The 54,392-nt window shown below is 44.8% G+C and overlaps 3 protein-coding genes and 1 pseudogene across 9 annotated transcripts; 2 read left to right on the top strand and 2 right to left on the bottom strand.

The window, feature by feature from the left end:
- Positions 1 to 7,478: 7,478 nt before the first annotated feature.
- On the bottom strand, positions 7,479 to 19,727 carry ZNF514 (zinc finger protein 514). Of its 3 annotated transcripts, none has more exons than XM_088841679.1 (5): positions 19,121 to 19,727; positions 18,259 to 18,347; positions 15,622 to 15,748; positions 15,220 to 15,315; positions 7,479 to 12,252 (listed from the first exon to the last, which is right to left on the bottom strand). In XM_088841679.1, the coding sequence occupies exons 1-5, from the start codon at positions 19,245 to 19,247 to the stop codon at positions 11,267 to 11,269; spliced, it is 1,425 nt and encodes a 474-aa protein (XP_088697805.1). In that variant the 5' UTR covers positions 19,248 to 19,727; the 3' UTR covers positions 7,479 to 11,266. The 3 variants fall into 3 exon arrangements, with proteins under 3 accessions (XP_088697805.1, XP_088697807.1, XP_088697806.1); XM_088841681.1 differs by having other exon boundaries at positions 18,259 to 18,333; positions 19,121 to 19,243; XM_088841680.1 differs by lacking the exon at positions 15,220 to 15,315.
- Positions 19,728 to 23,531: 3,804 nt separating this feature from the next.
- Positions 23,532 to 34,873, top strand: ZNF2 (zinc finger protein 2). Of its 5 annotated transcripts, none has more exons than XM_088841678.1 (6): positions 23,554 to 23,603; positions 24,896 to 25,147; positions 28,391 to 28,459; positions 29,899 to 30,025; positions 31,334 to 31,447; positions 31,970 to 34,873. In XM_088841678.1, the coding sequence occupies exons 2-6, from the start codon at positions 25,115 to 25,117 to the stop codon at positions 32,974 to 32,976; spliced, it is 1,350 nt and encodes a 449-aa protein (XP_088697804.1). In that variant the 5' UTR covers positions 23,554 to 23,603; positions 24,896 to 25,114; the 3' UTR covers positions 32,977 to 34,873. The 5 variants fall into 5 exon arrangements, with proteins under 5 accessions (XP_088697803.1, XP_055256061.1, XP_088697804.1 ...); XM_055400088.2 differs by lacking the exon at positions 24,896 to 25,147 and adding an exon at positions 26,740 to 26,834 and having other exon boundaries at positions 23,584 to 23,603; XM_055400086.2 differs by lacking the exon at positions 24,896 to 25,147 and having other exon boundaries at positions 23,536 to 23,603.
- Positions 34,874 to 35,099: 226 nt separating this feature from the next.
- Positions 35,100 to 38,391, bottom strand: LOC129539464 (ras-related protein Rap-1b pseudogene; annotated as a pseudogene).
- A 364-nt stretch (positions 38,392 to 38,755) lies between these two features.
- ZNF892 (zinc finger protein 892) lies at positions 38,756 to 51,249 on the top strand. The gene is made up of 5 exons (XM_055400082.2): positions 38,756 to 39,213; positions 40,484 to 40,572; positions 44,798 to 44,900; positions 45,678 to 45,764; positions 48,588 to 51,249. Exons 1-5 carry the CDS (start codon positions 39,195 to 39,197, stop codon positions 49,856 to 49,858), a joined length of 1,569 nt encoding a protein of 522 aa, XP_055256057.1. The 5' UTR covers positions 38,756 to 39,194; the 3' UTR covers positions 49,859 to 51,249.
- The last annotated feature ends 3,143 nt before the right edge of the window (positions 51,250 to 54,392 follow it).

Raw genomic sequence — 54,392 nt, 5'->3', positions numbered from 1 at the left:
TATACAGCCTTGACGTACTCCTTTTCCTATTTGGAACCAGTCTGTTGTTCCATGTCCAGTTCTGACTGTTGCTTCCTGACCTGCATACAGGTTTCTCAAGAGGCATGTCAGGTGGTCTGGTATTCCCATCTCCTTCAGAATTTTCCACAGTTTATTGTGATCCACACAGTCAAAGGCTTTGGTATAGTCAATAAAGCAGAAATAGATGTTTTTCTGGAACTCTCTTGCTTTTTTCATGATCCAGCGGATGTTGGCAATTTGATCTCTGGTTCCTCTGCCTTTTCTAAAACCAGCTTGAATGTCTGGAAGTTCACAGTTCACATATTGCTGAAGCCTGGCTTGGAGAATTTTGAGCATGACTTTACTAGTGCGTGAGATGAGTGCAATTGTGCAGTAGTTTGAGCTTTCTTTGGCATTGCCTTTCTTTGCGACTGGAATGAAAACTGACCTTTTCGAGTCCTGTGGCCACTGCTGAGTTTTCCAAATTTGCTGACATATTGAGTGCAGCACTTTCACAGCATCATCTTTCAGGATTTGAAATAGCTCAACTTGGAATTCCATCACCTCCATTAACTTTGTTCATAGTGATGCTTCCTAAGGCCCACTTGACTTCATATTACAAGATGTCTGGGTCTAGGTGAGTGATCACACCATCGTGATTATCTTGGTCATGAAGATCTTTTTTGTACAGTTCTTCTGTGCATTCTTGCCACCTCTTCTTAATATCTTCTGCTTCTGTTAACTCCATACCATTTCTGTCCTTTATCGAGCCCATCTTTGCATGAAATGTTCCCTTGGTATCTCTAATTTTCTTGACGAGATCTCTAGTCTTTCCTGTTCAATTGTTTTCCTCTATTTCTTTGCATTGATCACTGAGGAAGGCTTTCTTATCTCTCCTTGCTATTCTTTGGAACTCTGCATTCAGATGCTTATACCTTTCCTTTTCTCCTTTGCTTTTCACTACTCTTCTTTTCACAGCTATTTGTAAGGCCTCCCCAGACAGCCATTTTGCTTTTTTGCATTTCTTTTTTTGGGGATAGTCTTGGTCCCTGTCTCCTGTACAATGTCATGAACCTCCGTCCAGAGTTCATCAGGCACTCTATCTAACAGATCTAGTCCCTTAAATCTATTTCTCACTTCCAGTGTATAATCATAAGGGATTTGATTTAGGTCATATCTGAATGGTCTAGTGGTTTTCCTTACTTTCTTCAATTTAAGTCGAATTTGACAATAAGGAGTTCATGATCTGAGCCACAGTCAGCTCCTGGTCTTGTTTTTGCTAACTGTATAGAGCTTCTCCATCTTTGGCTGCAAAGAATATCATCAATCTGATTTCGGTGTTGACCATCTGGTGATGTCCATGTGTAGAGTTTTCTCTTGTGTTGTTGGAAGAGGGTGTTTGCTATGACCAGTGCATTCTCTTGGCAAAACTCTATTAGCCTTTGCCCTGCTTCATTCTGTACTCCAAGGCCAAATTTGCCTGCTACTCCAGGTGTCTCTTGACTTCCTACTTTTGCATTCCAGTCCCCTGTAATGAAAAGGACATCTTTTTTGACTGTTAGTATTAAAAGGTCTTGTAGGTCTTCCTATAATCATTCAACTTCAGCTTCTTCAGCATTACTGGTTGGGGCATAGGCTTGGATTACTATAGTATTGAATGGTTTCTCTTGGAAACGAACAGAGATCATTCTATCGTTTTTGAGACTGCATCCAAGTACTGCATTTCAGACTCTGTTGTTGACCGTGATGGCTACTCCATTTCTTCTAAGGGATTCCTGCCCACAGTAGTAGATATAGTGGTCATCTGAGTTAAATTCACCCATTTCAGTCCATTTTAGTTCACTGATTCCTAGAATGTCGACGTTCACTCTTGCCATCTCCTGTCTGACCACTTCCAATTTGCCTTGATTCATGAACCTAACATTCCAGGTTCCTATGCAATATTACTCTTTACAGCATCGGACCTTGCTTCTATCTCCAGTCACATCCACAACTGGGTATTGGTTTTGCTTTGGCTCCATCCCTTCATTCTTTCTGGATTTATTTCTCCACTGATCTTCAGTAGCATACTGGGCACCTACCGACCTGGGGAGTTCCCCATTCAGTATCCTCTCATTTTGCCTTTTCATACTGTTCATGGGGTTCTCAAGGCAAGAATATTGAAGTGGTTTGCCATTCCCTTCTCCAGTGGACCACATTCTGTCAGACCTCTCCACCATGACCTGCCCATCTTGGGTGGCCCCACATGGCATGGCTTAGTTTCACTGAGTTAGACAAGGCTGTGGTCCGTATGATCAGATTGACTAGTTTTCTGTGATTATGATTTCAGTGTGTCTGCCCTCTGATGCCCTCTCACAACACCTACTGTCTCACTGGGATTTCTCTTACCTTAGACTTCGTATCTCTTCACGGCTGCTCCAGCAAAGCACAGCCGCTGCTCCTTATCTTGGATGAGGGGTATCTCCTCACAGCCAAACAAATAATTTTAAAATGAACCAAAGCTAAAGAACTTGAGTCGCTCCTGTTGCCTAGAGAAGTAGCTCTTATAAGGGCCTCAGTTCATGTGAAAAAGATAATACGTAAGTGAAAGGAAATGCTCTAGCAGATCATGATGCCAAACAAACTGCCTTAACCTAGGTGAGATTCCTAACTGAACCCTCAAAGGATAAATCTCTGGAGGAATTCAGAGAGACCATTATGAAATATCAGCATTTATCCTCTGATTCTGAAAAAGAAGAATGTTTTAAAAATGTAACCTTCACTCATGGGCTTCCCGGATGGCACAATGGGAAAGAACCCATCTGCCAATGCAGGGACACAGGAGATGCAGGTTCGATCCCTGGATCGGGAAGATGCCCTGGAGGAGGAAATGGAAACCTACTCCAGTATTCTTGCCTGGAGAATTTCATTGACAGAGGAGCCTGGTGGGCTACACTCCATGGAATTGAGAGAGTCAAACAGGACTGAGCACGCATGCAAGCGCTCCCAAGATGGCCACTTGGTGGTGCCAGATGATTTCAGGTGGATACCAGCTAAAATTTTTTTCCCCCCATAAAACTATACATCATGATACAGACAAATTGGTTACTATCTTAAATTAACGTTGATAAATAAACTTTAAAAAACAAACTTTTAACAAGTTATTTTTAGGTTATGTGTCACCTGTAAATATAATCTTTGAAAAACTAAAGGTGGAACATGGCCAGCAACCAAGGCCTCAGAGATCCCTGAACACCTTCAGTTGGCTTTTATCCAGCTTCTACCTTTCATGAAATTCAAATGTGTTGTACTTTTTTTTTTGGTTACAGCTCAGTTTTATTTGACAAGCAAAGGAATATATCCTCAAGACGTGAGGGCAGGCCAACCCAAAAGAAGTGCGGCTCAATTTTGGCTCCTCTTTTTCTATGTTTTTCTCCTTCCCCTGAGCCTGCCCTTTGTAAATTGGGCCAGCCTGGAGGGCTGCTTGCTTCACCTGAAGTTCTCACTCCAGGCCTTGGACCTTCCTTTGTTCTGCTTTCGCAGGCTTTTTCCTCTTTGTCTTCTAGCCACTGCTATTTGGGACTCCTTTTTCCTATTCTACCTACCTAACATTCCCCACTCAAGAGAGGGGAGGCCCAGTTCTTTGGGAGCAGGGGTGTTGAGGTCTCTCTGGCTACTTCCTGCTGAACTGGGACAGCGAGGGCCTTTGGGCCTCTCCCTCTTGCTAGTCTCAAGCCTCAGAGTACCTATAGCGGTGTCCATCTGGAGGTGAGTGCATTTGCCATGGTCGGCTGTAGTTTTATACCCTTGTTGAGCTGGCTCTGCATGTTGCAGCTTGTTGACCTGGGCAGAGACAAAAGGCTCGACAACTGACAATACATGGAGCAGTCACAAGCGGCATCAGTATCGTGATGACAGTGGTTAGTCGGGGCATTCAGTTCAGTCAGTTCAGTTCAGTCGCGCAGTCATGTCGACTCTCTGCGACCCCAAGAACCGCAGCACGCCAGGCCTCCCTGTCCATCACCAACTCCCGGAGCTCACTCAAACGCATGTCCATCGAGTCGGTGATGCCATCTAGCCATCTCATTCTCTGTCGTCCCCTTCTCCTCCCGCCCGCAGTCTTTCCCAGCATCAGGGTCTTTTCCATCTTAGCCAACGCCAAATTCCCCATCGCCATGAGAAGGATCCCCCAAAGAGACTGTAGCCACCCTGAGGACTCTCCAGCTCATTCTTTGAGATCCTGTAGATCTGCATGTTTTTCTTGAGATTGTGAGACTTAATTTAACTTAGCTGGAAGTATTTACCTGGAAAGAACACGTCTCATTCAAGATGGATCAAGTCCCTCCTTGTTCAGGGGTCAGATATATCTCCTGTCTATTTGGAGGTACAACCCCTGCCAAGCTGTGTTGGCTCTTTAGAGCTATCCTGAGAAATCCTATCCCCAGAAACTTTATTTTGGAGATGTTCATTAGAATGGCACTCATTTGTAGTCCTAAATAGGTACCTGAGATCTCCCAGGGGCTCACAGGTGTATTGAGTGTCCTCTTCAGTTTTCTTCCATGGCTTGACTCATGAGTAGTGAATCCAGGAGTCATGTCCTGGTACTTTGACTGCTGTGGGGGTAGAAAGTATTACAGGGTAGGGGCCCTTCCATGTGGGCTGAAGTTGGGCCTTTGGGGACCCATCTTTCCAGACTTTAATTAGTACTTGAGTCCCTGGAGCATATAGTGGTGGCTCTTTAGAATCTTTTGGGTCCTGATTGACACCCCACAAGTGTATATCCTGTTGGAATTGCCCAATGACCATGGCATAAGACTGGAGGATCTGAGCCTCTGGATCTAGGAAGAGGTCATTGACATAAACAAAAGGTCTGCCATATAGCATCTCATAAGGACTAAGACCAACCTGTTCCTTAGGGGCAATACGGGTGCTGCTGCTGCTGCTAAGTCACTTCAGTCGTGTCCGACTCTGTGTGACCCCATAGATGGAAGCCCACCAGGCTCCCCCATCCCTGGGATTCTCCAGGCAAGAACACTGGAGTGGGTTGCCATTTCCTTCTCCAATGTGTGAAAGTGAAAAGTGAAAGTGAAGTCGCTCAGTCGTGTCCGACCCTTAGCGACCCCACGGACTGCAGCCTACCAGGCTCCTCCATCCATGGGATTTTCTAGGCAAGAGTACTGGAGTGGCTTGCCATTGCCTTCTCCGAATACGGGTGTGGAGGGGAGCTATTGGTAAAGCCTCCTTCCATCCCAGGGAGGTCTCCTGGGTTTTCTTTTTTATTGCTGATTTTAAGAATTGGTTGGCTCTTTCTACTTTTCCTGAAGACTGAGGCCTCCAGGCACAATGGAGATAAGAAGTAATGCCCAATGATTTAAAGACCACTTGGGTGACCTTAGAAGTAAGTGATGTCCCATTGTCACTTTGTAATGACCTGGGAAGACCAAATCTTGGAATGATTTCATGGAGCAGTTTTTTTTACCACCTCCTCAGCCTTCTCCCAGTGGGAAAGCCTTCAATCCATCCTGTGAATGTATCTATCATGACTGATAGGTATTTATACCCTTGAGAAACTGGCATCTGGGTGAAGTCCATCTGCCAGTCCTCTCCTGGGTAGGTCCCACGAGTGTTTTACTTTTTAATATGTGTTTTAATGATGGACTGAAGCATCTAATTGCCATGAAAAGCTATAGTCCTTCCTAAAAACTGCTTGATTTTGTGTTTCCAACCTAGGACATCCCATTTTTTATATCAAATGGTCAAGGCACACACTTTACAGAAATCAGTGACATTATCAACATTACCAAAAATCTCAGAACTCTTTTGCTCCCTGGCCAAGGGTACTCTCACAAGCACCTTATGGCCATATGGTTCACTCCCTTGGGAATACATCAGTTGTCTAAGAAATGAACAGTTATTTGGAAATTCCACTTCCAATACTAAACTACCCTGCTGCATGCAGACATGGTGAAATATTACAGGAGATTCATATATACCCAGTCCTGTCATCAACAGGTTAAGGACAGCTTCCCACAGCCTCTTCCTAAATAGCCTCTTTGTGATCCTCAACCATGAGATTTTTGTGTAAGACATCAGAGAAAAACTGCTCTTGGGCGTTACTGTGTGGAACCTTATCAGATACTGTTAACTAAGGCAGCAGTGAAACCAGGTGTCAGTTCTTCCACACATATTTTACAACTAAAGAAGAGTCTCAGAACTGACACAACTGGAAGCCTATTCCAGCAGAGGACTTCAAGCTGAGGACTTTCCAAGATGCTCTAAGGCAGCTGGTCTCCAGACCAGCAGACCGAAGACCTTCGGAATAAATCGATGACTTCAGATAAGGGATAACTTCTGCCTAAGATGTCAGACCAACACCTGTGGCAAAGCCCTACCATGATACTGTAAATCAATTGTACTTAAAAAAAAAAACAAAAACAAAAAAGTCCTATTTTTTTTTTCATCTGCTTGCCCATAGTTATTCTTCTCATTTCTGTTGATCCCTAGTTGTTATCCATCCATAATGACCTGTTTTCTCTTTTCTCTTTGTTAGGTCAGAGCATACTCATTCTAACACCATTTTTCATGCTTATATCGTGCTCACACGCTCAGTCATATCTGACTCTTTGCAACTCCATGGATGGCTCCTCTGTCCATAGGGTTCTCCAGGCAAGAATACTGGAATGGGGTGCCATTTCCTCCTCCAGGGTATCTTCCCCATTCTTCAGTTCAGTTCAGTTCCGTTCAGTCGCTCAGTTGTGTCCGACTCTCTGCGACCCCATGAATCACAGCACGCCAGGCCTCCCTGTCCATCACCAACTCCTGGAGTTCACCCAAACTCATGTCCATTGAGTCGGTGATGCCATCCAGCCATCTCATTCTCTGTCATCCCCTTCTCCTCCCGCCCCCAATCCCTCCCAGCATCAGAGTCTTTTCCAGTGAGTCAACTCTTCGCATGAGATGGCCAAAGTATTGCAGTTTCCGCTTTAGCATCAGTCCTTCCAATGAACACCCAGGATTGATCTCCTTTAGAATGGACTGGTTGGATCTCCTTGCAGTCCAAGGGACTCTCAAGAGTCTTCTCCAGCACCACAGCCACTGCTCTAAATCTTACCAACTTCTGGGTATGCCATCCATTGGCAGATCACCATGATAAATATATATGAACAGTTCTAGTCTCACCAAATGACACTATGGAGAATTAAAGCCAATGGCTTTTCCATTATCATCTACAGGGACAAATGATCTTAAACAAATAAACCTGTGACTTTGCTAGTGTCTCTCTCTCCCAGTCTTGAGGGGAACTATATCCTTAACCTGTGGGGTTTAACCCAACAATGGGTAGTTGGAATGAGAATTTATAAATCAAACTGCAATAAATTTTCATGGACAAATCCAACAAGCCACCCACAGAACGCAGAACAATACTAACCTTTACCTGAATTTGAAAAATAATTACAGGAAGCAATATTGTATTTTTTAAGAAAATATTTAATTGATAGTTTTCTAGAAGGAAGGATTTTTATCTAGTACAAAAATTTGTAGTCAGAGTACTGAAAAAACGTGGGCAATACAAGTTGTTTTTCAAGTTAACACATGATTAGAAAGTGAAGTCGCTCAGTCGTGCCCGACTCTTTACAACCCCATGAACTGTAGCCTACCAGGCTCCTCAGCCCATGGGATTTCCCAGGCAAGAATACTGGAGTGGGTTGCCATTTCCTTCTCCAGGGGATCTTCCCGACCCAGGGCTTGAACCTGGATCTCCCACATTGTAGGCAGACACTTTACCGTCTGAGCTACCAGGGAAGCCCATGATTAGTAAGCATCTATTGGGTGCTCATTTCTGAGAGGAAGTATGAGAAATGAAGCAGCTGATAACTGGTTCAGGAGACAGGAACATGGCAAGACAATAAACAACCAATGATTTAAATAGATTAAGACTGTGATAAGAACTACTCCAAGTTGAGATATCTTTCACTTTCAAATATTATGGAGGACTTCCCTGGTAACACAGTGGATAGGAATCTACCTGCCAGTACAGGGGACACAGGTTTGATCCCTGGTCCGAGAAGATTCCAATTCAGTTGCTCAGCCATGTCCAACTCTACGACCCCATGGACTGCAGCACACAAGACCTCCCTGTCCATCATCAACTCCCGGAGTTTACTCAAACTCATGTCCATTGAGTCAGTGATGCCATCCAGCCATCTCATGCTTTGTCATCTCCTTCTCCCGCCTTCAATCTTTCCCAGGATCACAGTCTTTTCAAATGAGTCAGCCCTTCACTCAGGTAGCCAAAGCATTATAGTTGCAGCTTCAACATCAGTCCTTCCAATAAATATTCAGGACTGATTTCCTTTAGGATGGACTGGTGGCTCTCTTTGTTGTCCAAGGGACTCTCAAGAGTCTTCTCCAACACCACAGTTCAAAAGTATCAATTCTTCTGCACTCAGCTTTCTTTATAGTCCAACTCTCACATCCATATATGACTATTGGAAAAACCACAGCCTTGACTAGACAGACCTTGGTTGGCAAAGTAATATGCTGTCTAGATTGGTCATAACTTTTCTTCCAAGGAGTAAGCGTCTTTTAATTTCATGGCTGCAGTCACCATCTGCTGTGATTTTGGAGTCCCCCAAAATAAAATCTGCCACTGTTTCCCCATCTATTTGCCACAAAGTGATGGGACCAGATGCCATGATCTTAGTTTTCTGAATGTTGAGCTTTAAGCCAACTTTTCACTCTCCTCTTTCACTTTCATCAAGAGGCTCTTTAGTTCTTCTTCATTTTCTGCCATAAGGGTGGTGTCATCTGCATATCTGAGGTTATTGATATTTCTCCCGGCAATCTTGATTCCAGCTTGTGCTTCTTCCAGCCCAGCGTTTCTCATGATGTACTCTGCATAGAAGTTAAATAAACAGGGTGACAATATACAGCCTTGACGTACTCCTTTTCCTATTTGGAACCAGTCTGTAGTTGCATGTCCAGTTCTAACTGTTGCTTCCTGACCTGCATACAGGTTTCTCAAGAGGCAGGTGAGGTGGTCTGGTATTCCCATCTCTTTCAGAATTTTCCAGTTTGCTGTGATCCACACAGTCAAAGGCTTTGGCATAGTCAATAAAGCAGAAATAGATGTTTTTCTGGAACTCTTGCTTTTTCAATGATTGAAACGGGAGATGGCAAAAGTGAATGTCAACATTCTCGGAATCAGTGAACTAAAATTGACTGGAATGGGTGAATTTAACTCAGATGACCATTATATCTACTACTGTGGGCAACAATCCCTTAGAAGAAATGGAGTAGCCATCATAGTCAACAAAAGAGTCCGAAATGCAGTACTTGGATGCATTCTCAAAAGTGACAGAATGATCTTTGTTCGTTTCCAAAGGCAAACTATTCAATATCATGGTAATCCAAGTCTATGCCCCAACCAGTAATGCTGAAGAAGCTGAAGTTGAATGGTTCTATGAAGACCTGCAAGACCTTCTAGAACAAACACCCCAAAAAGATGTCCTTTTCATTATAGGGGACTGGAATGAGAAGATTCCACATGCCAACTAAGTCCGTGCACCACAACTACTAAGCCCATGCTCTGGAGTCAACAACTATTGAGCCCAAGCACTGCAACTACTGAAGCATGCATGCTCTAAGTTTTGGGAGCCACAGTTAATGAGCCCCTGTGCTGCAACTACTAAAGCCTACATGCCCTTGAACCCTCATAGCACAACTACTGAGCCTTCATCTACAGCTGCTGAAGCCATACCCCTAGACCCTATGCTCCACAGTAAGAAGCCACCACAATGTGAAGCCCATGCACCACAACTGGAGAGTAGCCCCACGCTCTAGAACTAGAGAAAGCCTGTGCGCAGCAATGAAGATCCAGTACAATCAGAAATCAGTAATTAAAAATAATGCCTATGGAAAAACAGATGCTTTTACAATTGGAAATGAGTAAGATCTGACTTCCCATCAGTATTCAAGAGAATCCTTCCCCAGTGAGGGGACATTTGAATAGGGTTCTGACTGATCACCAGACTTTAGACAGTGGACAGGGCATTCCAGGCTGGTGGAACAGCTTAGGCAGAACAGCCCAGGCTGGGAAGTGTGGACGCACGTCTGAGGTGTGGCCAGCAAGCTAGTTTGTCTGAAATGGAGGTTCTTGTCAGGAACAGCAGGAGATTAGGGCAGACTGAAGCGGGCATTGAATGTCAAACCGAGAGATGAGCCTTTATCCTACAGGCAAAACAGAGGCTTTGGGGCAGGACGGGGCGGCAGGACAGGTGCCCACTGATGAGAATGATTAACATGGCCAGAGATAATAAGAAAAAGGGACCATGTTAGGCAAAAACCAGCTACAAAGTTGCAGGCATCCAGGCATATAAAGTGACCTGAGTGAGGGTTAGAGAAGGACACTGGCGGGGGAAAAGGGTATATATATGGGGCTTCCCTTGTGGCTCAGTTGGTAAAGAATCCGCCCGCAATGCAGGAGACCTGGGTTCAATCTCTGGGTTGGGAACATCCCCTGAAGAAGGGAAAGGCTTACCCACTCCAGTATTCTGGCCTGGAGAATTCCATGGACTGTATAGTCCATGGGGTCACAAAGAGTCAGACACGACTGAGTGACTTTCACTTCACTTTGCCCTTTGAAAGAAAACTTAACCTGTTACTAATGTAAAATATTTATGAGCTATCTGGAGTTGTTTCGGGGATTTTTGTTTGCTTTTGAAACAATATGTGACTGAAGCCTGTGCTATACTCATTACACTGATGAGGCTTCCCCCTAGTATAAATTCTCCCATGTACGGAGACTTCCCTGGTGGTCCAGTGGTTAAGACTTCACCTTCCAAAGTCTGGTCAGGGAGTTAAGATCCCACATGCCTCACGGCCAGAAAACCAAAACATAAAACAGAAACAATATTGTAACAAATTCAATAAAGACTTTAAAAATGGTTCATATTAAAAAAATCTTAAAAATAATATACTCTCTGATGTTGAATCTGTGACGCACTAACGAAAGCCTTTCCAAGTCTATTATATTCACATAGTTTCTTACTGGTTTGAATTCTCTTGTGTTTGATAAGGGAGGAGGTATCATGAAAGCCCACCCCCTCTTAATAGAGCTTCAGTTTGGTGTGTCCTGTCTGATGGTGAGCAAAATGTGTCCTCTGACCAAAAGTCTTCCCACATTCGTTACACTCCTAGGATCGCTTTCTAATATATAATTCAGCATATCCTCTGAGGTTTAGTGGTGTGTGTTTTCCAGCTGAAAGCCTTCCTGCACTGGCTGAATTCATAGGGTTTTTTTCCCAGCATGACTTTTCTGATGTTTAATGAGGGAGGCAGTGTGAGCAAAGGCTCTTCCACACTCATTGCATCTGTAGGGTTTCTCTCCAGTATGGTGTCTATAATGCTGAGTGAGAGATGAACTCTGGCTGAAGGCTCTCCCACACCTATTACATTTGTAGGGTTTCTCTCCTGTATGAAATCTGTAGTGTACAATGAGAGAGGAACTCTGGCTGAAGGTTCTCCCACAGTCTCTGCATTCATAGGGCTTTTCTCCAGTGTGAGTTCTCTGATGTTTAATCAGGGATGATGTATGACCAAAGGCCCTTCCACACTCATTACATTTGTAGGGTTTCTCTCCTGTATGAAATCTGTAATGTAGAACAAGAGAGGAACTCTGGCTGAAGGCTCTTCCACATTCGCTGCATTCATAGGGCTTCTCTCCAGTATGAGTTCTCTGATGTTTAATAAGGGATGAAATATGACCAAAGGCTCTTCCACACTCACTGCACTCATAGGGCTTTTCTCCAGTGTGACATCTCTGATGGCGCCGAAGTTCTGACTGGAAATGGAATGACTTCCCACATTCATTGCATTTGCAAGATTTCTTCCCTGGTTGGGTTCTCCGAGAGTTACTTCTCCCTAAAGTCTGTCTGAATTCTGTATCACATTTATAGTATCCTTCTCCTGTGGGAACATGGTGTTGGTTAATAGGAACTGATCTTAAACCTGAACTGGTCCCAAATTCACTCCATTCATGACCTCTCTTAAGGGTGGGAGGAGATTTGTGAGTGAGTGACGTTTCTTTCAGATGTCTCTCCTGTTTTTTTGGATGCATCTCTACCTGGTCATCCCAACCACAGGTTGCTTTCAGTTTGGAGGACCTGAGTTCATCTCTATTGTGTTTCTCCACTGATGCTCTCTGAAATAATTCTTCTTTGGAAAGTCCCTGACTTAGCATAGGTTCCTTGGCTTGAGGCCTTCTCTCCCAGTCTGGAAAAAAAACAAAAAGACAGGCTGGTATTACCTGTTCTATGTGCCAAGAGGAAGTAAAATCCTATGACAGACGTAAGATAATTAACCTTTAAAATAATACCTAAAAGAGGTGTACAGTCTCTTCCAAGAATGGTGTATGTCTGAAGAACATTTTGGAAGTGCCAAGAATAAGATAAGCAGGTAACTGGAGATTAGAAAAACCTGAGAGAACAGTGTTGGGACTCAAGGTAAGGGTACACAAGGTAAGGGCTTCCCTAGTGGCTCAGTGGTAAAGAATCAACCTGCAGGGAAGGAGATGCAGGTTCAATCCCTGGGTTAGGAAGGTCCTCTGGGAAGGAAATGGCAACCCACTCCAGTATTCTTGCCTGGGAAATTCCACGGACAGAGAGGAGCCTTGAGGCTATAGTCCATGGAGTTGCAGTCGGGCATGACTTAGCTACTGAACAACAGTAACACAAGGTAAATCCAAAGGCTATAAAGATGAGAGGAGGGTAGGAAGATGCCCTCCACATAATCTTCCCTCAACACCTCAGTCCACACCACACATTATTATGTATTATAAACATATATATACAGTATACATTTAACATCTATTACTGCATGTAACTGTGATAGCAGAATAATTATCCCCCAAAGATGTCCAAGTCCATCTGAACATATTTATGTATTCAAATCACAGGAACATATAAACATGTTACTTTACATGGCAGAAGAGACTTTGCAGATGTGATTAAGGGCACAGACCCTGAGGCCAGGAGATTATCATGAGTCATTCAGGTGGGCCCAGTCTAATCACATGAGTTCTCAAAATCAGAGACAGTTCCTGGCTGAGTCAGAGAGGTGTGTGAGAAAGATTCGACCCATCACTTCTGGCTCTGAAGGTGGAGGAAACGACCCATGGACCAAGGAATGTAGCAGTCTTTAGAAGCTGGGAAAGCAAGAAAATGAGAAACTCAGTCTGACCATTGTAAGGAATTGCTTCTGCCAACAACACAGATGAACAGATGAACAGGAAACAAACTGTCCCCTAGACACTCCAGAAAGGAACTCAGCCATGCTGCTACCTTAGTTTTAACAGTGTGAGACCCATACTTGATTCTGAGTTGTAAACTATGAGATAATAAACTTGTGTTGATTAAAGCCACTAAGTTTGTGACAATTTATTTCAGCAACAATAGAAAGCTAATACAATAATAGTGACCCTTCTGAAGAGAGAAATGACTGGCAATGCCTAAGCAGGACTCCCACAGGCCAGATTTGGAGCCAGTAGGTCTTGTGGGGATCCTGAGGATCTGAATGTTTAACAAGCTCCCCTAGAGATTCTGAAACACACCATATTTGTAGAATACTGTAAACAGACAGATACTGATGATGAGACTAGATCCAGACGCCAGACCCCTGCCCTCATTCTGGAAGGAAACATGGTCAAGAGACTACCAATACAGAGACCAGCATCTTCCCTGTCTGTCCTCTTCTGGAGTCTTGAGGCCCAGCCTGTGCTCTCAGGATTTAAGCCCTGCTTTGGGGAGCTTCAGCTCTAGCCTGAGGCTGATTCTGTTTCAGAGATGGACACAGACACAGGCTGTCATCTCCTGCAGTATGCTTGGGCTGCACATGGCAGGCAGGAGAGCTTTGTGTCCAGAATTTTGACCCAAGGGGTGGAGCCTACCACCCCGAGGTCTCAAGTCACCTAGGGATTCATAGAAATGCCATCAAGAGCTGGTAAGAAGTGGTCTTTGTTCTTAGAACCATCTCTGTTGTGGTTCAACTTAATCAGGCCTGAAGTGTCCTCAGCTTGATCTTCCTGATATCATCTGTCAGGATATCCTTGCCGGTAGCCCTGTAATTCCTGGGCTACTTAACTGTTCTGTTTGATCTGCTCCTAACTCTTTGTTATCCCTGCTGATACAGGACTTACTGATAAAGGACTTGTTGGTCCTTCAGTTCAGTTCAGTCACTCAGTCATGTCTGACTCTTTGCGACCCCATGAATCACAGCACGCCAGGCCTCCCTGTGCATCACCAACTCCCGGAGTTCACTCAAACTCACCTCCATCGAGTTGGTGATGCCATCCAACCATCTCATCCTCTGTCGTCCCCTTCTCCTCCCGCCCCCAATCCCTCCCAGCATCAGAGTCTTTTCCAGTGAGTCAACTCTTTGCATGAGGTGGCCAAAGTATTGGAGTTTCAGCTTTAGCATCAGTCCTTCCAATGAACACCCAGGATTGATCTCCTCTAGAATGGACTGGTTGGATCTCCTTGCAGTCCAAGGGATGCTCAAGAGTCTTCTCCAGCACCACAGTTCAAAAGCATCAATTCTTCAGCGATCAGCTTTCTTCGCAGTCCAACTCTCACATCCATACGCGACCACTGGAAAAACCATAGCCTTGACTAGACAGACCTTGGTTGGCAAAGTAATGTCTCTGCTTTTTAATATGCTATCTAGGTTGGTCAGAACTTTCCTTCCAAGGAGCAAGCGTCTTTTAATTTCATGGCTGCAATCAGCATCTGCAGTGATTTTGGAACCCAAAAAAATAAAGTCTGACACTGTTTTCACTGTTTCCCATCTATTTCCCATGAAGTGTTGGTCCTTAGACTCCATCTAACACTGATCATGTGACATCTAGTGATGATGCATAGTCCCAAGAACCCTGAAGGGTGGGCAGAGATGGGCAGATGTTTATTTCTTATCCACATTACTTGCAAGAAACAAACAAACAAAAGATAAACACTAGAAAAGAAAATGAACATCTTTTCACACCAGAAAACATTACGGAAGCCTACAAGTATTCAAAATACTGGAGTGGAGGGCTCTTGGCAAGCAACTTCACCTTCTCAAAGAAAACGGCTCCTGGCAAGTGACTGCAGCTTCTCAAAGAAGAGGCCCCTGACCAAGGGTTTAAAGGAACTTTCCAGTCACAGTTGGCCCTTATGATGTGTATGGTTGTTTTAGCCTGACTCTCACCTGAGTGGACACCTGTTGAGATTTCTCTCTCTAAAATACAGGGCTCTTCCCCTTCCTCCAACTGGCAGATCATATATGGTTTGGACACTGGAAACCCTGGTGGTAGAGAAGGAAAAGGATCATGGTATGGGTATGTAAGAGGCCAAGGCTTGTGGACAGCCTGCAACTAAGCATGGTGAAGTCATGAAGCTTCTTACTCTGATCTCGCATACAGCAGGATTTTCCTAGGAACAAGGAGAAGAAATACTGAATCTCCTGGCCCCCAAGAGAAAATAAATGTCTAATTCTGAAATTTCAGGGCAAAAGTCAGCCAACAGGCCCAGACACCCCTAGCTTTTAAACACTGAGGAACTAAAGATGGCCTGCTGGGCAGGCTCTGGGCTTTGGAGGAGCTGAGCTCACCCAGGGAGGCCAGGTTCTTGAAATTCTCCAGCATCACCTCCCGGTACAGGTCCTTCTGAGCAGGGTCCAACTGCCCCCACTCCCACCAGGTGAATTCCACAGCCACATCCTCAAATGTCATCAGGTCCTGAAACACAGAAGACAATCTTGTACCCTCGGGGAGCACACTCATGGCCCTGGGAGAAGAGGAGACGGGTGTCTGAATAGAGCCTTAGGGTGTACAAGGGATTCAAGAGTCCCTGGCTCTCGCAATGCCAGGTTTCATCATCTGAAAAATATTTTCAGCTGCTCCAGGGACTGTGTCACCCTTACTACTCAGTGTCCCACGCAGTGCCCACAGATCTCAACATCAAACTGCTTAGAAATATAATCAGGGCCTCAGGAGAATCAAACCTTTAGAGACACCCCACTGATGTAAGGGAAATAAATCCAATCCATTTCCCCAATTTTCAGAATGTCTCACAACTTAGTGACATTTAAATAGAATCAATTAAAAATAACAAACTGATAAACACTGATTAAGCCATAAACTATGAACAAATAAGTGAAGGTAGTATAAACTCCTTTTACTTTCCCCTCAAAATGTTTAAAAGTCAAATCCCATTTAGATACTGATTCCACAGAATAAGACAAATAACAATTTTATATTAAAAGCAGTCCAAAATAATCAAAAATGGAAAACTCACTACCTTAGTGACCCAAATGATAGATTGTCCTATCTGTGCAAAATATTCATTGGCCCTCCCTACAGAATTGCTTTTCCCACTCCAGTGACTCGGGTGTAGTCAAGTCATTCACTTTCACATTTGGAATGTGAAGCAAGTAACATGAGCTACTTATGAGCAAAAGATTTCACAGTCAGCTTCTACAATTGCTGCTCTGAGAATAGCAAATGATACCAGAGTGAAGATGTGGGCAAAACCATAGCTTGCATGTAACATGGACAAGAAATAAACCATTGCTGGTGTAAGCCTCTCAGGATTTGCTGTTGTTATCACAGTATAACTAGCCTCAACTGACTCATTAAAAAAGCTGGTACTCCAGGTGGAGTTCTGCCATAAAAAAAAGCCTAAAATATGTGATAGTGGCTTCAGGGCCAGGCAGTAGAAGACATTGGCAAGACAGCAACCCATGTAATTTGGTGGTGAACTGTGTGGTAAAACTTGATGCAATAACTTGAAAGAGGAACAATGCAAGCATGAGCTGGTGATGTGATGAGACAAGGAGGGAAACATAACATCAGTGGTATGAGTTGGTCGTCACTGGTTACATTTTACAAAAGTATGACACACACAAAAAATTAGTCTAAGAGTTTGCTGATTTGCAAAATAAAAATGTAAGGCAAAGAGAAAGTGTCCAGAGGGACTTCCCTGGCTGTCCAGTGGTTAAGACGCTGGGCTCCCAATTTAGGGAAAGTGGGTTCAATCCCCGGTTAAGGAACTAAGACCCCACATGCCACATGGCATAGCCAAAAAAATAACAAAAAATTTTTTAATGTTTTAAAAGAAAAAGAAGAAAGTGTCCCAGAAATTCCAGGACTTGCAAGATTGGAGATTTAATAAATTCTTGGAGAAGGCAATGGCAAGCCACTCCAGTACTCTTGCCTAGAAAATCCCATGGACGGGAGGAGCCTGGTAGGCTGCAGTCCATGGGGGCGCTACAAGTCAGACATGACTGACCGACTTCACTTTCACTTTTCACTTTCACACATTGGTGAAGGAAATGGCAACCCACTCCAGTGTTCTTGCCTGGAGAATCCCAGGGACGGGGGAGCCTGGTGGGCTGCCATCTATGGGGTCGCACAGAGTCAGACACGACTGAAGTGACTTAGCAGCATTTCCAGCTGGTCAAAGACAAAATAGATATAGCTTTTGCATAACAAAAGATGATTAAAACCCAGCCTAATGGAAAGGAGTAAGTCATGAGTGCGATTGTCAGACCTTTTGTTTCAGTTCAGTTATGGCTCCCAGCAAATCCTCTCAGTGGGACCAAACTGCTCAGAGTGACTAAAAGTAAGGTTTTGCCAAGGAAACCCCAGAAGCTCCACAATTAAGTCTAAAGAGAGGGTCATATTTCAATAACATCTGTGGGGAAAGCTATTGATAAACAGAGCTAATGGAAGCAAATGCACAAAAAGCTGGTCAGGTTTTTGAGAGTCACACTGAAGGTGCAAGACTTGAAACAATCCTTGGGCCATCAAACTACTCAGGATAAAAAAGCTGCTTAGAACTCAAAAAAAGTTTATTCTCTAGTATCATCTTCATATGCGACCAAGGGAGATACTGCAAAAGGAAGGAACTTCTGGTGGGCAGAGCCAAGAGCCAAGGAGAACACTGGACTGGGAGCTGGACCCAGACAGCAGAACCAGGACACATAAAAGACCACCCTCCCAAGGCCAGGGTCCTCAGTGTGTCACCACACTAATCCAGAAAGATAACACATGCACAGGGGCCCAGTCTCACTAAGCAGAGGGCCCTGGGGCAAGGAGACCAGCAAAAGCCTTGATGGGCTCGATCTCCTGCAGAGCAGGAATTGGGTCCAGTTACCTTTGGCAAACAAGGAGGCTCCAGAGAAAAGGAGGCAAAAGTCTCCATAGTTCAGGCATTTGAGAAAAACATAAAGAGAACCCCAACTCACCTGAAGTCTGGCTTTCAGGGATAAACTGGCTGTTCCCTTTTCTCCTAGGCATCTCTCTGGAGGAAGAGCAGGGTCCTGAGAAGGGAGAACTAGGAAGGTAAAAGGAGCCATAAGGACCATTAACCCTCATGAGATTTACAGCTCCCAGACTCCCCAAGTCAGTGTGTCACCCCCATGGTTTCTGGGGATAAGGCCGGACCTAAGGGAGCTGAGGGACAGGCTACAGGCTGCCTGTGCACACTGCTGCATGAGGCCCCCCACTTGTCCATAGGCCACAACAAGCTGTAGGAAGCTGGAGGGTCGTGACCACAGTCTGGTCACTCCTCTGTGGTCACTGGACCTCCAAGATGCAGGTCCTATATTAGGCCTTTTGAAAATATAAACATGGAGAAGAACTTCAAAGAACTTTAAATGTCACCTGAGGGTATAAGACAGGTTAACAAGACAAAATAAGGCCTAGGACAAGACCACATAAAGACATGGGACTTTGCAGAAATCACACCTCTCCCCTTCTCCTTGGGAAGTAGTGCAGAGGCCAGGTCTTCTGAGACACTTTCCTGAGTGTTCTAAAGCATCATTAGGTCTCTGAAGCTTATTTTAAGAGTTTATTATAAGGCCAGGGCTTCCCAGATGGCTCAGTGCTAAAGAATCCGCCTGCCAATGCAGGAGACTCGGGTTCAATCCCTGGGTCCGAAGAAGGAAATGGCAACCCACTCCAATATTCTTCCCTGGGAAATCCCAAGGAGAGACTCTGCCCCGCCAATGGGACTCCCTGCCCCCATCCTATGGTCCTCCTTCTCTTCCTAGACCCAGACTGACTCCCCAGGAGGGTTCCGGCCCACGGCACCCTCGAGAGCCAAACCTGAAACTCTGGAGTCCATAGCTGGGGCTAGTCCTTTCTCTAGGTCCAAATCTCTGTCATTCGGCGGCGGCCCTGTGATTCTCCCGGGGCTCAGGGAGCGGGGAGCAAGCCGGATGACACCTGGCATCCCCACTTCGCGCAGCGACGTCCAGCCGACCCGCAGGACCCAGAGCAGGGCTGTCAAACCCGGATTGGCGTCCCAGCTGAGCGCAGTGCGGCTGCGGCTGCGGCTGTGGCTGCGGGAGGCGGTGCTCTTTCCCCTCTCGCACTCCCAGACGCCTCAGAAGCCCGGCCGCCGCCCTCCTTCTGGAGATCGAACTCTGGGACCCAGCTCCCACGGAGACCACCAGGAAATGGCCACAGCCACACCTGAGATCTCGGTGCCCCGCGCTCCTCCAGAATCGCTTCTGGAGAGCTCACAGGGAACCGATCGGCCCTGCAACTCTGCGCCCAGTTCCAGGCCTCCTCAGCCCCTCGCAGGCGGGCAGACGGAGGGACACTTCGCACTCTGTCACTGGCTCAGGGCGCAATGCCCATGGCTGGCCTGCGCACCAGGAGTAGCGGAACCCACAAAGACCCAAGCAACACCCGAGTTCCAGCCCCGCCTCCCGAGACCCGTCCTGAGCCTGCGCGAGAGGAAGGCCGCCAGGCCGGGGTCCCCAGAACAAGCGTCGGGGGCGGGTCTGCGGGGGGAGGGCGAACTAGCGGCGCCTGCGCCCTGGCGGCTTGGGAACCTTGGGTGTTCTGCCCTGGCAATTGCAGGCAGGGCAAGAGCGTACCAGCTACCTGGACAGGAGTTTCACTCTGCCCACCCCGCGCCCCGGGCTGGAAACCAGAAGCAGCCCCCATATTGGAAGTGCCTTTAGTAACTGGGTCTGACAGCCGGGTTTGGGGCAGTTCAACAGAAGCCACTGGGGTTTAATAAAAAAAAAAAAATCCTGGCCTAAACCCCGAGCCTGCCAAATAAGAATTTCTAGGAGGCTCTCCGGACATGTGAATTTCTTATAAAGTGTCCAGGAGATCCTGACAGGCTGTTCCCTAACTCTCCGTCTTTCTCCCACTGCTCCCCGCGCGCGTTCCCCCCAAGTTTAGGTTCAGCGAAGGGTGAACTCAAAGAGAGGACATTGGACTCCTTCCTCCTCTAGAAGCGAGAATCATTTCGGACCTAAAAGAAATAGAGAAATGATCTGGATATTAAAACGGTGGTTCTCCGGAGGCACTCTTTGAACAGAGAGCAGACTTTTGAAGACTGAGAGGTTGGTGAAGGAGTCTTTCGGCTTAGAAAATAAGATAAAGACCTCAAAGGCCTCGGGCCTGGAAAAAGAAGATAAAGATCTCAAGGGCCCTTGCTGAACCACCTGGCTTCAGGGATGACAAAACTGAACTTAAAGTCCCACCCTGATACTCCGGGCAGATTGCGTCATCCCGGGACCCCCCCACCCCACCCGCCCCAACTCCTGTTCATCCTCTGACTAAATCTTCCCTTATCGCTTCTGCAAAACCTCCCTGAACATGAAGGCCTCCCTGATCCTGCACGTGCTCAGCCTGGTCGTTAGACCGACTGTCGCCCCTCCTTGCGTGAATAGAGGTAACCTGTCTCTGTTGAGGTCGTCTTCCTTTCTTCGTTGCCTCATCTCGAACTATACCTTACAGTTGGGACAAATAACCTATCAAGGCAAAAGGCCTTTTCTCCTTTCTTGCTCTTTTAATGTTTCACCTTTCTGCCAGCACTTCTGGTGACACAGATGGCCAAGTAGTTTCAGCAAGTGCCCAGCAAGTAAGCCCTCCTTCTCTGGAGCCAGAGTGAGGAAAGGGGGGCAGGGCTGCCTGGGAACCATAACTGGCAAAGGGGTTTCTGTTCTCCTCTGTGCTCTGGAACCAAAAAAAGCGAGGGTATGAACACATGAGAAGAGTGTCATTGGTGGCTGACGTAACTAGAAATTGAACTGCTTCAGATGCTACTGATTCTTTGCACTTTTATCCTCTAGCCTATACCTTTGCTGGAGAAGGCAATGGCAAGCCACTCCAGTACTCTTGCCTAGGAAATCCCATGGACGGAGAAGCCTAGTGGGCTGCAGTCCATGGGGTCGCTACAAGTCAGACATGACTGAGCAACTTCACTTTCACTTTCACACATTGGAGAAGGAGGTGGCAACCCACTCCAGTGTTCTTGCCTGGAGAATCCCAGGGACGGGGGAGCCTGGTGGGCTGCCGTCTATGGGGTCACACAGAGTCGGACACGACTGAAGTGACTTAGCAGCATACCTTTGCTGGTCCTATGCGCTCTGCCTATGATGCTTTTTTCTTAAAGAAAAGTAAAAAGGTAATTAATTTGGAAAACTCATCTGTGGCCACAGGACTGGAAAAGGTCAGTTTTGATTCCAATCCCAAAGAAAGACAATGCCAAAGAATTCTCAAACTACCGCACAATTGCACTCATCTCCCACACTAGTAAAGTCATGCTCAAAATTCTCCAAACCAGGCTTCAGCAGTATGTGAACCATGAACATCCAGATGTTCAAGCTGGTTTTAGAAAAGGCAGAGGAACCAGAGATCAAATTGCCAACATCTGCTGGATCACGGAAAAAGCAAGAGAGTTCCAGAAAAACATCTATTTCTGTTTTATCAACTATGCCAAAGCCTTTGACTGTGTGGATCACAATAAACTGGAAAATTCTGAAGGAGATGGGAATACCAGACCACCTGACCTGCCTCTTGAGAAACCTGTATGCAGGTCAGGAAGCAACAGTTAGAACTCTATGTGGAACAACATACTGGTTCCAAATAGGAAAAGGAGTACATCAAGGCTGTATATTGTCACCCTGCTTATTTAACTTATATGCAGAGTACATCATGAGAAATGCTGGGCTGGAAGAAGCACAAGCTGGAATCAAGATTGCTGGGAGAAATATCAATAACCTCAGATATGCAGATGACACTACCCTTATGGCAGAAAGTGAAGAACTAAAGAGCCTCTTGATGAAAGTGAAAGAGGAGAGTGAAAAGTTGGCTTAAAGTTCAACTCTTGCATTCAGAAAACTAAGATCATGGCATCTGGTCCCATCACTTCATGGCAAATATATGGGGAAACAGTGGAAACAGTGGCTGACTTTATTTTGGGGGGCTCCAAAATCACTGCAGATGGTGACTGCAGCCATGAAATTAAAAGACGCTTACTCCTTGGAAGGAAAATTATGAACAACCTAGACAGCATATTAAAAAACAGAGACATTACTTTGTCAACAAAGGTCTGTCTAGTCAAGGCTATGGTTTTTCCAGTCATCATGTATGGATGTGAGAGTTGGACTATAAAGAAAACTGAGCGCTGAAGAATTGATGCTTTTGAACTGTGGCTTTGGAGAAGACACTTGAGAGTTCTTTGGACTGCAAGGAGATCCAACCAGTCAATCCTAAAGGAAATCAGTCCTGAATACTCATTGGAAGGACTGATGCTGAAGCTGAAACTTCAATACTTTGGTCACCTGATGCAAAGAACTGAGTGATTGGAAAAGACCCTGATGCTGGGAAAGATTGAGGGCAGGAGGAGAAGGGGACGAGAGAGGATGAGATGGTCGGGTGGCATCACCGACTGGATGGACATGAGTCTGAGTAAACTCTGGGAGTTGATGATGGACAGGGAAGCCTGGTGTGCTGCAGTCCATGGGGTCGCAAAGAGTCGGACTTGACTGGGCGACTTAACTGAGGATCACTTGCAAATCTTTTCAAACTCTCACTCCTCAGAGGCAGGCCCAGGCATCAATATGTTAAGCTCTTCAGGTGATTCCGGCATGCAGCTGCGGTTGAGAATCCCTACGATGTCTCCAACTAGGGTCCTTCCAGGAGTACTATGGAAGGCTGGCTCCTGTATGCTCAAAATGTCGGGAGTCCGCACTGCTGCCCAATTAAATACACGTATATCCTGGGTTCTTCTCTCTTAAGCAGAAAAATGTGCACATGCACAGCCCCATCCTCAGACCCAAACTCTGCATCTCGCCTGCCCAAACTTTACAACCAACAGTTAACAAACAACCTGAAGCAGAAACTAGGCCCTTCGGAGGGGCAGAAGAAGACTAGAAGTCCTTCTCAGTAGGGACGCGTCCGGAGGCTGAAAGAGACATATTTCCTTAGGACGGCCCTCCCATCGGAGGACCGGAGCGACGTGACATCACACATAAAGCAGTACTTCCAGGGAAAACACAAGCCTCACAAGCATCCACGACCGGTTGCTTTTTCACGATCAACATGCCGCACTAGCACGGAAGATTCGGTCCAGCGCCGCCAACTCGTCTCAGAAGGGAACGCTTGCGGGGATCTTCAGACGTCATATTAAAGCGCTCCCACCGCTGAGACTTCTGGGAAATGGAGTCGGCCAAGGAAAAGCCATGGCTGGGAGCGCGGGCGTCAGAACTCTCTGCGCAGGCGCACTGGTCTCCCTACCCGAAGAGGCGCCGTCTTCCTGGGTCCTGAGCGGTCTGTGCCGGAGGTGAGGGCTGCGGGTGTGTGCTGTAGAACCGCCGAGAGAGCGCAGCGGCAGAGAGAATGGGGTACTGAGAACTTGGGGCAGATGCCGTAGGAGTAGAAGGGGTGAAGCGGGCGGAGCCAGCCTGCAGAACGTGTGTATGTTTGTCGTGCGTGCGGCGACGTCCCTGCTCGGACAAGTGCTGACTAGGAAAGTTGCAACCGCATCCCAGTGTGTGCGTGTTCCGTGTGGGCACTGTTAGCAGTGGCCTTTCGGCGTGCCCCCACTCTATGTCAGATCCCAGCTCTGCGGTTGGAAGTTTGGAGGCTTCCTTCGCCTCTCCGGTACCTTCTTCTCATAACAATTGCTTAATAAACGTGGGTGGAATTGACACTAAATCTAGGGTTCCGCCCACTCCAGTTCCTCTCTTTTCCAAAAAGCGCCTCAGATTGTCTCCTTTAGCTCCCCTCCCTAGACCTCCGTATGAGTGATCAGGGGGCCTTCGTGCGGGAGGTAGGGTTTGATGTGGAAAAAAAAAAAAATACGAAAGAAGTAGCGAAGTGATAGGCAGATTTGAGAAAGAAATGCTTTTTATAAGTGAAGCGTCGAGGAATAGTGGGAGACAAGGATGGGGAAAAGCACACTTTGGTCAGGGCATAGAGGATCAGGACAAGACACGGTCAGCAGGATGGATGGTATGGGGCGGATTGGGGATTGACAGGAATAAAGCTAATTTTGGTGCTTTTATTCTAGAGGTCACGTTAAGAATTAAGAGGGGAAGGGACTAGTGTAGGGAGCCAGTCAGGAGTGCTTGGTAGTGGTCATAGTCCTGAATCAAGCTGTCATGAGCCTGAATTATGATGGTGTCAGTGGTAGGGAAAGACACAGATGACATTGCAAAAGAAGAGTCCAAAGGACCTGGTGACTAACTAGATTTGGGAGGTAAGAGAGCCAGGAAAGAGTTTGAGTTTGGGGCACCTGGGAAAATAAAACATCTGCTGTAAGTGTAAGGGCTTCCTTGTGGCTCAGCAGTCAAGAATCTCCCTGCCAACACAGAAGACACAGGTTCAATCCCTGGGTTGGGACGATCCCCTGGAGGAAGAAATGGCAACCCACTCCAGTATTCTTGCCTGCAGAATCCCATGGATAGAGGAGCCTGGCAGACTATAATCCATGGGGTCACAAAGAATCAGACACAACTTATTGACTAAACAATAAGGAGAACTGTAAAGGCAGGGAAAGGAATTGATGTGGGGAACTGCATAGGGATAGATGGTTTTAAGATGCTGACGGAATGCCTAACTCAAAATACTTAGTCATTTGGAAATGCAGGATGAGTTTGGAAGAGGGATTGGGACTAGATTCAAGAATCATTTCTGCAGAGGTGGAAAATGGAGCACCAGGTGTGGATGGACTTTCTGCAAGACAGCAAGAACACTGTACACAGTCTGAGCGCTGGGCAGCATGAGAAACTTGCCAAAACAGTCAAAAAGCTTCAGAGAAATAAGAAGAGGACTATTGGAATCAGCTCATAAATGCCTTGGCAGTTTTCAGGCATACAGTTTCAGGTGTGTGCGGGGTGTGTCCGACTCTCTGTGACCCCATGGACTGCAGCACACCAGGCTTTCCTGTTCTTCACTGTCTCCCGAAGTTCGCTCAAACTCATGTCCATTGAGGCAGTGATGTCATCCAAACATCTCACCCTCTGTCGTTCCCCCTTCTCCTCCTGCCCTCAATCTTTCTCAGCATCAGGGTTTTTTCCAGTGAGTCAGTTCTTCGAATCAGGTGGTTAAGGTATTGGAGCTTCAGCTTCAGCATCAGTCCTTCCAATGAATATCCAGGACTGATTCCTTTAGGATTGACTGATTTGATCTCCGTGCAGTCCAAAGGACTCTCAAGAGTCTTCTCCAGCACCACAATTTGAAAGCATCAATTCTTCAGCGCTCAGCTTTCTTTATGGTCCAACTGTCACAGCCATACATGCCTACTGGAAAAAGCATAGCTTTGACTATACAGAACTTTGTCGGCAAAGTGATATCTTTGCTTTTTAAATATGCTGTCTAGGTTTGTCATAGCTTTTCTTGCAAGGAGCAAGCATCTTTTAATTTCATGGCTGCAGTCACCACCCAGAGTGATTTTGGAGCCCAAGAAAAGAAAATCTCATTGCTTCTACTTTTTTCATCTTCTGTTTGCCATATATCTTAATCAATGTGTAATACTCAAAACACACACCTATAAAATTGCAATTTATTGTATCAGTGAACATGCAAGTTGTTTGTAGTTTACCCTAGTGCTCTTTTCCCCACTTCATATTTGTGTTGCCACTGCAGTCATATATCAAGGTTTCCTACCTACTTGGATGTGTTTGGGGATTTTCTAGTTTATCAGTCTGTTATTTACATGGCTATCTTTTCATGAAACTAAATCATTATAACATAGCGATTAAAAAGTGCTAGCTGTTCCTGGGTTCAAATTCTGCCTCAGCCTCTTACAAAGCCTAAGTTTCCTAATCTGTAAAACAGTACCTACCTTACTAATTTATGAACACGGAATTCAACTGTTCTTGTAAAGAGTACTTAGCATAGTGCCTGGTAAGTAGCAAAAGTTCAGTAAATGCTAGTTATTACTAATATATCATAAAATAATATTTTAATATGATAACATTACCATATTAATATGATAATATCAGTGGTATTCTATTGTGTGTATGGACTGTAACATACACACAATGGCATCAAATCCTGTATTTTAGAAACTTAAGATATTTCAAATTTTTGCTCTTCTGGGACTTCCCTGGTGGTCCACTGGTTAAGAATCTACCTTGCAATGCACGGGACACCAATTCAATCCCCGCTTCAGGAAGATTTCACATGCCATGGGGCAGCTAAACCTGTGCACAACTACTGAGCCCAAGCTCTAGAGCCCATAGTCCAAAACAAGAGTAGCCCCTACTTGCCATAGCTAGAGAAAGCTAGCAACCAAGCTTGTGCACTGCAACCAAGACTCAGCACAGCCAAAAATAAGTAAATTTTTTTTTTTTTGCTCTTCTGTAGATTAAATGAGGTTAAATAGAGTGCTTAGGAGGTTGCCTCACATTTCACTCAGTAAAGGTTAGCGTTAATGATAGTTAATAAAAAGCTTTGCGTATGTTTTTCCTTAGGAAAAACTCCAAAGAGGAAGATGCTGGGTCAAAAGTGTGTGTTTTAAGGCCTCTGATACAAATTACAAATTCTCCACGCCAGAATACTGGAGTGGGTAAGCTTTCCCTTCTCCAGGGGATCTTTCCAACCCAGGGATCGAACCCAGGTCTCCCACATGGCAGGTGGATTCTTTACCAGCTGAGCCACCAGGGAAGCCCTTCTGGTGGAATCAGAGCCTTATGGAAATCTAAGAGTAAATACAGCTAGTCTATATGCAAACTGCGGTCCGGGCTGATGCTGGGGTGAAGTAGGATTTCAGGGGCCAGGGATTCTTGGGGCTTTGCTTTCAATGTTTCACCACCAACATACCTGCCTGTGTTAGTCTGTTACAGCCTGTTCTCTCTCCTCTGCCCCCCACATACTCATGGATTCTGCCTCCTGGTACCTTTGGTTCCTCTGACCCTCATGGTTACTTCTGTCCCTCATGATATACTTTCAGCTCATTGCCCACTGGTGGAACTAGGTTCCTTTTATTTTGAGAAAGCCTCTTAGGCTTTGTGTGAATCTTTGTCATTAAACTTTACTTGAGTTAACTGAGTATATCTCAGTTTCTCACATAAAGAGTCTAATTAAGACATAGTCAAATCAAGCATCTGGGGGATTCATGAGTGGGGTGTGGGGATTGTGTGGTCCTGAGAAAGAAGAGGGAAAGGTGTGTCTGAAGCTTGCCGAGTACTGTCCTGGAGTCAAGGCAGTATATTCTTTGATCCTTGTTATTCATTTGCCCATCTAACTTGTGGTCCTGGTGTTTCTTAGTGCACGATCCTGAGGATGAACGTCATCTTTTGATACCAGACCACAAATCATTCCACAGGTCGGCCTCTGCACTGCCTACCTGTGGCCTAATCAGCATGGCCCCAGGATTGAGACTCAGGGTCATGTGGAACAAGCTGGGTTGTTCCATTAGCCCCAGGGTTGTTCCATTAGCACCGGGTATTGCTGTGAATGGGGTATTTTTCCTTTGAAGAGGCTATAGGTGTTTCCTTGACAGGACTTGTCCATATAGCTATGCATAAAACTTATACTTTTTGTCTGGTAATCATGATGAACAATCTGATCTGATCTCAGCTGCTCAGTCATGTCTGACTCTCTGCAACCTCATAGACTATAGCCCACCAGGCTCCTCTGTCCATGGGATTCTCCAGGAAAGAATACTGGAGTGGGGTGCCATTTCTTCCTCCTTCAGGGGATCTTCCCTACCCAGGGGTCGTACCCGCATCTCTTACATCTCCTGCACTGACAGGTGGTTTATTTACCACTAATGCCACCTGGGAAGCCCCATGATGAACAATATTTAATGTGAATTTATAGAGACAATATGAGCCTTAATATATTCTCCACTGCCAGGAATAGGACTTTACCTCTAAGATCATGGTAAAAGCAAGCACCATACTGTATTCTGCACAGCCTTGCACTCCAATTCTGGGGCGGGGTGGACTTGTTCTTGGCCTTGCTTTTCTTTGCTTTCCCTTTGTGTAGGGTGTTGAGGATGAAGGTGGGTACATAATTCACTGGTGTGTGGAGATTTCTTGCTTCATGGGTCACGAAACTACTAAACAAGACTGGTCTTTCTCACAGCCTGTTTCTCATCCCACCTCTCTACCGCATTAGGACGCGGCTCTTCTCTGCAAGGAGAGCACGCTGGAGGGAATGGCTGCCGTGTCTCCAACCAGATGCCAGGTGAGGTAGACTCTTGTGTTTCTGAAATACTGTTAGGCTCCAAAATGTAACCACTTTTCTTTCTGTCTTGGTGCTTCTTTGCTCAAACCAAACCAGGTGGAGAAAGGACTCCATAAGGAATGTCTTCTTCCCATTTGATTTGTGTTGGTATCTTTCAGTGACCCCTTCTTGCCTTGAATATGTGCCCACTAGCCTGTCACCAGGGACACAGCCTCTATTGCCTTCACTCCAATTTTGCCTTAAAACTGATGGTAGGGGTCTGATGAGAAGGTCTGTGGAGCAGCAGGCAGTTTCTAGTTCTGATTTCCCTTTAGTACATCCACAAATGGACTAAAAGTAGGCCCCCATGTTCCAGGGAGTGTTGGATTAGGCAGAGAATGTGACACATACTATAAAGCACCCCAGTGAGGTTGAAAGAGTCCTGGAGAGAGAGTTTTTGTGCGGGTAGAGACACACAGCTTACCCCCTTTCTGCCGCAGGGCAGAGAGTTTTTAATTCTGAGCTCTCTTTAAACCTCTGCAGACACTCTGGAGACTCATCTGGGTTTAGACTTGGGGATAAAGATGGAACTTACAGAATCAAAGAACATCAGAGTGAACTGAGAGAAAACCTAGAGATGATCCAATCAATACCACTATTTGAAGGATTTGTCCACACAAACACATACATAAGGGCTTCCCAGATGACTCAGTGGTAAAGAATCCACCTGTCAATGCTAGATGCTAGAGATTTGGGTTTGATCCTTGGGTCGGGAAGATTCCCTGGAGGAGGAAATGGCCACCCACTCCAGTATTCTTGCCTGGAAAATTTCATGGACAGAGGAACCTGGCAGGCTACATTCCATGGGGTCACAAAGAGTTGGACACGACTGAGCGACTGAGCACACATGTATGCACACTCACATAAAGACAACTGATGAAATTGGACTAAGTTTATAGATTAGATAATAATATCACTCCTCTCCCAATTTTTACAATTATACTGTCATTATACAAGAGAATATCCTTCATTTTACAAAATATACACTGAAACATTAATGAGTAAAAAGACATCATGTTTACAAGTTACTTTAAAGAAGTTTGGAGAAAAGATAGGCAAATGTGTATATTCTGAGACAAAGATAAAACCAATGTGGAAAATGTTAACATTTGGGGATGCTGGGTGAAGGGTCTTTCTTCTTCTTCCAAGTTTTCTGTAAGTCTGATAAAAGAGCACCTGATACTCTGAGGCTCAGCCTGAAAGGTAGTGTGGGGTTGTGACCAAAAAGTCATGCCTCAGGGCTTTATGGCACTTTCCCCAAATGCTTCAAAACCGTTCTTTGTCAGAACCATTGTCTTTCCACTCCCCCAGCATCCTCCAAGCTCCTGTCATATATGAGTTTTGTCTGGTCCATGTAAGAGAAGGATTATGAATAAGGGAGAACATGATTGTGTTTGCAGGATCCAGTGACATTTGAGGATGTGGCCGTAGTTTTCACAGATGAAGAGTGGAGGCGTCTGGTCCCTACTCAGAGAGACCTCTACAAGGAGGTGATGCTGGAGAACTACAAGAGCATTGTCTCATTGGGTAAGGAGAGCTTCCCACCAGGAGTAGACCCTGTACTGAGTTGATGTGGAATTGAGAGGCTAATATATTGACACCTCTTCTTCTCCCACCTGAGTTGGAACCCCTGAGAGACAAGATGGAAGAGCAGAGGGATGTGACTTAGCAGTTACAGTGGCAGTGGCTTTGTTAATCCTGAACCCCAGCCTGGGACAGGCTTGCTCCTTGAGCTGTAAGCAGACTGGACAACCACAGGCCCCCTCACTGAGCAGCCTAGCCCTGTACCACAGAGGGCTCACCACAACTAGAGAAAAGCCCATACAACAATGCAGACCCAGCACAGCCACAGATAAATAAAATTTTGTTTTAAATGGTGAGACAGAGCTGTGCTAATTAAAATAATAGTTGAAATTTATTATTATATGAAAAAAATCAAGTTTACAATTCAGCATTATTTCATTATCCAATTTTTTTAAACCATCTGAGCCACCAGGGAAGCCCTCCAGTTTTAACTTTTGTTTTTTGTTTTTAATTGATAGCCTTCTGCCTAAAATGATCCTTTACATATAAAAGGGTCTGGAGTGTATTACATACAGTAAGTCATGATGGATTTAGAATTATCAACTTATAGATATCAAAATAAATCAAATAGAAATGAATTTAGATGGGGTAACCTTATTTTCCAAATAATGCTCTCCAATAGTTTTTTTTTCCAAAAAAAAACAGATATAATTGTCATTATCCAGTTTTTAACAAAGTGTATGTATAGGTATCTTTCTGTATTAAAATGAATAGAAAGAAAGAAATGAATACAAAATACGAGAGGTGATTTTTCTTATTGTCTATGCCTCTAGTTTTCCTACAATGAACACAATCCACTTAAGTAAAATCATACTTAATATGTGTATGTTAGTTGCTCAGTTGTATCCAAAAATAATTGTACTAAAGCATAAGCAATAAGCAAAAACGGGCACCTACATTACACATTCTTACTCAAGGAAATCTTTTTTCATTCTCATCTTCCCTGAGGTAAGGACTCTTCCTGCCATCCTACCAGTGCTAGAGCTAGGAGCATCCCATTCACTTCATGGGGGAAGAATAAACACATTAATTCAAACAGTCTATCCACTCTGACTAGATGCCACTTGTTCCCTTTTAGAACCTCAGTCTTGACCTCCATTCAGAGGTTCCTGCACTTCTGTATACCTGGTGTGCACTTCCTGCCTTTTGCATTTTCTCTCTGAAATACTTAAGAGGCTGGAATTCACTCTGGAATCGTAGTGTATTTTCATCACATATGACCACCTTGCTTGTTTCTTTCTCCATGAGTAGGACTTCCAATAACCGGACCTGATGTGATTTTTCAGTTGAAGAGAGGAGACAAGCCTTGGCTAGTGGAGTTTCATGGATTCGAGGGGAAAGAAGGTGCAGAGAATGTCTCCCTAGGTAATTGAGTATGAACTGAGCAGGAGAGTTTTGTTTTGCTTTATGGTGGTTATTTGGGTGCATGTGGGAGAGAGTATTGGATATCATATTTTTCCTCAAATTCAAATCTTCTCCTATACTGTTTATTCTCTGTCACCCACAAGTTTTCTTTTCTCCCCCTCTACACCTTAAAGTATTGTTCACCTTCATTCACCAAATGTTTACTTTCTCAGACCTGTCATGTTGTCCATTCAAACTTTGATTTTCCTATTCCTTACCATCCCCTCCACTTAGCTGACATTCCTAATTAATCTGGCTATGCTCCCGATGGAAATTCTCCTCTTTTTTGAGATTTTTCACTACCAGTTCTATTCACTGTTTCAGTCCCAGGTCTTGGTTTCTCCCTAGAGTGCAATACTATTTGTGGGAGCAAGCAAAGTGACTGTCATTACTTTTCAGATTTATCACAGCATCCCTCCTTTCTGTGCTAACATTTCCTAACCCAGGAAAGAAACATGCATCTGTATTTTCTATCCATTCCAGATTGGGAGACTAAGCCTGAGATTCAAGGTGCTTCAGAAGAAGAAAAATCAGAAGGGTCATTGAAGGAAAAGCTTGGAAGAAAAGGTCCTCCATCTCCTAAATTTGAAGTTTATGCACTGGATGGCAGATTGGGAACAGAGAAGGAAAGCCTTACAGTTGAGGCCTGCAAGAAACCCCCTTCTCTGGAGGAAAGCTTGCGGCACAGGGCAACCCCTCCCAAGAAAATTCTCACTAAAGAGAGAGACCAGGAATGCAGCAACTGTGGGAAGACCTTTTTTGACCACTCCTCCCTCATCCGCCATCAGAGGACTCACACTGGTGAGAAGCCCTATGACTGTCCCGAGTGTGGGAAAGCCTTCAGCCACAGGAGCAGTCTCAGTAGACACCTGATGTCACACACAGGAGAGAGCCCCTATGAGTGCAGTGCCTGTGGGAAAGCTTTTTTCGACCGTTCGTCCCTGACTGTACATCAGCGAATTCATACTGGAGAGAAACCCTTCAAATGCAGTGAGTGTGGAAAAGCCTTCTTTGACCGCTCGTCCCTTACCCGCCACCAGAGAATCCATACTGGAGAAAGTCCTTATGAATGTAACCAGTGCGGGAAAGCCTTTAGCCAGAAAAGTATTCTTACACGACACCAGCTAATCCACACAGGCCGGAAGCCGTATGAATGTAACGAGTGTGGGAAAGCCTTCTATGGGGTCTCGTCACTGAACAGACATCAGAAAGCCCATGCTGGAGAGCCTCGCTACCAGTGCAGCGAGTGTGGGAAGGCTTTCTTCGACCGTTCCTCCCTGACTCAACACCAGAAGATTCACACTGGAGACAAGCCGTACGAATGCAGCGAATGTGGGAAAGCCTTCAGCCAGAGGTGCCGGCTCACGAGACACCAGAGAGTTCACACAGGAGAGAAGCCGTTTGAATGCAGCGTATGTGGGAAAGTCTTCAGTTCTAAATCATCAGTTATTCAGCATCAACGGCGTTACGCCAAACAGGGAATAGACTGAGTTGGGTGAAAGCTTTAGTCCAAGAACCTACACAGAAACTCAAGATAGGTCTTCCCCCTCTTAAATCCATCACCTGGTCATCACACTTATGCTGGCTACCCCTCTTTTTTCTGCCTCTCTGCACCCACAGTGTCTGAAGAAACACTGTCCACCCACTGTGTTACAGAGCTGGTGTGGGATGCCAGAAATTAGGATGTGACTTTAAAGAGTCAGCATTCTGAAGACATTTGTCAGACACTAGGGACAAAGGTTAGGAGGCCGTCCTCAGACAAATGTCTTGTCCGAAGCCCCAGGCATCACTGCACTTTATATAACTGGAGGCCACGGCTGGACAGGAAAAGCACCCTTATGTCAGAGCAGCACTGTTGTTTCCAGAAGTTCTTTTTTTTTTTTTTATAGTCACTAGTCCCTCTCTCTCGGAAGATTTTGGGCACTGACCTTGTGCTGTTGTGTCCCAGCATCTAGATCTCAATACTACTACTAGTAGCTAGCACTTATTGAGCGTTTATTATGGAGTAAGCACTCAGCTGAGTTTTGCAAGAAGTAAATTATTTGGTCCTTTCAACAACCCTCTGAAGTAGATACTGTTACTCCCCACAATTTATAGATGAGCAAACTGAAGTTTAAAGAGATTAAATGGCTAGTACAAGGAAAGTCAGGTCTTGAATACAGGTCTTCCTTCAAAATCTCTTTACCATAAGGCTGTAAAGTTTGCTTTATAATTTATGTGTGTATATTATCTCAACTAGATTGTAAGCAGAGACATGACTTATATGTCTTTGTATATCACACAGTGCCTTGCAAATAATAGGTGCTCAATAAATATTTATCTGAATTAATAACTTTTTGCCTACCAAGTTCTATTTGAAACACCTCTTAGAGTCACAGCATTTCTCTGAATTTCAGTCTCACCTGCACTTTTGTCATCTTGGGCTTCTATTACTGTAGTAGTCACTCCCTGATCTGAATTCTTTCCTCTATTGAGGAGGGGAGTATTAAGCTATGGCCCAATAACATGCAAACCCCAAATAGACAAAGATTCATTTCTCACATAAAATCGGATGTGAGTCGGTCTTTCTTCCTCACCCTCATCATTTAGAATATGCTGCCTCCAATATCATCATGGGGGATATTTTGGGATATTTTTAAGGGCCATCACTTATAAATCAGAATCCAGCACCAAAAGGCTAGAAGGTCAACAGGCACCTCAGTAACTGGTTAATATCAACAGCCCCTGTCACAAGTTACATTTTTCCATATCACTGTTAGGTCAGCCTTTCCAAGTGACCCCCTTCCTGCCCACCATTGCCTTATTCAAGATCTAAAATAACTCCCTGTTTAATGAAGGTGTCTCTGAATATTTAAAGTCTGCCCTGACATGACCCTGCATTACTCAACTTGGAGCCCTGACTCCCCAGATCCTTCTGTTCCCTGTTGTTTTGTCACTAAGTCATGTCTAACTCTTTTGACCCCATGGACTGTAGCCCACCAGGCTCCTCTGTCCATGGGATTTCCCAGGCAAGAACACTGGACTGGGTTGCCATTTCCTTCTCCAGGGGATCTTCCCAACCCAGATATTGAACTCATGTCTCCTGCAGTGCAGGGGGAGTCTTTACCACTAAGCCACCAGAGAAGCTCTATTTCCTGGGCCCTGCCCTATATTTTTATTTTCTTGAAGGTGAGGCACCAGGCAACTTTGACTCCAGGCATCTGCATTCCCTTTCTGTTTAAGGTGAACCCCAGAAGACCTGATTCTCAAAGACTGTCTGGAATGTAGCTACCCTGCATGAACCCTAATGGACCAAGATCCATTTCTCCCTGGGAGTTGAAATCTAGTTCAAGAAACTGGATTACCAAACAGACCCTTCCCTAATCTACTCAACCCTACTGGTCTACCTGTCTTAAAGCAGATGAGCAGCAGGGAAGACTTGTCACATGTGGACTTTCAAAGCAACTTGAGTTAAAACCAGAGTGCAGAATCTGTTAGAGTGGATAATATGTGCTATTATTTAATAACGTAAAGTAGAAAATAAAAGGAACTGCTGCCATACTTTTGGCTGATGACTGTCTCTGAGAGTTCTGAATCTTTATTGCCTTGTTAAAAGTAAGTTGAAGGTCCAGTATTTCCCTAAGATGCTCGGCCATTGTCAGCAAGATTAGACAAGAATGAATTCGGAATTCTAATCAACATTTGGGTAAAGTGATCATTGAAACAGAGTGGGAACATAAATTCAGCAGTTCTTTTGTTACCTTTTAAAACTTGGAGATGTGCAGAGCATTTTTAAATTTTAAAATTTCCATCTGCCAACAATTCTGAGGAAAGGGCCATTTAACTTTTTTTTTTTTTTTTATAATGCTAGCCCTTGCATGGCAATCCAAATTTATTGAACTACTGATGCTAAGTTATACAAAATTGTACCACTTTAATTAAGGCTTTTAGTTTACATTTGGCCACCTTAAAAGTAGTTGTAACATTAGGTTGGTCAATTTAAATACTGTGGCTCCCTGTTAGATAGACACACAATCTTTACACCCAAACGTTAATGCATACAAAGCAACAAGGCATTGTTAAATAAAACAGCAATAGTTACTGCAACTTAGGCCTTGTGACCAATTACACATGATTAAAATTACTTCCCATATTCACATCCACAGTACTCTTCCACCATTTAACATCTCAACCAAAACATTACACATAGGAAACAATCACTAACAGGCAAAAATACTAAACCTGTGTATTTGCTATTGCAAATACACTTATGCATGAGCAAGCAGGGGATTCACAGTGAGAATCTACAGCTGCAGAAGCCTGAAAATGATTTACAAAAATTGTTAAATCATTAAAAAATTGTTTGAAAATATACACTTCTTGTTGTAGACCCCCACTGTACACACAACTATAAACATTGTTCCCTATGTAAACAAAAAAGGAAACATAATAAAAGATTTGAAAAGTCTGGCCATTTCCTTCCCAAAAGATATTAAAGGCAACGTCTTTAATCTAAGACATTATACCAAAAGGACTATCATATTTTAAAGACAAGATCACTGTCTCCACAGGTTTTTTAAAAATTAAAAAAACTATATAGCTGTGTTAATCAAAGCGCTTATTTGTACAATACAATGATAATGACCTTGAATTTCTTAAAAAAAATTACAATAAGCTACAAGTATCAAAGAAGCAAAGTTATCTGGAGTAGTCTATATAGGAGCTCTTTGGACTTTATTATGCTAAAATAGTGGTGCTTTTAGGATTTACATTATTGTACTCTCCAATACAAAGTATGGGGTGTGTTAAAGTATACAGTACACCATTTTCATACATGTACAACATTGGTGGATGAAAAATGTCTCTTAGCAGTAATACTGGATTGTAGCCTCTGGTTTTACCAGCTGCATACTCTAGGAGTATTATATAAGTAAAAATCTCTCTGTGATACTGGAAAGTGATTAGAATGTGCAAACTGATGTAGTAGTTTTCATCCGCCTCTTAAAGGGTACCACCACAGAAAGTCCATTTAAGATGTTGGTAGGTTTAACAAAGTTGGAATGCTGGCACTGTTGAATTGGGCAACAGTTCTTCAGACCTGGCTCAGAGCTACAATGCATTTAATATATTAAAGCAGTTGACATGATGACTTTTTGCGGGCCTTCCCAGGCACTGGAGTTTTTTCTGTTAATTTGTCGCACTAGGTCATAAAAGATCTCATTAACATTTATTTTTTATTTTGCAGAAGATTCTAAGAATGCACAGTTGTTCCACTGTCTCGCTAGATTTTGATCTTGTTCCTTTCCTACAACTCTTTCATCTTCCAAGTCACACTTATTACCAACCAGAATCACTGGAACATAATCCGTGTCTTTAACTCGAAGAATCTGTTCTCTCAGATCTTGTAAATCATTAAATGTGGACTGTGCTGTGATGGAATAAACTAATGCAAAGCCTTGTCCATTTTTCATGTACAAATCCCTCATTGCTGTGAATTGTTCCGTTCCTGCAGTATCCAAGATTTCAAGCATACACTGCTGTGCATCTACTTCAACTTGCTTTCTATAAGAATCTTTTATCGTAGGATCATATTTTTCAACAAAAATTCCTTGAACAAACTGTACAGTCAGAGCAGATTTTCCAACGCCTCCCGAGCCAAGAACAACTAGCTTATACTCACTCATGGTGCAAACTTGTAAAAGCTAGTACCTCTCGCGCTGTCACCGGGGGTCCGCCGCCAGCGTCGCCTCACGCTCCCTCCAGCTCGCTGCTCCCGGGGCCACGGCGGTCCTGCCTCTACCGCTGCTGCCACCGCTGCCGCCGCTCCGGCTGGTTTACACGCCTCCATTTAACTCTTAACTGATACCTCCCAGTAGGACATGGAGTAGTAGAGGCTTTCCATTTTGAGGTTTTAGCTTTTCCGCATGGCCACTAATAAGATCAAATCTTGGAATCAGAAATTGGCATTCTTAGGATATAAGGCAAAAGACTTGGTAGTGTTTGTAGGGTTTTAGCCTAAGATTTTAAAAGTGGTTTTGAAGAAATGAAATAATTTCTCTGGTGCTTAAATAAGCCCTAAGTTTTAAGAGAGAACTGAAAACTTACCATACAGATTACCAGAAGCACCCCAGGAATCAACTCTTCAAAGAAAAGGATCAACTCTGAGATGAGATGAAGTGAATATGGTAGAGCAAACCTGTGCAGCAAAGCCTGGGGCAGATAACTGGTGGGACTACTAATCCCAGAAATTTATCTGGGATGCCAGGATGGCCAGGTTGGTCAGCTTCTGAGCTCTGCAGCACTCACCCCCTCACTCATCCCCAGGCCTGTGCTACTAAGAATACATTAACCCCCACAACTCATATGAATAACCAGAGGTGAGGAGGAGCTGGGGAGCAAGGTTATCAGGTGCCAGTCACTACGTAACATGTTGATAAAGCCAGAATCGTGATTCCTCAAGAAGTCGAAGAGAAAAACGGCTGAGGATGTTAAATTCCTAAGTGGTCTCTGCTACTGAGGTGGTCTCTGCTACTTAGGCGGGACTTCTAGGGTACAAAAGCAGAAAGTAGTTGAAGTGGCCCATGTTGAGCTGAGGTGATCCTTTCCCGTTTTTCCCTCTTCCATGGTGATTCACTGGTTCCCTGTTTACCTCTCTTAATATCAACTTAGTTCACGTCAAAGTTACTGGCCTTCTTTGATGGCACTGGAGCTTCTTAAGGAAGACAGGGATGCTTTCCTGGAAGGATGTTGTGCTAAACACAAAGACAGACTAGAAGGCAACAGTGATTCTCAGATTTAAATTCAAGGTCAATCCACCCTTAAGACAATGGGGACTCAGTGGGGACCAATGGGTTTTTATACCAAGGGATTCCAACTCCACTCTGCTGTTTTGTGAGACCAAGATCTAATTTTTGAGATTCTACTTTTCCTTATTCCAAGGTGCTGCCTGGTTACTGCTTATTCCACCCCAACCCCACCCCGAGCGCAATGGTGTGGAGGCGCTGTAGAGGGGACGCGACGGAGTGGAGTGAACAGCCGTTGGGATGCGGGCGCCTACCCTCCGAGGGAGCATAGTGGCCAGAGAGAAATCCTGGTGGGTGGGTGTCGCCCTCTGCCAGTTACAGTTGCGGAGAGTGAAAGTTCCTCTCGAGGCGGGTTTTTGGCTCAGCAGAGCACGTCCTCCGGGGTCGGAGCCCAGAGTAGACACTGAGGAATCGGCGGCCCCTGTGGCGTCCAGGAAAGAGCTCTCCGAGGGACTGAGCACCTCTAGCGACCCAGCAAAGCCGCAAGCCTCCACCGAGGGACAGCAGCCAGCGCAGCTTGTAGCCTGGGCAGCCGCCCGCCGGGTCCTCTGGGATGCAGCATCCGGTGACGCGCGCCGCGCCCTGCGGAGGATTCTGGGAATTGTAGTTCGGCAGCGAATTCAGGCCGGCGCGACTCAGCCCCGCAGGCTCCTAGATGCCTTTGTCGCCCGCCGAGCCTACTCGGTGTTGTTCATGAGGTCGAGCCCGGGGTCCAGGAGGACCGAGTGCGTGTTCTCTTGAGTCTGAGTGCCCCGAAGGAGGGCCGGGGAGGGCCCCGGGGTGGAGGGCGCCGAGCTGCCCAGCGAGGGTCGCGCGAGCGTTCCCGGGCCTCTAGGTGGACCGGCGCGGTGGACCCCCGGCCCCTGGCGCGTTCGCCGCTCCCTTTTCCCGCAGTCGTCACCAGCGCTAGCGAGGAGGGAGTCACCATGGAGCCGAAGGGCAGAGGTGAGGATTTCAGAGGGATGCCGCCTGCTGGAGAGAAAAAAGGAGAAAGGCTGCCCTCTGGCTGGGGCAGGCTCAGGAAGAACACACATAACGTCTCCTACTAGTTGATCTCACGTTGGGGTTTAAGGGGAGCCCCCGACCTGCATTGCCCTGCTGGTCTTTCGGGTGCCCTGCCGTCTCTAAGTTGATGTATGCCTTCTTTGCCTACGAAATCGACAGATCTGAACATCTGCCTTTTTGATAATGACATTTGTTCTCACAGAGCCCTGTAAGGCTGTTGTAAGGGAAGGAGAATATCCAAACGGACCCATTTGGAAGATGGGGAAAGTGAGGATTTGAGAAGTCACAGGATTTGTTTAGTGCCCTGGATTTTTTTCCCACATGGCCCATTGCTTTTCTGAGAAAGCCAGTATTCAAAAAGAATTTAACTTCCCTGGTGGCTCAGAGGTTACAGCGTCTGCCTCCAATGCGGGACACCCGGGTTCGATCCCTGGGTCGGGAAGATACCCTGGAGAAGGAAATGGTAACCCACTCAAGTATTCTTGCCTGGAGAATCCCATGGATGGAGAAACCTGGTAGGCTATGGTCCACGGGGTCGCAGAGTCGGACACGACTGAGCGACTTTACTAGTAACTACTTCATCCTGTGAACCTGGAATAGAACAGGAATGACTCATTAAGTGAGGCAGGGATTGACATAAGCGGGACTTCGCCTTTATTTTGACTGTCACTCAGCAGATAAGAGATATAAATAAATATTCCTTTAAGTGTCCAGGATCTTACAGCAGTGTTCTGCTGGAATTTGAAGGCAGAGTAGCGTAGGAGCGGAGAAGGCAATGGCAAGCCACTCCAGTACTCTTGCCTAGAAAATCCCATGGATGGAGGAGCCTGGTAGGCTGCAGTCCCTGGGGTCGCTAAGGGTCAGGCACGACTGAGCGACTTTACTTTAACTTTTCACTTTCACACATTGGAGAAGGAAATGGCAACCCACTCCAGTATTCTTGCCTGGAGAATCCCAGAGACGGGGGAGCCTGCTGGGCTTCCGTCTATGGGGTCGCACAGAGTCGGACACGACTGAAGCGACTTAGCAGCAGCAGCAGCGTAGGAGACTCCTGAGGCAGTCATGGTCATGGCTGTCTTGCTTCAGAGATGTGGAATTGTCCGTTGGTTCAGTGTTGATTCTTCCTAGGTAACAAGTAGTTGTGTCTGGCAGTTTCTGGGAGTTTACTGCAAACAAGAATAGTCACCCTGATTCCTGTTTCTATTTGTAGGGTCACTTTCTGAGGATTCAGACCCTCCTCAGGCTGGAAACCCCAAAGGAAATGGCTTGACCACTGTGCAGCTGACCCGTGCATCCCAGGTGGGTTTAAATTTCTTATTTTTTTCTGTTTTCGGGACATGAATATGATTTCAAGCATTGTTATGGATTTGCTCAGCCCTGATTCCTAGCCCACTGGCTTCCTCCTGATAAACTGATGAATGATGAACCTGATAGTGATTGCTCCTGTCTTATGCAGAACTTTCCCTCCTGGCATGACTTCTCTGTCTGCTTAGTACTAGATGTGCACAAGCTCTTCTGTGCTGTAATTGGCCTGCTGGTGAGATGCAAAGGAATAAAAGCCAGTTGCCTCTGCCTCGTCACGTTTACTGAGGAAACAAGGTATAGATAAGGAAGATATTTAAACAGGGGGCTTCCCTGGTGGTCCAACGGTTAAGAATCCACCTTGTGATACAGGGGACACTAGTTGAATCCATGGTCAGGGAAGATCCCACATGCCTTGGGGCAACTAAGCCCTTGCACTGCAACTAATGAGCCCATGTGCCACAACTACCGAAGCCTGCACACCCTGGAGCCTGTGCTCTGCAACAAGAGAAACGACCACAATAAGAAGCCCTCGCACAGCAACTAAAGAGCACTCCTCGCTTAACACAATTAGAGAAAGCCTGCCTGCAGCAACAAACACCTAGCACAACCAAAAAAATAAATATTAAAAAAATAATTAAACAGCAAGAAGAAATATATATTTTTCTAAATGCAGAAAATTTTTAAATACTGAAGTTACTAGTACATTATGCTTCAGTTAAAAATAAATGAATCAATTACAAAAAATTTCACTTCTGACCACAGACTATACAGTTGCCTTGTAAGAGTGGTGGCCACCAAAACATCATTTCCTTTCATTAGTTGTGTATAAGGATTTAATTCTTGACTGTAAGACAGTAAGATTTTTAAATAAAGGAACTTTTCAAAATCAAAGAATAGAAAGAAATTACTGGTACAGACAAGTCATCATAGGCCTTGAAGAGGTTTTCCATCCTCTAGAGTATTTAGTGGGGAAGTGCTGGCATAAAAGCTGCAATTTGAAAGACAGGATAGAGTACATAGTTGGAAAATAGAATATAGGAATATTCCAAGAGAGAGAACAGCTTTGGAAAAAAGTCCCCAAGTGATGAGAGAGTCAGAGATTTTCAGAGGAAATGTGTGTCACTGTGGAGTGAGCTGGATAAAGTGTGGTGAGAGAAGCATATGCCTGCTGTAGCCAGACCACAGGAAAGTCTACACAGGATCTTTTTTTAACTTTTTATTTATCTTTTGAAATTTATGCTTGGCTGTGCTGGGTCTTTGTTGCTGCGCTTGGGCCCTCTCTGGTTGCCACAGTGGGGGCTTCTCCTTGTGGCAGCTGCTCTTGTTGCAGGGCACGGGCTCTAGGTGTGTGGGCCTCAGTAGTTGAGGCTCAGGGGCTCGGTCCTGGTGGCGCACAGGCTTAGTTGCTCCTTGGTGTGTGGACTCTTCCTGAATCAGGTATCGAATCTGTGTCCCCTGCATCAGCAGGCAGATTCTTAACCTCTGGGAAGGGTTAACCACCCTTCCTAACCACCAGGGAAGTTCCACACAGGATCTTATTCCAAAGACAGATAAGGCCCCATGAAAGTTTTTAGAGTCCCAGCAAGACAAAACATGCCATGACTGATTAAAGAGAGAAGATGAGTCAAGGTGCCCTGTAGGATCTGGTCCAGGACCCTGGGAGAACAGCAGACCTCGAGGTAAAGGCACTGGGACTGCCTGTCATCCTCAGACCTGCCTCACAGCATCCAGGTGCTGACAATTTATGCAAAACTCTGGGAGGAAACACCAGTACTGATTCTGACCTGAATGCCTAGATCTCTTTCAGAGGAGGAGAAGTAGGTGACACAGGATGAGATGGTTGGGTGGCATCACCAACTCAATGGACATGAGTTGAGCAAACTCCAGGAGACTGTGAAGCACAGGGAAGCCTGGTGTGCTGCTGTCCATGGGGTTGCAAAGAGTCGGACACAACTGAGAGACTGAACAACAGCAGCTTTCAGAGGAAAGAGGGGAGATCTACTGTCCACTGGACAGTACGTGATTGGTTTACTTACCCTCCAGGCCCCACACAGGCACGCTGAGCAGCAGTTCCCTCCATAAATGAGTTTGATTGCTGAGGTTTTCTCAGAACTAAAGCCTGAAAGGAAGTGCTAGATAGTCTGTTCCTGCTACCTTGCTTGTAAAGAAAATACACTGGACAAATTATATTGCCTGTGCTGAACACTCCTGAGGCATATGACCTTAAGGGACCCTAACTTAGAATGGGAAGTGATTTCATAGTTCAGGTGCTAGAAGAATAGTTAACTTATTTTGAGCAGAGAATATTCAAGTAGGTAGTTCTTTTAACTTTATTTCATTATGTGAATTACTTTACCAGTTGTTTTTGGAGGATATATACACATATGTGTGTGTGTATGTGTGTGTGTGTGTAGTCATAATTGGGGCTTAAAATGCTGTTTTATAAATAAATCTATATGTGTAGCAACATCTTAATTTTTTTTAATATATACACACTGAACAAGCTTTTTAGCAAGTCCAATACATTTATATTCAAGGGGCTAAAAGTGGTGTTTCAAAGAAAGCCATAACTGGTTCATTTGCTAGCATCCCAGACACTGTTTCAATGTGTCTCCTTTAACTTGAAGTTGTATAGAAAAGAGTTTAATAGAATTAGAAACGTTATGAGACATTTGTGTTATCATTCATGAACAGATTCAACTATAGATTCGAAGGAACATTACCCACCCTGCTCACCCTACATTTGAGTGAACCATCTAAACGTTTCATCTGTCATCTAGGTCAAGGGAAGGTAAAGTAAACACTGCTGCAGTGTTTCCAACATTTGACAGACTTCCATTCCCCTCCCACCTCTGTCTCCATGCACACTCTCATCAGTTCAGTTCAGTTCAGTCGCTCAGTCGTGTCCGACTCTCCGCGACCCCATGAATCACAGAACGCCAGGCCTCCCTGTCCATCACCAACTCCCGGAGTTCACTCAAACTCATGTCCATCGAGTCGGTGATGCCATCCAGCCATCTCATAGAACACCCCATTTAAGCTTGTTTCTATTCATTCTTGCTCAAATGTTCCTCCTTTCACCTCATTAACAAATATTTACAGTGTTCCTGCTCTGTGCCAGAGACTAGGGCCACTTCACTGAGCCAAAGTAAACCTGGTCTCCGCTCCGGTGCAGATTAGCGTCTAATGGGACAGACAGACGTTCATCACAGAGTCCTCTCACCATGTGCATAACCCAGGAAAAGGGAGTGCTACAACCTGGAGAGTCAGGGAAGGCTTCCCTGAGCTGAGAGCCAAAGTGTGAGTAGGATCAAAATACCTGAAAGGGGGACTTCCCTCGTGATCCAGTGGTTAGGACTCCATGCTTCCAATGCAAGGGGCACAGCTTCGATCCCTGGTATGGAAACTAAGATCCCCCATGCCGCATGGCATAGCCAAAAAATTTTAAAAATAAATACAGTTCTTTTTAAAAAACAGCTGAAAGGATGGGGTAAAGGGGGACCTTTCAGGAACAGGAAGCAACATGTGTAAAGGGGCAGGAGTAGTTGTGGCCCACATTTCAGGCAGCCACCAGCTGGAGCACAGAGAATACAGGAGGAGTGGAGTGAGATGGGATAGAGAGTAGGTGGTAGGCGTGGGTGGCAGAGTAGTCAGGCTCATGGGGGGAGAAATGGCAAAAACACTTTGGGAACTCATAATAATTGGGGCTTAAAATGCTGTTTTATAAATAAATCTATATACTGTGACATGTGTAGCAAACATCTGAATTTTTTTAAAAAATATATTGGACTGATTATATTGTCAAAGGAAAACTAGAGGGAAAAGTAATTCCTATTTATTGAATCTCTTGTATTTTTAAACCCTACCATGAAGAAAGTGCTTAATTTATAATTATATTTCCTCTACTCTCCCATGTCTAAATAGTAAGGATTTCCATAGTTCTATCATTTAACTTGTCAATACATAAACTAGGAACTTGGTATCCTCAGATTTTACCCTGAAGATGTTCTTCCCAGTTGCAGGTTATATTCGATTCTGGTGCATGGAGGTCAGGAGCGAGTCTGTGGTTGTAAAGACATCAGTGTTGGAATGGTAGAGGTGATTTTGCCTAACCTTCCTATTCTCCCTGTCTTCCTTCTCCTATGCCATCTTCTTGAGTCCTGCCCAGAGGCTTCTGGTAGGAGGTCCCTTGGTGAGCACTGATGTGGTTGGTTTTCAGGGATCGATGATCAGGGACATGGCCGAAGCTCTCACCCAGTGGGAACAGCTGAACCCTCCGCAGGGAGGCAAGCCTGAGAAGCCTAGGAATCTGGTCTTGCTTGGTAAGCAGCGCTCCCTCCCCCACCCCCACCCTGCGAAATTACCTGGTGTGGTACCTTGGCTTCCTCAGTTCCAGGAGCTCTGAGGTTCTTAGATGCAATGATTCCTAATCCCGGTGTACGGCAGGTATCTTCTGCTCTTTGTTTCTAAACACAGGCTTAACACTTCTAGAATCAGAAATGAACACCTTTTAAAAATTGTATTTGCCAAGGCAGTGGCCATTCTTCTTCCCTATTTCCTGACTGAGGATGCTGAGACAAAGTTCTGGGAGAAACACCTCTTAAGAAATGGGTGTGGAGAAGGAATGGCAACCCACTCCAGTATTCTTGCCTGGGAAATCCCATTGACACAGGAGCCTGGTGGGCTACAGTCTATGGGGTCGCAAAGAGTTGGACACTTGGCAACTAAACAACAGCAAACACTATCAAGCAGATCGTGATTTGGGAAGTATTTCTTCTTGAAAATGGTACATAAAATGGAGAGTGAAGTGACCTAGCAATATGGAATGTAGAGTTTTACACGAAATTGTATAGAATAATAGTTGCAAATATTCAAATAATAAATCTGTGGCTAAAGGGGAAAAAAAAAAGGAAATGGGTGCTTATTCTTTTAATAGGGAGAGGTGAAAACAAGTGATTACTGGTTCTGAACTCAAGTAGACCCCATATCAATCTTCCTAACTTCTTCAGAGAAATCCTGTCTTATCCTGTTCTCTCTGACAAGCAAGTTGCTAACACTGAACATATACACTGAGACTCCTTTTTCTTTCCCTTAAACAGGGCTTCCAATTTCCAAGCCTGATGTAATCTCTCAGTTGGAGAGTGGGGAGGCGCTGGAAAGAAAAGTCTCAAAAGCAGTTAATCCAGGTGAGTGACTGTCGGAAACCATGAACAGAAAACCCAGATGGGAACAGCATCTTAGAAATGCTTGATTTTGCTAGACCCAAGGAAAGGCTAAAGTGCCATTCTCCTGGGCCTCGTTGTATCTCTGTGGATGATGATCTGTTGTAAAGTCATAGGTTTATTTTTTGGAAAACAAATACTTCCCATCCTTTCAAATCAGTTCTCTGCTCCAAATAAGGTGAAGTGAAATCTCTTAAATATTTATTAATAATTTGGGTGCAAGGCTCTAAACCAGGCTTTTTAATAAATGCTATTTTATTAATATCTCTTCAGGATAAGTTGACTTTTTGTCTCAGACCAGTGACCATAAATTGGTCTCTGAGTCTTCCCTTGCCTTACTGTCTATCTAAACGGGGGCAGCATAGAATAGTGGTTAATAGTGCAGACTTTGGAAACACTTTTCCTGGGTTCAAAGCCAATTGGAACTACTTATCAGCTCTAACCTGTAACAGGTGAATTATCCATTTATTTGTTTAGTCAATAGGTTATATCGAGCTCTTTTGCCACCCATGGACTATAGCCCGCCAGGCTTCTCTGTCCATGGGGGATTTCTGGACAAGAATACTGGGGTAGGTGGCCATTTCCTTCTCCAGGGGATCTTTCCAACTCAGGGACTGAACCCATGTCTCCTGCATTGGCAGGTAGATTCTTTGCTGACTGAGCCATCTGGGAATTATCCATTCTGTGACTCAAATTTCCCAGCAGTAAAATGGGGAATATGTAAAATGCAGATGATAATAGCTCTTAACTCCTAGGGTAGTTGTGAGGATCAAATGAAATAGTCTAAGAGAAATGTTTAGAACAGTACCTGGCTATATGCTAAGCAAGTGATAACTAAGGATTAAGTCCTGCTAACTTTTTTAAAGATTTGAGCCTGTCACTTCTGTCAAACTGGGTGCTGTAATAGACCACCAGCTAGTTACACTTTCTCTAATTTTTAATTATGTTTTCTTGTCCTTGTCTACTTAGGCAGCATATTACTGCCAGATTCCCCACTGTGAGCTACTTAACTCTTCCAGTTCCGTATTCCTCTTCCTGCCCTCAAGACCTTTGCTAATCTACCTGCCTAGTCATTGTACTTTCCCTCTTCAGCTTGAACCCTTAACACCAGACAGGCAAGTCTCTGACTACCCTGCACTAACTGTGTGTTCTCTATGAATGTTTGGGGCTTCAGTTCTTCCACTCCCCTTGGCCGAAAGTCCATTTGCCTTTAACCTGTCTCTGCCTACTTGTCCTTAAAAATCCTAGCACTTCCCTGATTATATGTCATTGAGAACATTGTATTGATTTATGTCATGTAAAGTATTAGTTGGAATGAATACTGATGACTATTTAAGCCTGGAATATTTAAACATTGCTAGCGGTGCAGCTTTCCCCGTCCCCTCCCCCAAACTCTTACTAAGAAGTCTAGAATTTGAGGCCCAGTCTGAACCAATGTGAGTCTGTGAGGGGTTTGAACTTCTTCTCCCCACACACTGCTCATTTTTTGAAAGAACTTGGTTCTGACATACTCTTTCCAGCGTTTTCAGTGTGGAGTGATCAGAGCTGCTAGGTTGCCTTTCAGTTACTAATGTAATTTGTAGACCTGGACTACCTTGAATGCTGGCTTCTAGGATTTTCTGTCATACTCTGAGGCAGTGAAACCAACAAAGAGTTCTGTGTGAAGAGGTGTGGTTTTAGAAGTTCAGTCTGCTAGCAGTGATTGGGACATACTAGAACAAGAGAAGATTGGTAGTAAGGTCAGCTGACAGTGGACATTCTCAGAACATGTTGCTCTGATAAGGTTGTGACAGTGGGCAGTCCCTGGCAGACCCTCCCTCTCTGATCCCAGCCCAGTCTCCAGCAGACCATGTTTGTTATCTGCCGTCTCCCCCGTCACCTCTGTTTAGTCTTGTTCCGTTACTCTTTCTCACCCCCTCCCCGCTAGACACAGGACTGTTATCTGCCGTCTCCCCCGTCACCTCTGTTTAGTCTTGTTCCGTTACTCTTTCTCATCTCCTCCCCGCTAGACACAGGACTGTTATCTGCCGTCTCCCCCGTCACCTCTGTTTAGTCTTGTTCCGTTACTCTTTCTCACCCCCTCCCCGCTAGACACAGGACTGTTATCTGCCGTCTCCCCCGTCACCTCTGTTTAGTCTTGTTCCGTTACTCTTTCTCACCCCCTCCCCGCTAGACACAGGACTGTTATCTGCCGTCTCCCCCATCACCTCTGTTTAGTCTTGTTCCGTTACTCTTTCTCACCCCCTCCCCGCTAGACACAGGACTGTTATCTGCCGTCTCCCCCGTCACCTCTGTTTAGTCTTGTTCCGTTACTCTTTCTCACCCCCTCCCCGCTAGACACAGGACTGTTATCTGCCGTCTCCCCCGTCACCTCTGTTTAGTCTTGTTCCGTTACTCTTTCTCATCCCCTCCCCGCTAGACACAGGACTGTTATCTGCCGTCTCCCCCGTCACCTCTGTTTAGTCTTGTTCCGTTACACAGGACTGTTATCTGCCGTCTCCCCCGTCACCTCTGTTTAATCTTGTTCCGTTCCTCTTTCTCATCCCCTCCCCGCTAGACACAGGACTGCTGTGTACCTGCTCACCTCTCCCTTTATGCCTCTGCACCCCTTCGCCCAGTCGTCTTTCTTTTCTCATACTCTCTCAAGGTTGCAAGGCTATTTGTGAGAACTTCCAAGCGCCACTGTTCCCTGTAAGCATTTTTTGTTTCTTTCATTATTTTCCTTTCACAGCAATTATTTTTCTCCCAGTGTAAGACATGATAACATTGTAGTTTTGTTTATTTCAGACTGGAGTACAGGACCAGAGAGCAAGGAGGTAACCCCAGAGCAGGACATTTCTGAAGAAGAATCAACCCCTGGGGTATTAGTCGAGAGATTTCCAAAGGAAAGTTCAAGTGAATGTGAAGATTCTTTAAAGAATCAGCAGGAAAACCATGAGAAACATTTAATACAAGAGGTTGGCCCTCAGATGAAACCTTCTGGGGAGAGAAGCTACCAGTGTGATGAATTTGGAAGAAATTTTAGTCAGAGGTCATTACTCGTCCAACAGCAAGGAGAGAGACAACACAGCTGTGATTCATTTAAAAAGAACTTGAAGCAAAATTCAGATCTAATGAAACATGAGAAAATCTGTGCAGGAAAGAAACCTTGGAAGTGTAATGAGTGTGAGAAGGCCTTTAGTTATTACTCAGCTTTTGTCTTGCATCAGCGAATTCACACAGGAGAAAAACCTTATGAATGTAATGAATGCGGTAAAGCCTTCAGTCAGAGCATACACCTAACTCTGCACCAGAGGATTCACACAGGAGAGAAACCTTACAGATGTCACGAATGTGGGAAAGCCTTCAGTCACCGCTCAGCCCTTATTAGGCATCATATAATTCATACTGGGGAGAAACCTTATGAATGCAATGAATGCGGGAAGGCCTTCAATCAGAGTTCATACCTCACTCAACACCAGCGAATTCATACTGGAGAGAAACCTTACGAGTGTAATGAATGTGGGAAGGCCTTCAGCCAAAGCACATTCCTTACCCAGCATCAGGTCATCCACACTGGAGAGAAACCCTATAAGTGTAATGAGTGTGGAAAGGCTTTTAGTGATCGCTCAGGCCTCATTCAGCACCAGAGAACTCATACCGGGGAGAGGCCTTATGAGTGTAACGAATGTGGGAAGGCCTTTGGCTACTGCTCAGCCCTGACTCAGCACCAGAGAACTCACACTGGGGAGAAACCCTACAAGTGCAACGATTGTGCCAAAGCCTTCAGTGACCGTTCAGCCCTTATCCGTCATCAGAGAACACACACTGGAGAGAAACCTTACAAGTGTAAGGACTGTGGAAAAGCCTTCAGCCAGAGCTCATCTCTTACAAAGCATCAGAAAACTCACACTGGAGAAAAACCCTATAAATGTAAGGAGTGTGGAAAGGCTTTCAGCCAGAGTTCATCCCTTTCTCAACATCAGAAAACTCATTCTGGAGGGAAAATCAGGGAATATGGAAAAGCCTTTAGTGAGCATTCAGCCTTCAACCAGCAAAAGAGAGTTGATACTGGATAAAAGCAATGTAAATGCAATATATTCAGAACATCCTTACTGAACAATTACTATAATGCTGTGAGGGCCACAAAGGAATTAAGACTGTGTTACAGAAGAGATTTAATTGAGAAGTCATTGGTGATATGGGACATAAATTACTCAGAATGTGAGAAGGGTTTTGCATTTTAAAAAAATATCCTGACAGAGGACACTGTGAATTTCCCTAGGGAGAGAGGGAAATTATTTCCAACACCCTGATGTGTATGTAGGCTACCAAATCCTTGCACAGGAAACAGGGGGTGCTATGATGGAAAGAGGACATCTTGACTGGGCTAGATGGTCTCATAATGCTAAGGGGATGACATTTTAAAGGGATAAATGGTCCTTTTAGGCAAGTTGAAGGGGTAGAAATCAGAGGTTGGCAATTTGCATTGTCTGTCCAGAGTTGAGAGTGGTGGTGGAAGAGACGTTGTCCTTGGTCTTAAATACAAGAATTAAGTGTGTGCTCAGTTGCTAAGTTGTGTCTAACTCTTTGCAACCCCATGGGCTGTAGCCCGCCAGGCTCCTCTGCCCATGGGATTTCCCAGGCAAGAAGACTAGAGTGTGTTGCTATTTCCTTCTCCAGGGAATCTTCCCAACCCAGGGATCAAACCTGCATCTTCTGCATTGGGAGGCAGGTTCTTTACCACTGAACCACCTGGGAAGCCCTATCTAATATATAGTCAGTTTTATTTCATTCACAGTTATCCCGAAATGTCATTTACAGCTCCACCATCCGTTTTCAATCAATGATAACACATTGCATTTTCTTTGCCCTACCTCTGTAGGCTGCTTCAGTCTAGAATGATCTTTCAACCTCATTTTGTCTTTCATGACATTAACATTTTGAAGAGTCAAGGCCAGTCGTTTTGTGGAATGTCCCACAATCCGTATTTTCTGAATATTTTCTCATGATTAGAACCAGATTAAGCATTCTTAGCAAGAAAACTACCTGACTGTTATGTAATGCTCAAATCATTATCAGGAAACTCAAAATGCCAGTTTGTCCTGTTGTTCCTTATGCTAAGTTTGATTACTTGTTCATGTTTGTCCAGATTCCCTCATTATAATTAATCATCTCTCCTTTTCAACTTAATAAGTCATCTGAATGTATTGCTTCCCAATAAAAGTTCACCTCGTGTTTTTGGACTCCATTGAAGATCCTTGCCTGAATCAGTTATTACATTGTGCTTTCATGCTAAGTCCCTTCAGTCGTGTCGGACTCTTAGTGACCCCCATGGACTGTAGCCCTAACCCCATGGACTGTAGCCTTCCAGGCTCCTCTGTCCATGGGATTCTCCAAGCAAGAATACTGGAGTGGGTTGCTGTGCCCTCCTCCAGGGGATCTTCACAACCAGGGGATCAAACCTGCATCTCTTATGTCTCCTGCATTGGCAGGCAGGTTCTTTACCACTAGTGCCACCTGGGAAGCCCAACTATCTTGTATGCATCAGTGATTTGTTCTTTTCCACTGACGGTATAGTATTCCATTGTATGAATATACTACAATCCATTCTACTGTTGACAGATATTCAAGTTGTTTCTAGTTTGGGACTATTATAATTGCTATGAACATTCCTGTTAGGCCTATGCTTTTCTCTTGAGCATACACCTAGGAGGAAAATTCCTGAGTCACGGAGCAGACATATGTTTAGCTTTAGAAGATAATGTTAAATGGTTTCCAGACAACTTTTACCAATTTAAAACACCTCTGTCATTAAAGCATGACCATTCCAGTTTGTCCACACTCTAATTTTAGTCTTTAAGTTTTTTAACAATCTGGTTCATGTGCAGTGGTCTCTCGTGGTGGTTTTAATTTTCATTTTTCTGATAACTTATGATACTGATCACTTTTTCAAATGCTAATTGAACATTTGGATATCTTTCATTTTAAGTGACTATCTTACCAAGTCCAAGCTACTATGGCTTGCCAAAATGACAGGCAAATAAATCGAGAGACGAGTTGTTGGGGCAAGGAGTAATGACTTGTTCAGAAAGCCAGCAGACAAAGAAGATGGTAGACTAATGTCCCAAAGAACCATCTTCCCTGAGTTAGAATTCAGGCTTCTTTTATACCAATAGGCTAGGATGTAAAGTCCTGATTCTGGCCAGACTCCAGCGCAGATTGTTAATTTCTTCCTGCCTGCAGCCATTCACAGGTGGGTATGGTCAGGATGTTTACTGTGAGCTAAACAAAGGTATTTTCACTGAAAACTCATTACCCAGGAGGCAGGGTTCTCAGAGATTGTTGTTATTTAGTCACTCAGTCGAGTCCATCTCCTTTTTGACCCCACGGACTGTAGCCCTGCCAGGCTCCTCTGTCCATGGAATTTCCCAGGCAAGAATACTGGAGTAGGTTGCCATATCGTTCTCCAAGGGGTCTCCCCAACCCAGGAATTGAACCTGCATCTCCTGCATTGCCATGTGGATTCTTTACCACCAAGCAACCTGGGAAGCCCCTCTCAGAGATGGACCAGTATATATAATTTAATTTATAGGCAATATCCCTTTAGTGATTTACTTAATAATAGAACACAAAGTTTCCTCCCTGTTACAACTATTTAAGTCATTTGTTCATTAAAAAGATTCTAACTCATTTGTGGAAGTTCTTTATATGTATTCTTGATATAAGTTCTTTGTTATGTGTATTAAGAATATTTTCTCCCATCATTTTGTTATAATAAAATGTGGAAAGTGAGAACCCTTCTTGCAGGCTGCTCTGTCCTTAGTCTGACATGGAAGGGGTTCCAGGCTTACTTTTTTTCTTTCCTTGTACCAAATCAGAAACCAGCCTTTCTGCAAAGATCCTTGGTTTCTTTTAGTAAGAAGCCCTTCTTCTTCTTTTGGCTTTGATGTCTGAAGGTAGCTCTTACATTTTTATAAGCAGACCTATGATGTTTTAATTAAGCACTTCCATTTGTGTAGAGATTTTATTTTTAAAATATTATGTATTTTTGGCTGTGTTGGGTCTTAGTTGCGGCACAAGGGATCTTTCTTGTGAAGTGAAGGCTTCTCTCCAGTTGTGGCCTGTGGGCTCTGTAGTTCCCGCCTGCAGGCTTATTTGCCCCATGGCATGTGGGATCTTAGTTTCCTGGCCAGGGATTGAACCCATGTCCCCTGCATTGGAAGGCAGATCCTTAACCACTGGACCACCAGGAAAGTCTCTGTGCAGGGAGTTTTAGAAAGAACAGCTGCCTCATCAAACCCTGATGTAATAGTTTACATGAACACTCATTCTCCTTGTTTTGCTGCTCACGTAGAACTGGACTTCTCCAAACTTTAGAGATAAAAGGAAACTCATATACTGTTGATGGGAAGGTGAAAATGCTACCACCACTTGGGAAAAATGGCTTAGCAGATTCTTAGAAAGTTAAACATGTACTTACCCATTGACCCGGAAATCTGACTCCTGAATATTTACCCAAGAGAAATGAAAACACTTGTTCACAAAAACACTTACACAAGATTGTTCCTAGTAGTGCTATTTTTAGTCAAAACTGGAAACAGCCCAAATGTCACCATCAGTACAATAGAAAACTAAGGCTTATTCACACGATGGACTACTGCTACTGCTGCTGCTGCTGCTGCTAAGTCACTTCAGTCGTGTCCGACTCTGTGTGACCCCATAGACGGAAGCCCACCAGGCTCCCCCGTCCCTGGGATTCTCCAGGCAAGAACACTGGAGTGGGTTGCCATTTCCTTCTCCAATGTGTGAAAGTGAAGTCGCTCAATCGTGTCTGACCCTTAGGGACCCCATGGACTGCAGCCTACCAGGCTCCTCCATCCATGGGATTTTCTAGGCAACAGTACTGGAGTGGCTTGCCATTGCCTTCTCCGCAATGGACTACTGTTCAACCATAAAAAGAATGAGCTACAGACGTATGGGGGCTTCCTAGGCGGCTCAGTGGTAAAGAATCCACCTGTAATTCAGGAGACCAACTGCAATGAGGAGACCCGGTTCATTCCCTGGGCTAAGAAGATCCCCCGGAGGAGGAAGTGGAAACCCACTCCAGTATTCTTGCCTGGAAAATCCCACAGACAGAGGTGGTCCATGGGGTCGCAAACCAGTCAGACAGCACTCAGCGACTAAACTAAAACCGCTGTCCTTTTAAGAACTTCCCTGTAGTTCCCTTTGTCTTCACCAGGTGGCAGTGTCGTACCAACTAGTCTGGAGCTGGGGCAGGTCCGCTCACTGGAGACACCTGTGGTCTCCAGAGCCCCTAAGGAGAACAGGTTTTGTTATCATCATCGTCCACTTTGGGGCAGATGATATTACTCATCCCGATTACCTATTTAACTTACCAGCCTCAGCGGAAAATGCCTTTCATCTTTTTCCAGCCTGCGGAGGAGTCTGGAAAACGATTTACCTTCACAGAGCCATGTCCCCGAGATTTTCAATTTATTAATGAGCTCCAGACTCATTATACTGGTAATTACCAACCTTTGTTGAGCGTTTGCCACGCGGCAGGGACTGTGGAAGTGCTGAATATACATGAAATCATTTCTGCTTTCAGAG

Source organism: Moschus berezovskii, chromosome 11 (assembly GCF_049115385.1).
Source record: "Moschus berezovskii isolate FMDL1 chromosome 11, NW_MosBer_1.0, whole genome shotgun sequence".
NCBI lineage: Eukaryota > Metazoa > Chordata > Mammalia > Artiodactyla > Moschidae > Moschus > Moschus berezovskii.
The sequence above is the reverse complement of the archived record's forward strand: the minus strand, read 5'-3'. Positions and strand labels throughout refer to the sequence as shown.

Coding starts and splice junctions, on each gene's coding strand:
- ZNF892 (XM_055400082.2), top strand. Junction 40,573..44,797: donor AGCTGACCCGTGCATCCCAG/GTGGGTTTAAAT, acceptor GTTGGTTTTCAG/GGATCGATGATCAGGGACAT. Junction 45,765..48,587: donor CTCAAAAGCAGTTAATCCAG/GTGAGTGACTGT, acceptor TGTTTATTTCAG/ACTGGAGTACAGGACCAGAG.
- ZNF2 (XM_088841678.1), top strand. CDS start 25,115: ATGCCTTGGCAGTTTTCAGGCATACAGTTTCAG. Junction 30,026..31,333: donor CAAGAGCATTGTCTCATTGG/GTAAGGAGAGCT, acceptor CTCCATGAGTAG/GACTTCCAATAACCGGACCT. Junction 31,448..31,969: donor TGCAGAGAATGTCTCCCTAG/GTAATTGAGTAT, acceptor TATCCATTCCAG/ATTGGGAGACTAAGCCTGAG.
- ZNF514 (XM_088841679.1), bottom strand. CDS start 19,247: ATGCCAGGTGTCATCCGGCTTGCTCCCCGCTCCCTGAGCCCCGGGAGA. Junction 18,348..19,120: donor TATGGACTCCAGAGTTTCAG/GTTTGGCTCTCG, acceptor TTACCTTCCTAG/TTCTCCCTTCTCAGGACCCT. Junction 15,316..15,621: donor CAAGAACCTGGCCTCCCTGG/GTGAGCTCAGCT, acceptor CTCTACCACCAG/GGTTTCCAGTGTCCAAACCA.